This window comes from Aulonocara stuartgranti (assembly GCF_965226115.1).
Source record: "Aulonocara stuartgranti genome assembly, chromosome: 8".
In the NCBI taxonomy this organism is placed as follows: domain Eukaryota; kingdom Metazoa; phylum Chordata; class Actinopteri; order Cichliformes; family Cichlidae; genus Aulonocara; species Aulonocara stuartgranti.
Genome location: NC_138959.1, coordinates 17,163,060 through 17,214,866, shown reverse-complemented (window position 1 = coordinate 17,214,866; position 51,807 = coordinate 17,163,060). Strand labels below are relative to the sequence as shown.

The 51,807-nt window shown below is 39.7% G+C and overlaps 2 protein-coding genes and 1 long non-coding RNA gene across 7 annotated transcripts in view; 1 reads left to right on the top strand and 2 right to left on the bottom strand.

Annotated features, from left to right (window-relative positions):
• Window positions 1-17,329: 17,329 nt before the first annotated feature.
• On the bottom strand, window positions 17,330-18,492 carry LOC309712329. Its single transcript, XR_014278239.1, has 4 exons — window positions 18,360-18,492; window positions 18,051-18,191; window positions 17,808-17,954; window positions 17,330-17,716 (listed from the first exon to the last, which is right to left on the bottom strand). It is a non-coding gene; the product is annotated as an uncharacterized lncRNA (long non-coding RNA).
• A 3,180-nt stretch (window positions 18,493-21,672) lies between these two features.
• On the top strand, window positions 21,673-40,500 carry LOC309712318 (polyserase-2-like). Of its 4 annotated transcripts, none has more exons than XM_082543032.1 (10): window positions 21,673-21,810; window positions 35,804-35,824; window positions 36,024-36,186; window positions 37,462-37,730; window positions 37,819-37,964; window positions 38,042-38,285; window positions 39,110-39,281; window positions 39,374-39,639; window positions 39,714-39,808; window positions 39,912-40,500. In XM_082543032.1, the coding sequence occupies exons 1-10, from the start codon at window positions 21,705-21,707 to the stop codon at window positions 40,167-40,169; spliced, it is 1,740 nt and encodes a 579-aa protein (XP_082399158.1). In that variant the 5' UTR covers window positions 21,673-21,704; the 3' UTR covers window positions 40,170-40,500. The 4 variants fall into 4 exon arrangements, with proteins under 4 accessions (XP_082399158.1, XP_082399161.1, XP_082399159.1 ...); XM_082543035.1 differs by lacking the exon at window positions 21,673-21,810 and adding an exon at window positions 28,184-28,960 and having other exon boundaries at window positions 36,024-36,097; XM_082543033.1 differs by lacking the exon at window positions 21,673-21,810 and adding an exon at window positions 35,467-35,703.
• Window positions 40,501-45,409: 4,909 nt separating this feature from the next.
• Window positions 45,410-51,807, bottom strand: part of LOC309712305 (integrin alpha-M-like) — an 11,922-nt gene continuing 5,524 nt past the window's right edge. Inside the window, exons 9-30 of one of the 2 annotated variants that reach the window (XM_082543015.1) lie at window positions 51,804-51,807; window positions 51,460-51,533; window positions 51,205-51,325; window positions 50,720-50,859; window positions 50,445-50,591; window positions 50,140-50,352; window positions 49,909-50,042; window positions 49,490-49,632; window positions 49,250-49,404; window positions 49,000-49,125; window positions 47,766-47,839; window positions 47,542-47,683; window positions 47,353-47,451; window positions 47,175-47,254; window positions 47,016-47,102; window positions 46,848-46,917; window positions 46,650-46,748; window positions 46,467-46,547; window positions 46,229-46,339; window positions 45,980-46,093; window positions 45,791-45,901; window positions 45,410-45,650 (exon numbers count right to left, since the gene is read on the bottom strand). The exon at window positions 51,804-51,807 is cut by the window's right edge and continues 147 nt beyond it. In XM_082543015.1, the coding sequence (XP_082399141.1) occupies window positions 45,558-45,650; window positions 45,791-45,901; window positions 45,980-46,093; window positions 46,229-46,339; window positions 46,467-46,547; window positions 46,650-46,748; window positions 46,848-46,917; window positions 47,016-47,102; window positions 47,175-47,254; window positions 47,353-47,451; window positions 47,542-47,683; window positions 47,766-47,839; window positions 49,000-49,125; window positions 49,250-49,404; window positions 49,490-49,632; window positions 49,909-50,042; window positions 50,140-50,352; window positions 50,445-50,591; window positions 50,720-50,859; window positions 51,205-51,325; window positions 51,460-51,533; window positions 51,804-51,807 (2,418 nt within the window). In that variant the 3' untranslated portion in view covers window positions 45,410-45,557. The remainder of the gene's footprint in view (window positions 45,651-45,790; window positions 45,902-45,979; window positions 46,094-46,228; window positions 46,340-46,466; window positions 46,548-46,649; window positions 46,749-46,847; window positions 46,918-47,015; window positions 47,103-47,174; window positions 47,255-47,352; window positions 47,452-47,541; window positions 47,684-47,765; window positions 47,840-48,999; window positions 49,126-49,249; window positions 49,405-49,489; window positions 49,633-49,908; window positions 50,043-50,139; window positions 50,353-50,444; window positions 50,592-50,719; window positions 50,860-51,204; window positions 51,326-51,459; window positions 51,534-51,803) is intronic. The other variant, XM_082543016.1, reaches the window with a different exon arrangement.

Sequence of the window (51,807 nt, the reverse complement as noted above, 5' to 3'; positions counted from 1 at the left end):
CACTAGGGCGTATTTTGACCCTTGACATTCGCTTAGTTCAATAAAATCCATATGAATTGTGTGAAAAGGATAAGGTGGAGTGGGAAAACGGCCTCTTTTTGGTCGCAGATTTCCCTGAGCATTATATTTTTGACACGTCATGCACGTTCTGACAAATTGTTTTGCTGAAGTTTCAAAATTTACAGTGTAGAAATGAGAGTTGACAATACAGGTCATTCCCCCCGATGACAAATGCGTATAGCCATGAGTCACTAATGCCGCCATCTTGTGGAGAGATTTTGGCAGCACTGGCTTGCCATAACACATCATTAAGTCGTTTGTCAGAACTGCACCGTGTTTTAGCCATTTTGCCTGCTCTGCTGTGCTTGCTGCTTTATGTTCATTTTTCAACACATCCAGTGGAATCTGATGTGTGTTTACTGCCATCAATGTGATGTTTGTCTTTTGTGCCGCCTGTTTTGCTGCTCTGTCAGCAAAGTTATTGCCTGTAGCAATGAAAGAGGCGTTGTAAGAGGTTGGCATGCTGAACTGGTTTTCCAGTTGGTGTAATCATTCCTCTGGTTTTCCAGATTTTTTGCAAAATGATGCACAGCAGAGAAAACATACTGGCTGTCTATATAAATGGTTATTTGTTTATCTTTGTGTATTTCACATGCGCAAATCACAGCTGACAGCTCAGCGCTCTGTGCAGAATATGAAGAAGAAAGTGGTTTTGCTTCTATTATTTTACTATCTGTGGTTACTGCGTAACCTACACAATTTCGGCCTGTGCTGTAAGGTCAAATGCTGTTCTCCTAGCTTCCACACTTGCTGATCATAAGGTGGATCTGGGCCTGGAGTTTGTTTAAATCTCAGAATGTTGTGATACTCGGTCGGTTTCTGGAAAGTGGATGTGGCGGGTGTCATTTAGCATGCACTCAGGAGTAATACCAGAAAAGAATGGCATGACTGCTATCTTAAGTTTTGTCAGAGCGTCTCTACCTAGCAAATTTACTGGACACGACGGGTCATATATGCATTTAATAAAGCACCTGCGGCCACTTGCTGTATGTACTAGTTCTAAAGGGGCAGTTAATTGTTGTACAGTTGTGTGGCCTGAAGCTGACTTTACAACTAATTTGTCCTTTGAAAACTGTAAGTTTAAGTGGCTGCCTCAAAACTGTTTTGCATTATTTCTCTGTGGCTTACTCCTACAATCTCGTGTGAAGTGACCTTCCTCTCCACGGTTCTAGCAGGCGTTGTCTCCATGTTATCTGCTGTTTCTGCGTGGCTGTCTGCAGCCTTGGTGTTTGTGACTTTGCTCGCCTCTCTGTTCCTGATAGCCACCTGCGAATTAGTGTTTTAGTCTGTTGTCAACACGTCAGCCTTATTTCTAAGTTACAGAATGCTTCTTCTCCTTTTTTTTTTTTTTTGGTTTGGGAGAATAGATGCAACTCTACATTTTCACTTAAGGCATTTTTAGATAATTTCTAGTTCTTCAAACAATTCATGGATCTCACACATTTCAAACTTTCAAGTTAGGGTTGTTTCCCATTTATACAAATATATATATATTTAACTTTGCATTGCTCACAGCTCATAGCTCACAGCTCTAAACCTAGGCATTTTTCAATCATATGCCTAATCACTATGTGTCACTGTGATTCTCAAGTATTGTCACAAGTTCGTTTAAATTCGTTTCCAAAACCAACAAAATAATCAAACAAAAACAAAAAACATAAACGTGTCAGGACACAAAAGAAAAAAGAAAAATGCTGCCACCCGAACAAGGCAGAAGTCTGCATATGTTGGCTTGTAATAGCATGCAGCTTGTAACATGGTAGACTAATGTGCCTGTGTTAATTCAGCTCCATATTATTGTGTGAAGTTGCACTGGGTTGGGAGTGGTTTTGTGTGTGTCACATTTTTGGTGAGCCAATGGCTGGAATGGGGTTGGACTAATTAGAGGCAGGTGTACTTGATTGCACTGACACACTGGTCTACTTATAGCCCACACTACAAACACTGCTGTGTTGTTTTGTCTCTCTGTGCAGGTATGTAATGTGATGAAATCAGATATGTTTGGGATGGATGGGTTTTGCCCTATGAATTTTATATTAAGTGTGTCGTTTTGTCTCTCTGTGCAGGCCAGGGCCTATTATATGCCACAGCCTAAAGGCAGCAGAGTTGCAGAGGCTTGAGTGACCACTGACTATATGCTTGCAGGGTGGTGGGTCTCCAAGGACAACTTCTAACCCTGTTAAAGGCAACATGTGGGGTGCAACTTGGCTGTGTGGCATAGCTGGCTCTGGCCTTGGGACTGTGTGTTTTTATACAATTCTTAAGTGGGACACTGGACTGTTTTATCTTTTATCTCTTGATATATTTTTTGTCAATAAATTATCTTTTAGAATTTTATTGACTGACATCTTTTTGCCCATGACTGAAACGGTTGGTCAGACCTAGAGTCTTTCTTTGGGTGTGTTACAGCAGCTTCTGCTCTAAAAGAAACAAATAAAAAGAAAAGAAAATGTGTAACATGCTCATCAGCTTAGCAGTGTCTACATATTTAATTCAGCTTCTCAATCCTGTAGTTGTAGCTGTTGTCTACAGGGTTTTGCTTATTGGTTGTTATTATAGGTGTGCTCTATATCTCAGCAATGTGTCATTCTAGGATGATAGGTTTCAAGCTGGTCAAGTGCCTCTATGCACTTCATTAGTTTAGTTATTCTCTGTATTGTCTTCATCTCACATGTCATTACACTGAGTTTCAGCAAACCTTAAGCTTGATGCAGACTACTGCTTAACAATTATCCACCTTACATCATAACCGATTAAGGTGCCTCTTCATATTAATATTATGTCATTGTTAATATTATCCTCTTTGTCTTATATAACAGCAATAGCATATTATAATATTTTATCAGTGTGTACCACTATACTACTCCTGAGCCAATTTGTTAGTTAGGATCATCTTATTCAGCAAACAGATAATTTAGAACTCATCCAATCTGCGGTCACATTTGTTCTCTCTGTTGCATGGCGGACCAGGCAGTTCTATTATAATATATTATTTATATTTTATTTTGTATCCATCAAGGGCTTCAGATGACCTGCAGAATCATCCTTTTCCCAGGGTGGAGACAGTTACCTTTTCACACACTGTCCTTGGCTGAACAATGACACAGCCTTAATATACCTTATTTATTTTATTAAAATATTTTCGTGTGAATTATTTGCTTTATATTCATTTTATACATGCTGGGCATGGTCATCATGCCAACTGTTTCATTGTTAATATCACTTTACAGGTTGTTATCCTTGCTATTATTAATTTCAAATACTCTAAAGATAATTTCTACTGTAACTTTCCCTTTGTTCATCTTTATTTCGTACTTTTTATATTTATATCTACTCAGTGGGGGCTGTTTTCAACCCTTTTAAACTACTACAAAACTACTGTGATCTCTAGTTTTCACTTAATAAGGGATTATTATGTTCTTCCTGATATGGGTGTTGCTGCAGATGCGGCTGCAGGAGTGAGTGATGGTTTACTAAAAGGATTGTGGGGACTGCACAGTGTCTCGTCTTCTGGTTTTACTAAACTGGCAGTTGAGTTCTGTTCTTCTGACTGTTTATATTTTGTTTTCTTAAATCTCTCAGTTTACAGACACTGTTTTTGTCCGGCGTCTGGACTTTTCTTTTCTCACCACTGCTCGTCAGCAGGAGTGAGTTTTAATTTCACTTGCTTGATTACCCATCTTATTTATGTATTTACTTATTTTTGTTTAAGTAATATATACACAATACAGCTGCTATCACCTTCGCTGGTATTAGAGACGAGAGTGGTTGCTCACACGCCCTTCTACTTTCGGACTATTTCCAAAAGCGGTGTGAACTTTACGAGACGGAACTCGACCGTTCTCTCAACTCACCAGCACGTCAGTGAATAGCAGTAAAAGAAAAACACAGTAGGAGCAGCTCAGTCTCTTATTGGACCGTGAAAATTCAGCTTGCTCCATTAATTAAAACAATACACACATTCACATTCACAGCTTCGACGCGCGCGCGACCAGAACCCTTATGATAAGGGGAGCTCCCAGAGCTACTTACTCCCTAGACCCAGTCTAGACCCAGCTGGGGGAGCTACCCAGAGCTCCAAAGCTACCAGTCGACGAGCTCCCAGAGCTACCAGTCGACGAGCTACTTCCGCTATTTTAAATTCCCTGAATTCAAAATGCGCTTTTACGCAAGATTGTGTCAGTGTGTCTGTATCTACCTGGTCAGTGTCGCCGGGTCTGGTCCACCTCGATCGGGTCCCACCACCGTGGGTCGCTTTCTAAGACGTTGGCCAAGACCCGAATTTAAACGCTCTTGGACTTTTATCACACACCTGGTGTGTGAGCTGTCGACAGACGAACAACGTGGACTGGTCACGGAGATGGGACACGATGGAGGCGATCCGGCTCGAAGGACCAAGAAATGTTGGGGGAAAACTCTGTAAAAGACCCAGGAGAAATAAAGACACAATGAGACAAGATCACTTTTTATGCTTTAACGTGCACACGGGTAAGCTGTTCAGAACAACTCACAACGTGTACAGAGGCTGGGCACTTTTTATAGGAAAGACAGTGAGAACAGGATAAGAAAATACAAAACAGATAAAATAAACAACTCCATATGTGGCGCTAGTCTCGTCAGCAGAGAGCTGGGAGAAAGCTGTGAGAGATAAAACAATCTAAAACAATATGTCCCAAAACAGTATGTCTTTGCTGAGAAAGTCTAAAAAGATAATTCTAAACTAATCTAACCATAGACAAAAGGGCATCTTTGTACATTTAAAAGAAGGTAAAGAAACATAGAATCATTTTTCCTGTAACAGGATTCATAAATGATAATAGTTTTCCTCATCTGTTAATATGGAGTCATTTCAATTTTTGAGCTTCCGTGTTATACTGAGGATAAAGATAGCTCTTTTTAAACAAGTGCATACATTGACTATTGATAGACAAATAACAGTATTTTATGACAAGGGGAGCCATCTGCACAATCATTCGCATGTTTTTAAGACTTGTGAAAGTTGGGTTGGGTGTCCAGGTAAGGGAGCAACCTTTTATGGGTGCAGCTTGTCTCAGACCCAGACCACTTTGTCTTGTCCCCTTTCTGTGTGTGTCAGTTGTAATTAACTCCGAGCAAGCCTATATGGGGATCTGCAAGTTGGGACTGTAGAATATTTAGCTGATTTAGAGTTTAGAAATGTGTTAAAATATAATGTAGAACTGTTGTAGAGACACTGACACTGCCCTCACTATAATAAAGGCTGATTGTAGGAGTAGATTGTAGACCTCCCCCACTGAGTGGAAATTCCCCAGAGGAAGTTTTAGGGTGGGGGTCTCAACATTTGTAACTATGGTCTGGAAGTGAGAGGGGTTTTATGACCTCTAGGGAGTCACCTACACCCACAGTGTTTTAACGGTCATGCACACACATCCACACACACACTCACTCATGTGCACACACATACACACAGGTATGCGCACACACCCACAAGGAGCAACAGGACAATTGACCTACTGTATGCTAATGTGAGAGATGCATACAGAGCCACCCCCCTCCCCCCACTAGGGAAGTCAGACCACAACCTGGTTTACCTACAGCCACAATACACACCCCTCGTCCAAAGGCAGCCTGTCACAACGCGCTCCATCCGGAGATGGACCCCAGAAAAGGAGGATGCTCTGAGGGACTGTTATGACACCACAGACTGGGATGTGCTCCTGAGCCCACATGGTGAGGACATAGAGGGGGCGACACACTGTCTTACAGACTACCTCAACTTTTGTGTGGACACGGTCGCCCCTGCTAAGACGGTACGGTGTTATCCTAATAACAAACCGTGGGTAACACAGGAAGTCAAAGCTGTCCTCAACATGAAGAAGAAGGCTTTCAGGAGCAAAGTGAAGGAGGAGATGAAAGCAGCACAGCGGGAGGTGAAACGCTGCCTGAGGGAAGCAAAGGACACCTACAGGAGGAAGGTGGAGCAGAAGTTGGAGAGGAACAATATGAGGGAGGTCTGGAATGGTGTGAAAACCATCACAGGCCACAACACCAAGAAAAGCACAGTGGGGGGGACTGTGGAGAAGGCAAACGAACTCAACAACTTCTTCAACAGGTTTGACCAGCCCACAACCCCCCCACCCTCACCCTCACCTTCACTACAGAGTCCAATCCCCACTCTCCTACCTCCCTCGCTTCCCCCCCTTCCTGACACCATGACACTCCCCTCCTCCAATCCCTCTCTCAGCAGCAAGACATCTCCCCCCCTCCCCTCCTCCCAAACATCTCCCTGTGTCACAGTGGATCAGGTCAGGAGACAACTGAGGAAGCTTCGCCCCAGAAAGGCAGCAGGCCCAGACAAGGTGTGTCCTAGGATGCTAAAGGCGTGTGCTGCTGAACTTGGGGAGCCGCTACAACGAGTCTTCAACCTCAGTCTGCGACTGGGGAGAGTGCCCGCCCTATGGAAGACATCCTGCATCGTCCCGGTCCCCAAAAAGAACCGGCCCAATGAGCTGAATGACTTCCGACCGGTGGCACTGACGTCACATCTTATGAAGACTCTAGAGCGGCTCTTCCTCAACCTCCTCCGACCACAGGTACAACATGCCCAGGACCCACTACAGTTTGCATACAAGGCGGGTGTCGGAGTGGAGGATGCCATCCTGTACCTCCTACACAGAGCCCACTCACACCTGGATGGGGGAAAAGGCACGGTCAGGATCCTGTTTCTTGACTTTTCCAGTGCCTTTAATACCATCCGGCCCTGTATGCTTCAGGAAAAACTGAACAGGATGCAGGTGGACCCCTGCCTGGTCGCTTGGATCTCCGACTACCTCACCGACAGACCACAGTACGTCAGGCTGAAGGACATCACGTCTGACACAGTGGTCAGCAGCACAGGAGCACCACAGGGAACTGTGCTGCCCCCTCTTCTCTTCACCCTGTACACCTCTGACTTCTGCTACAACTCTGAATTATGCCACATTCAGAAGTTTGCAGACGACACAGCCATCATGGGGTGTATCTGGGATGATCAGGAAGAGGAGTACAGAAGTCTGGTGAGGAACTTTGTCGCATGGAGTCACACAAACCACCTGCAACTCAACACCTCAAAGACTAAGGAACTGGTTGTGGACTTCGGGAGGTCTAGAGCAGGTCCACTGCCGGTTCAGATAGAGGGGGAGGAGGTGGAGGTGGTCAACAAGTACAAGTACCTCGGGCTGTGGGTGGACAATAAACTGGACTGGTCATGCAACACAGAGCACCTGTATAAAAAAGCCCAAAGCCGACTGTACTTCCTCAGGAGGCTGAGGTCTTTTAACATCTGCAGGAAGCTCCTGAGGATGTTTTACCAGTCGGTGGTTGCTGGAGTACTTTTCTATGCTGTGGTGTGCTGGGGGAGCAGCACAGCAAAGAAGGACTCATCCAGGCTGGAGAAACTGATCAGGAGGGCTAGCTCTGTGGTCGGCATGAAGCTGGACACTCTGCTGACAGTGGCAGAGAAAAGGGCATTAAAGAAACTGATGGACATTATGGACAATGCCAGGCATCCTCTGCACACGGCCATTAACAACCAGAAGAGTCTGTTCAGTGACAGGTTGCTTCTCCCAAAGACAAGAACTAACAGACTTAAAAACTCCTTTGTCCCACACGCCATCAGACTGTTTAACTCCTCTCTGGAGGGGAGAGGGAGGGGAAACAGGAGGACAAAGGAGGGGGGAACAACTAAGCTGTAGTGCCTCTTCACCTCACTGTGCAATACCTTTTGTGCAATACTTTTGTAAATAGTCAACAGTGCAATAGACCTCAATACTTGAAATGTGCAATTCACTTGTATTTTTATTTTTTATTCCTATTTATTCTATTTATCCCCTTCGTATATTTTATTTATATTGTCTCTGTATTTATATATATATATGTGTGTGTGTGTGTGTGTGTGTATATATATATATATATATATATATATATATATATATATATATATATATAATATTCTGTAACTCTATACACAGCAAATTCAAAAGTGTTAAATGTTTTGGTGTTAATAGTCTTCTTGCAAAAGTAGAGTTAATTTTACTCTAAGCAGAGTCACATTCTTTTAATGTAACTCTGAGGTGTAAAATGATAGTAGTTAAAATCGAGTGTTAAAAATGAGTGTTTCTCTGTCAAATCTGGAGGTGTTACAATGGAAACATTAACTCTTGACCTTTTAACTCTGAACTCCTAGAGGGGCTATGACACCAACAGAGTAAATTCACAGACTCCGCCCCCAGCACGGCTCCAATCGAAGCTGAAGTGAAGCCGTTTCAGAACATTTTGCTCTACATATTTGAGTTGTTTGCCATGCTTGGTAAGTCATTTTTTCAAAGATTGTTTCGATTATTATTATGAGCTTTTACTTCTGTGGCTCTTTGGAGTTGAGACAAAGCTGTGTGAAAGGCATTAGCCATGTTGCTCGGTGATAGCATAATATTCTGTTTTAGCTAGCTGAAAGGTATTGTTTGCAGGCAAATACCACAGCCTTGAAAAAAAGCTTGCATGTGAATTTTCAGTCAAGCTTTTGGTCAAATACACCTAAAACAATGTCTAGAATGTGAAATGTTGGTATAATGGTGCTACTTGAAGCCTGAAAACGATCGCCCATAAAAATAAAAAAAAACGAGCAAACAGCAGTAGCAGACGTCCTGACTGGGTTCTACGTTAGCATAGATCCCTCCAGAGTTTTGTGCACACGGTTTAGGTAAAAATGAAAAAGGTTGAGGTTTTACATTTAGTTCAGTATTACCTGTTGCCTGTGTCTTTGTCTTTTGGGAAAATACTTTACACAAGTAATGGCTCAAAGAGGATTCCTTTTTTTTTTTTTTTTTTTTTTTTACTGTGCTGCAATTGTTTACTGGATTATTTGTGCCATTAATTAGTGTCAACTAATTTTTATTCAATCTCCACACAGGATATGCTTGTGAAGATGGAATATGGGGGAGAGCAGAAGTGTGTTGAAGTTCCACAAAGGGATGAATGAAGGACATGCATATTGTATTGAAGAAATAAGTGATGAGAATGCTGTTATTTGTATTTACCAGCTCACCTATGTCAGACCTTTTGATAAACAAAACTCTAATGAAAGTGAGAACATGTATACTGTTACATCTTTCAGAAAATGTTTTGAAATTGTGGTGCACAGTTCAGAATAAATGTTTTTCAAAAACCATTGCATCTTTTTAGTAAATGTTTATTTCCAAAAGAAATTTCTAGAAGTTCAGAACGGTGAAATTCCCGCTTTTTAGAATGAATTAGAAGATAACTCTTACGTAGTTAAACTAAAATACTCTTTGAGAGTTAATATATAAACTCTTAACACCAAGTGTTAAATTATCAACTCCAGACAGATTTGGTGTTTAACACTAAATCAGAGTTAACGTACCAACTCTCCAAAAAGAGTTAAATTAACACTCTCTGGTGTGGACCCATATAGACACTTTAATAGTGTTGAAATCAAATCCGACAGTGTTAATTTGGACATGCTGGATTTGCTGTGTAACTTCTGTCGGTGCTGTGCTTTTTTGGAAATCGAATTTCCCAGAGGAACCCACCCGAGGGATTAATAAAGTTCTATCTAATCTAATCTAATCTAATCTACACTCACTCACGAGCACTCACATAGACACAGACACAGAGTTTCCAGCACACCGTGGGGGTTTTATGATGGGGACAGCCTCTATAAAGCTGGCTGTAACTAACAAAGGGGTGAAGATTTGGAGAGGGACACCGGCCTCGTCTTCCCTTCTAGAAGTGCATGCTTAAATGAAGATGAATAAAGATTTTGTGAAAATGACTACTGAGTCCGGTGCCATCTCTGAACGCTCGAGGAATGAAAAGAACCAGGGTAAAACTGATTTCGCAACAGGACATACCACAACTCCGGATCATTGGGGGGGGGGTTAACTCTTTTATGCATGCTTGTGGGCTGATCAGCCATTTTTTAAGTTACCCCTTTGTCTCGATTAGGTAGGCCAGTTTGTTTGTGTTAGTAGTACTGTTTTTTGCTAGCTTTTGAGTAGAGTTCTATGATTTTGACCTCTTTTATCGGCCCAAGATTGAGATTTTTCTATCCAATTTAACCAACTTAGTTTTGGTGTTAACCCTTTAAAACCGGTCGGAGCGGGCACACTCTGTTTTGCGTAACTATTTTTAAATCGCGGTAGCACTGCAACCACATAAGCCAGCGCAATAATTTTTTTTGCATATGAAACCGGAGGAGTTGTACTTACTAGTGATGTGACGTCCTGTATCGAGGCTTCAAAGCTTGTGTCGAGTAATTGAGGGGGCATTTCCGCGATGCGCGTATCGAGGTTTGCTTCATTTATGGGAGGAGCTGAAAATGATGACGTCCAAAGCCTCGCTGCCCGGCTGTACCACGTGAAGACAGACGAGACAGTTTGGAGAGAGTTTGGAGGTTTATGACAGTGAGGAGAGAAAGCCAGGAGAGAATGGAGCCAGCTAAGAAGAGGAGGATGTCCTCCCCTGTGTGGGAACATTGGGATTTTATTCCTCCCAACAAGGTATGCAAATTTCTACAGAAGATGTATTTTCACAATACTGATGGTGCAATACAATTTATGTTAAGCGGCTTTACTTTTGTACAAGGTGAAGTGTTTGCTATGTGCCAGGGAGCTGGGGCCCGTTCTTCGTACCTCGCTAAGTAAGTTAGCTGGATTTGATTGTTGACGATTTCGCGTGATCTTGGATCATTCGGTTCCCCGAAGCTCATCCGGGACTTGCTGTCATAGCAACAGAGCCATAAGCGTAAACCTGCTCGGGAGCAGGTTTACTTTACGCAGGTATGTCCGCTTCATTTATACGAAAGCAACAGCGATATTCCACCACTGTTTCACGATAAATAAATAACATCAACTGAAGGTAATGCAGCACTTGATCCTTTTATTGATTTCACACAGATACATACAGGTCATTTCCTAAAAAAGGGAAATGTACTATTAACATTCTATTACATGTATGTGATTATTACAGATGTAATTCATATTTCAGAGTAGTAATTGTAAATTACTTCGTGTAATCAAGATGGGAGACCACGGCTATAAAAGCGAAGGTGGATTTGGGAAGCCTGTCGCAGCCATGTCCTGTCCGTATACGCGAGCAGCCCATTGCGGAAGGTGCAAGATTGATAAGGAGAGTTTTCAGAATTCAGCGTATATTGCGGGGCAGACAGGATCCTTTAGCTCAGCGCGACAGTGTGCTCATTGAGAGATATCGATTTTCCCGTGAGGGTATTATTTACTTAACCAACTTGTTGACGAGGGGGTGCAGGACCACCACCTGTCTTTTTTTGCTCTGCCCTTTTCTTGGTTGCTGTTATAAACAAACAAACAGATTATTCCAGGGTCTCTTTCCAAGAGACGAAAAGCAATATAAGTGATAAATATTACCATTCTGTAGAATATTCTTATATTTCACTTTTACTTGTTCCCATGTTCTAGTGGGTCCTGTTGTGGCTCTAATGTGAAAGGGGATATAATATAACATATTATAATATAATATAATGTAATATAATATTGGATAATATAGTGTGATATGATAAATCTACCCTACCGCCTACTGGTGTTGGCCAGAGGGGCCGATGGCGCGATATGGCAGCCTGGCTTCTGTCAGTCTGCCCCAGGGCAGCTGTGGCTACAACCGTAGCTGCCTCCACCAGTGTGTGAATGTGAGAGTGACTGAATAGTGGCATTGTCATGCGCTTTGGGTGCCTTGAAAAGCGCTATATAAATCCACTCCATTATTATTGTTATTATTAAATTACTTCCGAGTTTAATTTATCAGCAACTTTCTGCCAGCCCTCTCTCCTTGCTTTTGCAGCCTTTGCAGTGTTCCCTTGCGTTCTGATTAAACTCTGAAACTCCTGAAATCCCTCACTCAAGAGTTCTTGCTCTGCTGCCGAAAAATACCGAGCGCGCTCCTTCGACATTTTCGCCGACCAATCAGAGGGTTGCCGATCAATGTTTCTACTATCGATGCGTAGCCCCTTTTACGACACCCAGTGATCTCACATTACTTCATCCAGCTGTACTGATCGTCAACAGCAGGTGTGTTCGGAGAACCGGATTAGCGAGCTCATGGTTAGCGCGATGATTTGGTCTTGGATGTGTCATTTGATCTTGGATGTAGTAAGCGACGTACAAAGAACGGGCCCCTGGGATATAACAACACCTCATCCATGCTTAGGCACTACAGAGCTTTGCATGAGAATAAGGGGAACACCGATTGTGGAGCAAGACCAGGTGAGCCATCAAATGCCATGATAATATAGCATGCCGTAATGTTACTAAATGATATAACAATATTATACAACTGTTATAAGTTACGTGTGTGATATTTATATTTATATTGTGCTGTCTTTCCTCAGGAGAACAATCTCAAATAGATGAAGACCTGGTTAGCATGGTGATTAAGGACTCCCAGCCATTTAGCATTGTGGAGGACAAAGGATTTAAAAGATTTGTTAAATCATTAAATGTTTTAAATGTTCTTCCCACTAAAAAGGCCATAAAAGCAGTGAAAATTTAGTTTTTACAGAATAAAATGTGGGCAGGACTGAGGCTCAAAGCCTCAGTGTGTAGCTGTCAATACCTCAACATTACAAAAGCACAACCACTGTCCACAACCCAACCAGGGCCTCATGAGCCTATACTGGTGTTATTAAAAGTTATCTTTGACTTTATGACTTTCTGTGTCGTTTCTGGGATGCTTAGGACTCATATTGCACTGCTGGAAATAGTTTATTTTGATGCATATGCTGCTTTTTTGCAAATTTGCATTATAATATTTATTTTCGTTTTTCCTGCAGTATATAAAAATTGGTGTATTTCAAAAATAAAACTATGAAGACACTCAAAATAAATTTCCGGTGGTGGGAAACTATTTTGTGCAACTTTTTTGTATTTACAGTTTTGAGAGATAAGCCTCTTAAATTTCTCTAACTAGAAATATATGTTAAAAAAACAAAAACGATTTTCAATTTTTTTGTAGTTTATTGCACTTTTTTGCAATTTATGTAATTGCTATGCACTTAATGCAGACATATTATTAAAATTTGGGCTATAATGGTTGTATTGATGTATAGCAACTTGAAATGCTCCCAAAAATGGCACTACAGCATGTAAAAATATAATATAAGCTCTGGTGGACTTGGTTCTTTTTTTTTTTTTTTTTTTTTTTTTCTTCTAAATGACATCAGAAACAGCAGTATGCGACATTACGTGATGGCAGAGCTTCAGTTCATCCTTTGTCATTTTTTTTTTTTTTTTTTTTTTAAATAAATAGGACAGGGGGAATGAATGAGAGAAAGAGGGGGAGAGAAAGAAAGAAAACCAAAGGGGAGAAGAGACGGTGAGAAGGGGGGGGAAGAGAGAGAAAAAAAAAAAAAGAACTCCTGGGTCACCTGTATGGAGAAAAAAAAAAAAAACAAACAAAAAAAACAAACAGAGGAGACAGCAAACAACAAAGAGTAACATAATAATAGAGAAAACAAAGCACCATCACAATAAACTAGCTAGTCATAGATATCAATATTTACTAAATAATAAACGATATTGTGCAGCACGCAAGATAGACAGCGCACAGTGTGCTTTGAGGTAGCAGCCAAGAAAGCTTTAGTCCGCTTCTGTGAATACCCATGTGTGCATACCTGTGTGGATCAGCATGCTTGCATTCCAAAGGTTTCTCCATGTAATGATCTGCTAGGGAGTGCGGGGGGGCCACAGCCCCGTCCTCCAGGGTGTGAAGCGGGTATGGAGGAGATCAAAACTCCAGACATCCAGAGGCCCCCAGAACACAAGAGACCATGGAAGACCAACAGAGGGGCAGCCGCGCCACTGTTCCAGTAAGAGCTGAGGAGAGTCCCAGATGAGGGCTCGCCCAGCAGCCGCGGAGCAGAAGTCAGGGGGAGTTGCAGTGACGCGCCCGTGAGCTCCGCCGGCCCCCAGCTGTGCCTGAGTGACCGAGCCCCAGGCCGAGAGGCCGGGGGCACCCCACCTCCAAAGGGGCCCGAGCGAGCCCCAGGCCCCAGGCCCCGACAAGCGGCCGCCAAGGAGTGAGCCGGTGTGTACCCGGACGCCCACCCCCAGACACAAAGAACCACCAACACACCGACACCTGAGGGAGTCCGCCACCGGCAGGGGAAGTGGTGGTGGGTGGAGATAGGCCTCCAAACCTTGGAGGGCCTGAGGTGTCCCCAGAGAGGTGGCGTCTGATACCCAATCTGACATATAGACACAGACATACAGGCACACACAGACACAAACATCCATTCCCACCCTCATGCTCTCATATGCACTCACTCCACACTCAACCAACGTGGAGACAGACATAAAGAGACGCTGTACACACAATCACACTCCCCAAGCGTACTCTACAAACCGGGTCTAGGTACCCTTGCCCCTGGAGGGGGGAATTGCACCCAGACCCAGGTGGTGTTACCCTTTTCCCTGCGGTGGGGAGAGGCAGACCACCCCGACTCCGCAGCAGCAGGGAGGCCCCACACCCCAGACCGCAGTCGGACGGCCAACTCCTCCTACTAGCCCTCCCGCTCCAGCAGGCCGCGGAGAATGGGGGTGGGAGAAGACTCCAAACCTCCCTCCACCCGCTCATTGTAGTGTTGATGCATATGTGTTCTAAGGTGCAATTAAAACCCAGGAGGGCATGGTGGACTTGGTTCTATGGTAGCCCATATGGAAAAGATATATATAAATCTTATAAAGTTTTTATCTGTCTTTTATGAAACTTGTATGAAAAGCATACAAGAGTGAAAACACATATAAGATACCTTGAAAAATTATATAATGAAACTTGTATGTTTTGTATACTTACTAAAAAAAAAAATATGAAAGTAATGAGAAAGTGGCCACTTTCATGAGTAAATCATATATGTTTTTACTATTTCTTTTCCATATGGGAGGTCTTAAAAAGTTAAATAAAAAAACTTTTTTGGGGGGACTTTCCTTCACTGCTCAGTCCATCACCACAGAACATTGTCATTGAGGGTTCCAAGCTTACATTTTCCTAACTACTGAATGGGGGTGCCTAAAGAGCCAGTTGTTTGCTTGTTCTCTACTTCAGGAAGCAGTTTTCTACCTTCCAGTCTTACATGTTCCAGCCCTACCTCCCCCACTCTCTCATACAACACATCACTTGCACACAATTGAAGGAAATTAATATGGTAAGCTGTGAAAATCTATGAATAATGTTACTGTTATTTAATGAAATAATAGTGAAACAAACCCCTCAGTTTCTTACATTTAATTGTTTCTGTTTCTTGATTAGCTAAGAATTGATAAAAACACAGTGCGATGTGAGCAGATATGTGAGCACAGATCTTCTTTGTTTAACTTACTGTAAAACAGAGCTTCATATTAAACCTTTGCACTCTGCATTTCTTTTTAGTGTGTTAAATTTTGAAGAATTTAAATTACTGTCTCTTTAAATTGTCATTTAAAATAATGTTGCTGCATCATCCTAGGCCAGGTTTCAGTCAACAGTTTTTCAGGATATGAATCAGCCTGTATGCCTTTGACAGCACAGGTAACTGCAGAAATATCTGTAGATTTATCAACTGCAGAGTAACGTGCTAACATGGTGACATTACATTGACATTACACTGGGAGGATTGCTGAACGCTTGATGATTGAGCATGGATCAAGACAACTTGAGAAACATTTTTTGTTGATCGATGTAGCTGTTCCAAATGACAGCAACATCAGGAAGAAGGAACACGAGAAGTTCGAGAAATACCAAGGGCTCAGAGAAGAGCTCGAGAAGATGTGGAGGGTGAAGGTGACAGTGGTCCCAATGGTAATCGGAGCACTAGTTGCAGTGACTCCCAAGCTAGGCGAGTGGCTCCAGCAGATGCAGGGAACAACATCGCAGATCTCTGTCCAGAAGAGCGCAGTCCTAGGAACAGCTAAGATACTGCACAGGACCCTCAAGCTCCCAGGCCTCTGGTAGAGGACCCGAGCTTGAAGGATTAACCACCCACAGGGGCGAGCAGGGAATTTTTTTAAAATATATATATATATATATATATTATACGGTATTGAACCGTTCGATACAGTGCTTTCGGTTCGGTACGCAGATGTATCGAACAATACAAAATTTTTAATTTATTTTATCAACTTCTCTTCTGATGATGCTGTCTGTGTTGAGAGCTCATTGGATCTACGCTCGACTACTCCGCCTAGGCTGCACTGTCAAGCGCAGATTCACTGAGCGCAGCGCAAGCTAGCGAGACAGAAGCTCGTTGCAACATGGCCACTGCCTCAACGCTACCCGAAATTGAACCTCCCCCACCCTCATTCATATCTGGCCTTTGGAACGATTTTGGTTTTCATGTGAAGCATGACCCTGAAGGTAAGCGCGTCATGGACAAAAGTAAAACATTATGTCGGATGTGCCACGCAATGCTCAATTGGTGGGAATTAGTGCGTTAGCGCAGTTAGCTCGTTAACGTGTTGACGCCGTCCAGCCCCATGCACGGGGCGATACGCGGTAACTTGTTAACGGAGATTTGCCGCGTTATGGCGCTAATGTCATTTTAACGAGACTAACGCTGACAGCACTAGTGGGAACACAACGAATATGACTGCACATTTACGACATGATCCTAGTGCAAAGACAAGTGGAAGCAGACAAAAACAACAAGCACGCATGCTACAAACTTTACCCGAGTCATTTAGACAGCGGTTAGCACATGATTCTCCTTATGGGGACCTGAAATGTTTAATATGCTGCTGAGAATATACCCCAGAAGATAGATAGTTAATGATTTATGTAATAATTTAAAATAAATTATTTATGTTTTTATGAAATACAATATAATTATGATATTTTAAAAATCTGTTTGCAATTCTTATAATAATAAACTTTAAAATGTACCTAAATATTTGATCATTAATGCATTCTGTAAATGTGTATATCAACAAATACTGTAGAATTATCATAGACAACAGTAATGTATGATTACACTATCTTGGACTTACCTCAGTATTCCAACTGTAGATTGTATAGATATTGGATTTATGTGGTAGATGATTTTAGTTATCATCCTACTGCTATTTGTGCATCCGAATCGATTCAGCCTTTTAAATCCTGATTGAAAACCCATTTATTCAATCTAGCTTTCCCTGGTTAGTGTCGGTATCCTGCAGATGTTCCCTTATGTAGTTTTAATCATTTTACTTTATTGCTGAATAACCTCTTAGTCAAGTTGTGTTTTGTATTTTCTTTTATTTTTTACACTGCGTTGGTGTATTTATACCCTGTTATTGTTCCTATCTCTAATTTATTGTATGACTGTGAAGCACTTCGGTGAACCACTGGTTTTTAAATGTGCTATACAAATGAAGTTGTATTGTATTGTATTGTATTGTATCATTGTGAGTTCTTTGATGTTGTGTACCTGTGAGTAAGTAGGACTGATTCTTCCTCCTCCTTCACCATTAAATATGTAGACGCTGCCTTCACCATTATTCTCCAAAGGTGCTCCAACTGCCAAATCCCTGAATCCATCTGAGTTTAGATCAGGCAGCACAGCAAGAGAAGAGCCGAACCTTCCTTTGACAGCTGCATGTCCTCTTAGTACTAATGGATCATCAAAATTACACTCCACAAACTAAAAGCAGGAGAGTGAATATTTTATAGTTAATAAAAATTTGACAAATAAAACGATTAATTTAATTGGATTAGATGAAACTGTGATTTACCAAACCAGTTAATCTGCAAACATAAACTCTTCCCTCTCTATCAGGCTCCATGTACATTGGAGCAGATATGAAGATTAGATCAGTGATGTCATCATCATTTGTGCCCATGGTACACACCTCTGCCCCGAAATATTCCCCAGTCTGATACTGTGTAAGGAACACATTATTATTCTTTTATTTGAGAAAAATAATTTATATATTATTTACAAGGTCATTCAGATCTGTCATGCTGCAAATTCATACCTGTGATGCCAAGGGCTCAATTATTTGATTTTCAAAGTTTTCTCTGTTAACAGCGACTGTTAACTCCTCTGTGTTTATATCTTGGAGCACCAACAACTGTCAGAGAGCTGCTTTGAGTTTTAGCAATTGCCACTGAGTAACCTAGAATTTAGGTATTTAAAATGAGAAAAATGATTAAGTCTCCTCTTTTAAATTGTGCCCATTTTTCAAACTCATTGGTGTGTTTTACATGACAGAATTACAGCAGAGCTGTTTATATACATGAACACATTTGTATGAATTAGATTGTCAAAGCTGTAATATTCTTACCAAGATAGCTGTCAGGCTCCAAAGACACATCCTCATATGTTTTCACCTTCTGGCCTCCTGTTGTGTATTGCACGTAGCCTCCCTTCCACTGGTTTGCACCAACAATAGACATCTGAATTCCCTACAGTGTAGACAGAAAATACATTTAAAATACAATTTATTTTCACTTAAAATCCGGACTGTGTTTAACTGTTTATTTGCCTTTAGGCCATAAAAACTGCCACAAAGGCACATGTGAATCTTTCTTTCTATGACTAAACTGTCTGGTGATTTTCAGGTAGTTTTAATTACCTCAGGCACATGAACTGCACTGAATCCCTCTTGAGATATTTCCATTTCCAGTGACTCTCCACTGCTTTGAGATCCTGTAACAGAAAAATAAACAAAAAGGTAAAAGAGAGACACAATACAACAAATAAAATTTTACAGGTTCATTCTTTCATTATGCTTCAATTAATTATCTTAAATGATGTTTTTACAGTTTATTATAAAAGTGAGCATTTATTGTTCATTTTACAAATGTACAGTTACGTTTAATTTAAAATGTGACTTTAATGAATAAAATACAATAAAGTTAATAGAATGTGGTGATTTAGTTTCTTCTTAGTGTAGCAGTTTACACATTAAATGAACGTTTACTGCTTCAATTCAAGAAGGACGCAAATCCATGTAATAAATGTGAAATAAAATCCTTGTAAATAAGTGATCAGCTCAAAGTAGCATTCAATACAATGTAATTATTTTCATTTTTCGAACATTTACATTTACTTTAAGAAAATTGTAACAATAAAAAAATGTTTGTACCTTCGATGGAGAAAATTTTGTCCTGCAGAATGTGTCTTATTACTTCAAGTGTGTCAAAGTTCTTCACTTGAAAGACGTGTTTGACTGAGGGAGACGATGCAATGGTGTGCAGTTCTCTTCTGGCATAACGGTCAGTAAATACATCCCCCACCTATGATTGTTGACAAATTTGTTTGAGTCCTCATACTATGCATAATGTTTTGCTGACTTTATTAAAATGTCATTAAACTTGATTTTTAATAAAATTTACACACAGACATTAAACTCTCTAACCCTGAATAAAACCCAAATCCAGGATAGCATTTATCTCATGCTGTAAAATAGTTTTAATATATTTTCCTCTAGTAGCTAGATTTGTTTTACACACATATCTCATGTTTCCATCAATATTTCAGCTCTTTAATTTATTTAAGAAACTTAATTTCAAGTTTACATGGTCAGCTTATATACAAATGTGTGGCCAGTATATTCAATTCAATTCAATTTTATTTATATAGTGCCAAATCACAACAACAGGCTCCTCAAGGCGCTTTATATTGTAAGGTAGACCCTACAATAATAGATAGAGAGAAAAACCCAACAATCAAATGAAAATGAAAAAACCCAACAATCTTTGAGCAAGCACTTTGGCGACAGTGAGAAGGAAAAACTCCCTTTTAACAGGAAGAAACCTCCAGCAGAACCAGGCTCAGGGAGGGGCGGCCATCTGCTGCGACCGGTTGGGGTTAGAGAAGGAACGCAGGATAGAAGACATGCTGTGGCAGAGAGACAAGAGATTAATAACAGATATGATTCAATGCAGAAAGGTCTATTAACACATAATGAGTGAAAAAGGTGACTGAAAAGGAAAAATTCAATGCATCATGGGAATCCCCCAGCATCCTATGCCTATTGCAGCATAACTAAGGGAGGATTCAGGGTCACCTGATCCAGCCTAAACTATATACTTTAGCACAGGAGTCGGCAACCCTGGGTTGGGTTAACTGATGGCACGACCATAGCTGGACTGGCCATCAGGCAAACCGGGCATTTGCCGATGGTGATTTTTTGTTTTTATGGGCCTGAACTTCACGTAAGAAGTTATGACCTGCAGTCTATCTGGGTCAGATAGGAACCAAGTTTAGGTAGAGTTTATTTTTGTTATGCTGACTTTTTACAGTCAGTTACAATAACTCGTACTGCGTACTAGCTAGCATGATGGAGTTTCTATACAGCTGGGCGGGTGCTATGATGTTACTGATAGTGAACTTTATTTTATTCATAAGGTTAGTTAGTAGAGTTGCCAACCGTGCTGTAAAAGACGGAATCGTCCCGCATTCAGCGAAAACGTATTGAGCTGAAAAGGAACACAGTTTGTCCTGTACTTCAGCTAGAATGGAAAAAGACACAAAGCTGAAGTAATTCTGCGTCTTTTCACTGCACAGCTGTTTCTTCTTCTCTCATTCTCCCCCCTCCCTCTCCTTTTGCTACTTCAATCACGAAACTGATCAATGATGAAACTGATCAGCTTTTCTCTCTTGCTTATTTATCGCCCACTTTGCACCAGAAAGAGGAAACCAGCGGATGTCGCACTAAACAATGGCAGCACGTTTAAGCTTGATCAGCTGTTGTTATAATTTATTTAATATTAATTTCTAGTATCAGCTGATGTTTGCTGGAGCCACAGCTGTAAAAGCTGCTGGTCATGATAGCGGTTTGGATATGTGGTGAGAGGGAAACATGAAGATGAAACCAGGAGATGTCCTTACTGAATCATCAGAGCTGAACAGGTGATGAGAAACAGGTTTACCTTGAATGAGTTGAAGGGAAGTTATGAACTGTTTCTGAGAGACAAATAACACCAGGATCCTTTTCTAAGTAGCTGACAGATGGTAACTGTGCAGGGGCGGGTCTAGCAAAGTTTTGCCAAGGGGCCAGGTAGGACATTAACAGGGAAAGGGGGGCACAAAGAAATACTTTTCTTTCTTACTCTCATTTTTAAAATGTCTAGCTTTTAATAAATAATTATCTGAATCTTACAACCAAAGTTTTTATCTGACGTAAAATGTATAGAAATCATAGATATACCAACAAGAGTGTTTTCCTATAACACCTGGTGGGCCGGTCTCTAGTCAAAATGCCTGGGCAGTTTTTTTGTCCCAGTCCAGCCCTGGGTAAGACACGCGGTGAATTAATCTGAGAAGGCGAATTAAAAAATAAATGGCCGTGCCAGCGGTGCACATCGCAAATTAGCTCCCATAGACCCATTAGTTGTGCTGCTTCTTAATGACGGTATCTTAGCTAACAACCCCCAATTACCAGATTCAACTTGTAATTGGCTAAAAATCACTTAGCCTACTGGTGAGAGGGACGTTGCTAGCTGGCAGTTTTTCCAATGTGGCAGGATGAATATTATGTCTTGGTTCATCCCACTTTCAGTCAGGCGCATTAGGGGGCGCTAGTATAAATAGGAGCAGCCATCTGAGCACCCCTGAATCGCGTACCTGTTATCTCCTTTCGGTCACCTGACTTCGCCCGGTGTTGCAGGTAGGAGCTGCGTACATGTCGTTGTTGCCTCAGCCTGAATTGGCAGTACTTGTGTTGATTGTGGTGTTCGTGTTACAGAGATCACCCGTGGATTTCCTTCCTGAAGCCTCCATCGTGGCTGGTATGTGTGTATTTGGTGCTGTGCGTACATTATTTAGCTGTGGTAAACCAGTGTTGTTTATAGGTCATAGCTGTAGAAGCCTCCTATGGGCCACTCTGTTCATGAATTGAGTGACGCCGTTTAATTGGTACGTAACTCAGCTTCGTTGTGATCTCTGCCTTTTATTGTTGTTTTATAGTAAACGCTTATTATGTATTGCAGGAAGTGTGGGCCTTAGAGGGCAGCCAGTAGCTTTACAGCAAGGTCACTACGGTTTTCTATGCTACGCTAACAGAAGTGCTGCTGCTTTGCCTTTTACCGTCTGTTTCCGTTTGCGAGGGTTATTTTTCCCTGCTGCTGCCAGCCTCTTAAGAGTGGATGTCAGCGTGGACAGCGGCTACATACATGCCGGCTACGGGAGTCAGCTGGCGTGCATGTTGATAGACTGAATTGTTAAATTAAAGTAGTCGGGCGGACAGCAAATTGGAGTAATACGGTAACTCCGTCTGCTCTAGATTTAAGGTTTTATTTAGTTTGTATGTTCGGTTGTTTTGATTTGTAGTTTATTTTTTTGTTACACCACCGGTAGGAGGCCCTTTATCGAGTTGCGGATCACCAGTGTGTTCCTGCAGTTGGGCTAACCCCAGTGTGTGCAAACTATTTTTTTTGGAATATATTAAAATTTTCTTTGTTTCTTTTATTCAGATGTGGAGGGCCTGACGTGGAGGAGACCGGGGTGCCTTGGTTGTGGGATCCTTTGAGTGTTACACACCTGCATTTTTAGTTTATTAGTGTGAGCGTGTGATAGTGTGCTGCACTTGTGTATTGGTGAGTTTTCTTTTCTTTTTGAGCTGTTTTTGTGCGTGGCATCCCTGCCCCTCCACTGGCAAGCCTCGGCTCGTGTTTTTATATGCTGTTTTAAATCATTATTAATAAATTGTCTGTTTTATCACTGATAAAACAGTATATTGAGTATAATGGATCTTAGTGTCTTCCTGGTAATTAGCATTATTTAGATCCAGTATTCTCTGGGTGAAATTCACAGGGTGGCATTGTCTTTTAAATTGAGTATTTATTCCATCCCCACCTCTTGCTGCCACACCAAGCGACGTTGACATTTCCACATTCCAACACTTCAAATGCTTCAGGAGCTGTCCACTCATCAGCATCAGCACCACGTATATACATGGATACATCCGAAGACTCGAGACAGAATTCACAATTTGTTTTTGGGACTTTTAGGTGTATGGACCAATGTATTTTTTTCTGATCAAACCAGAAAGCTTTAATGAGCAGCTGGATTTGTCTTGCATTAACTGGCTGGACACAGAGGACATCGAAGTGCACCTGATTGAACCAAAAAGCTCGACTCTGTGGGGGTCAAAGTTTGCAGAACTACAAACGCAGTTGGAATCCATAGCTGTGCGTGTTCATGGAGCTTGCATTTTCACCTGCTGGACATCACTACCTGACAAGTTTAACTGTCTTCAGAACATTGCAGAAGCATTATTGACAGTACTTGGCTCTACATGTCTGTGTGAGCAGATTTTCTCTCACATGAGTGTCCTCAGGTAGCCGTCTGAATGCTGGACACTCGTAGACCTGTGTCTCTGTATTAACAAACATGCCATATTGGCCTAGTTTATTTTTCTTATCATTGTTGTGAGGAGACCATAAATAGCATTTGCATTTTCTGTTGTACAGTTCATTTGCTGTTATGGAGTTCTTGTTATGGATAAAAAGTGTCTTTTTTTTGTTTCAAAATAGCTGATAACTATTCGCTGATAGCTGCCAACATCTGCGAACAAATATAATCCTATAAAGTTGTTCTATATAGTGTGTAGCTGTTGATATAGAGCGTTATTAAATTTATTGCTAATGCAATCATATGCCACATTGACTTCTGAGGAAATTTTGAATGGCACTCATCTATGGGCTCAAAATGTGGTCATAAATATTTTGTACTTGTAAATCGGTTTTGTACTTGTAAAAAAGATTTGTATGTGTAAAAAAAATTTGTGCGTGCGTAAAAAAGATTTGTATGTGTAAAAAAGATTTGTGCGTGGACTTAGCCCAAAAAAACCCTGCAAGTTACAACTACAAATTTTGACCCTATTTTTCTTCCTTTAAGCTGATTGGTCAATGTCATGTCAATCACAAATTAAACAATCCAATCAGAGAACAGATGGGTTTGGCTGTCGGAGGGGGAATTTTTTGAACTGCAGGTCCTTGAAGGGTAATCTCTATATAAATATCCGATAGCAGTTAGGTCCCCTTACTTTCAGCAGCTGTTGAAAGGATAAAGTTGTGGTATGTCAGTGGTTAGGAATACCATTATTACTTTAGGATTAGTTTAACACAACGTCAGGGCTGACCCGGGACCATTGCTGTGAGTCACAGTGCGCAGCATAAAAGTCCTTTCACATCGGCAGGATGTGCTGCTAATGCTAATTGCTAACTAAAAGCAAAGGATCCAGAATTTGTTGCTGGCTGCTGAGCTCTGTGGGTTTTTGCAGCAATTCTACCTGTACTAGATGCACCTGCTCCTTGTCGTTTCTATCTCTGACTTTATGTGAACTACAAGAGTTTGTGGGGTTTTTTTGCTAGTTCTGCAAATGTTCAATAAAAACATGTATGCTAATTCATAACGAAGAAAGCTTTGTAATGAAGACTGTCATTTCCAAAACACTGCCCCCCCCCCCCCTGCGTCCGCAGCGCTGTTGAAAAGGCTGTGGAAGTCCCTGTATTAAACACGTAGTCCTGTGACACAAAAATCACCAAACTCGGACGACCACAGACTGTTTTCCTTAGTGGTGATGAAGGAAAACGCTGGGTTGGCATGTAAAAGGGCATTTATTCCCTTCAAAGACAGTCTCCGACAAGACCGACAGTCTCGGTCATTGTGTCCTTGGGCAAAACACTTCACACTTGCCTACTGGTGGTGGTCAGAGGGCCAAGTGGCGCCAGTGTCCGGCAGCCTCGCCTCTGTCAGTGAACTCGTTTTCATGTTCCAGGAGTCATTTTAAAATGTTTTGGACTTTGTGATATGGTGCGTTATCCTGCTGGAAGCAGCCATCAGAAGACAGGTACATTTTCATGACAAAAGAATGAGCTCAGGTAGACTGTAGCATTAAGCAGTTGAAGTAACAAAGTACAAGTCCTTCATTACAGTACTCAAGCGGAATTTTCAGGTATCTGTAGTTTCAGTTACTTTTACTCGCCAGATTTGAAAACAAATGTAGTTTCTACTCCTTACTTTTTCAAGCGTGTTGCTTTTGGTTTAAGATTCTTATGTGCAGTTATTGTTGCTCCAAACTGACATAAAATTCGGTTTCAAAAATCAAACAGACTTTTAGGGAAGAAGCACTGATGATGCATGATGAATACAATAATGATGTATTCATCATTAGTTATTATGGCACACAAAGAGATAAAAGAAGCCAAAAACATTTATGCATTATTTACAACACTATTAACACTGTTCTACAGGGTAAAAGTGTCAGGAAGTTGTGGTTGTGGTACTTTTATATCTAGCAAGTATATAGCTAGCTAGTTCCATTAGCACTTAACTCCTCGACACGTCAAATGCTCAACAGACTTAAACTAATACCAGTGAAGAAGGAAATTCAGCAGTGTTCATATTAGCTTAGCTTAACTTTTTAAGTGGCAGGTAATTTTAGATGTAACTTTGAAAACAGCCCAATGAACATCAGAAATTACACAAATTTTCTGTGCAGTTTGCCGCAGTCACACTCCTCAGCTAGTTAAAGCTGCAGCTGCTGCGTTTAACTGGAAGAGAAATAAATTTGAGATAACTTCAGTCAAAGATAGAGAAAGATGAATTAAGGCTGAGAGGAAGAAGAGGCCACAGCAGCAGACCATATGATTTGGGCGGGCAGGCAACTTTGACAATTCAATTCGGCTCAGTTTGGCTTTCCATGAAAAAAACAAACAAATTAAAATTAAATAAAAATAAATAAATTTTAAAAAATTTAAAAATTGTTTAGATTGCTGTGATTATACTTAATGTGTGAGTGCAAGTGCTCATACATGCTATACATAATTACAACCATACTGTTCACACACACCTGGTGAGTTTAACTAAGGCTGCGTTCACACTGCATGCGACCCATATCCGATCATGGTATGACAGTTTGAACAGCACAAGTCCGATATTTTCAAATCCGACCTAGGTCACTTTTGGATGTGGTACTGAATCCGATACATATCTGATGTTTTAAAAAGCGACTGCTGTTTGAATGGTCATGTCGCATTAAATCCTTCTTTTACATCACTGACACAAGACAGAAGCCAATTATCAGTGCTGGAGTAGACAAACGAGAAATCATGGTGGCGGAAACTGGAGACGGAGCGAGTCAACCCATATGGAAAAGAAATAGTAAAAACTTATAAAAGACTTGCATAAGATGTGGCCTACTTCATGTAGTGAATCATATAAGGCTTATATGATTTACTCATGAAAGTGGCCACTTTCTCATTACTTTCATATATTGTTTTAGTGCACAGTATCCTGCGGGACCAACATCACCCTGCGCGCCACCTTTTCCATCTGCTGCCCTCAGGGAGAAGGTACAGGTCTATACAGGCCAGAACATCCAGACTGGCCAACAGCCTGTATCCACAGGCTGTGAGGCTCCTGAACTCTCTGCCCCCCTCTCACGGACAATAACCATATCCAACTTCTTAATAGCAATGAAGTGGTCTGCATTGGTGCATCATATCTTTATTCTCTTCCCCCTCCTGCCCCCCCCCCCCTCTTTCTTAAATAGATAACTATCATATCTGATATCATATCTCACAGTACAATAATATTGAATGGGTTGCATTGTTGTATTTTGTCATGTTTCTCAGGTCTTTGTCTGAATTTCTACGAACATTATTGCTAAGGATTGTCTTATTGCATTGGAGTCACACTGGGTTAAATATGTACACTTGGGTTTTAAGGGGTATTTATTATTTTCTTCTTTTTTTGGGGTTGTATGGAAGCCCCAAACGCAATTTCATTGTTCTTGACAATGACAATAAATAAATAAATACTAAATACTAAATACAAATACTACTTTCATATATTGTTTTAGTAAGTATCCAAAACATCCAAGTTTCATTTATATGATTTTTCAAGGGATCTTATATCTGTTTTCAATCTTGTATGCTTTTCATACACGTTTCATACAAGACAGATAAAACTTTATAAGATTTATATATATCTTTTCCATATGGGTATGGACAGAAACTGAGGTTTTGGACTTGATTAGCATATGGGGAGACAATTCTATTCAAGCTGCGCGGAGGTAGCAGCCACTGCTCCAAACAAAGCCATTGTTAAAGCACAGGGTCTCTTTTTTTCACAGTGTCCTTCTTTCTCTAATTAATTTGTCAAAATTCTGTCGGTTATGAGTGTGCAGAAATTGATAGACTGCTGCAACAACACCTACTAGCTCTAGCCATTTTTACTTCCGTAAACAGAGCGTGTTGTGTGTGACGTCTTCTTTTGCGCATGCGGGCCGCTTTGAGGGTCATAAACCGCTCACACTAGAGCGCGTTTGCTGTCTCATTTTATTTGCAGTGTGAACAACCAGACAAAAAAATTGGATTTGATCAAAAAATCAGAATTGAGCATTAAGACCTGCAGTGTGAATGTAGCCTGATTTTCCTGTGTAAATGTGGATGCTACTGACTACTGACTGTAGTGTATATCAAACCATCTAACATTTCACAGGAGGGAAGTGAAGTAATTTCAAACTTGTTATGGTGAAAAAAGTGTGATTCTTCAATACTTTTAACATGTTGTCATCCAGATTTTTAAAGCTACAAAAGATGAGTCCACAATTGAATGATAAAAACACAATTCATACACAAAGTGACCTCTGGTAAGAACAACCATAGAGAAATTGTGTGGCTTTCTCTTTGCTCTGATTACATGCATTTCTAACACTGGTTCACAAGTCACACTGCTACATGAAACTTATTCACACCCTACCAGACGACACACGTCAGATTTGGCTAGAGCAGTAACATCTGCAATGTAGGCAACAGCAAATAGATCGATTTTTTTATTGCCATTGTTTTTCTCTGCCCGTTTACGCTCATTATAATTTATGATGAAAAAGTCTGTAGTAGGAGATATTATTTTATTATAATATTAATAAAGACATTCAGTTAACTTTGCACAAAAAATGGTAAATGTCCAAGCAACATCCATACAGTTACTTTTTAATTTTTACTTTATGACATTTCAGAGCTACTTGCTTTTTTTCACTTTTGTTTCAATAAAAACCTTTTACGTGACTTTTTAAAACACAAGTATCTGTTGTTTTGCTCAAGTGATGTGTGTACTTTGTCATTTCTATCAGGCATCAGTGTGCATATCAATGCTCAGCAACACCAACAAGCCTAAAAGACCAGAGTACAACAATTTGTTGTACATGTACAGAAACAATAAATTTCCATTCTACCCTGCTCTAAGTGGATGATTGCAAATTCTTTCCTTTATTAAGAAAAACATCTTCAGTTTATCTCTGAATGCTGCCTGGCTGGTGGATAACTAACCAGCCAGCTCTAGTTCTTTTGAAGCCTTATTACATCTCTGCATGCTTATTAGCAGAGGTGTGGACTCGAGTCACATGACTTGGACTCGAGTCAGACTCGAGTCATTAATTTTATGACTTTAGACTTGACTTGAAAAAATGTTCTAAGACTTGTGACTTGACTTGGACTTTTACACCAATGACTTGGGACTTGAATTGGACTTGAACCGGTTTATTTGAAAAGACTTGATATTTTACCCCAAATATAAAATTTAACATGCATATTATATAGAGATTGAAAATGTGACGTCATTCACGGGTAGAACCGCAAAGGATTCTGGGAACTCGTGGCAAGCGGTACTAGCGCACACAGGCTTTCAATTGAAATCAGTTATACAGCGATAAAAAGAAACACAAAAATGTCAAGAAGCCGTTGTATTATTAACTGCAATAGCCGGTCGCATGACAGCCACGGGAAGCCGACGGGTAAAGAGATCGGTTGTTATCGGATTACGTCGTTGAAGAGAAATTGTTCTAGCCATGTTTCCGAAGTAACAAAGAGGTGACTGGATTGCAGCCATTCAAAGATCAAATATAACGTCCCAGAACACTCCAGCTCACAGGTTAGTCTGCTCCAAGCATTTACACGAAGGTCAGTGTTTTTTAGTAGTTAATACGTCATTTTCATAACATAATTGTTGATGTAGGTTACAAGCAAGTCTGGCGCTGAACAGAAATTGTCGCGCTATGCTCCTTTATTTATTGTGCATAAATAGTGAATTGTCCTGACACAATATTGCGTTTCGCTTCTGTTATTATGGTACATTGACAAAAACATATACTTTTATTCACAGGATAAAACAGGTTTTTTGTATCACCAATTGCCCAGTACGATTACAGCATACAATATTATTGTCACTGCTACATTTCTGTGATGGGTACCAGAAATTATTTCCACTACTAATTAATTACCATTGAGCTCAAAGGTCCTATTAATAAACGGTTAAGGAATGTGTATTTATGACGACAATTTGTGAGACTGGTAAACTTATGATACGTACGATGGTCTTTCGTTCTACACGGTGCATTTCAAGGTCCTGTACCCATCCGTCGGTAAACTGTACCTGGGCTTGTTGCAGTGACCTGAAGTTACTAAACTTCATGAGTGTATGCACTCACTCCAAGAACCGTATGATTATAAATATGCATATAAATATGCTACGATGAGATAGCTGACTTCATCTAACTAGCAAATGTTGTACAGGCTACGTTGGTGATACAGTTTTTTTTAATGTGTATGATATTTTTGTCATGCGATTTTAAAGCTGGTCCTACAACCGCATCCAAGAATAACATGCAGCTTATCTCAGAACTGTCGGTGAAAATTATTCTTGGAGCTAGGTTTAATTGAGCTGCATTTTAAAGAGGTGCAATTTCACAATTTGTGTATATTTTCTAAGTTCACTATTTTGTCATGTGTTGAGAAAAACACAGATTTTAAAATTACATGGTCTAATATTTACATTTAGCATAACTGCAACATTATTTTTTCTTTTTTTTCTTTTTTAAAGACTCGAAAGGACTTGAAATTCAAAGTTTCAGACTTGTGACTTGACTCGGACTTTTACACCAGTGACTTGAGACTCGACTCTGACTTGCCTGACATTACTTGAGACTTGACTTGAGACTTGAGGATAAAGACTTGAGACTTACTTGAGACTTGCAAAACAATGACTTGGTCCCACCTCTGCTTATTAGTTCAAACTGCTTTTCAGGAAGTCACTTCTTTTGCATGTGTGCACCACTGATAAAAATGAACTTGTCAACCCAGCATAACACCCAATAATAATAACCACATCCAGTTTCACATCAGTTTTTTGTAAGTCTTTCTGTGTGTGTGCATGTGTGTGCGTGTGTGTGTGTTAAATGGCATATCTAAGAGAAGGAAATTTAATCAAATGCAGCTCTTTATGGTTTCATCAAGATTTATTTTTTTTAAAAAGGTCCAATATAAATTATTCTGTTGAACACTGTTAAACATGAAGTAAAACAGGAAGCAACAGAAAAACACTGAACATGGAGACAAAGACTGAATAAATAAACCAAATGCAAGATACACTCAAGAACTAAACTCAGTTAGCTACAAAAAGCCAGACAGATTTACATATTGAATCATTAAACCAGTTAAAGATCATTAAACCAGTTAAAGATTTACATATTGAATCATTAAACCAGAAAGAAATGACTGTACTTGGAAGTAATACACCGCTACAACAAAACCCACAAAACTCAACAAGCCACCAGAGCTTCATTGTGTTTAATATGCCAAAAGTAGACAGTTAACATGTCCCTGGAATTATAAACACATTTGTGATTCACGAACAACCTTAATTTAATTTAAGTTCCTTTATGTTACAACAGCTAAAAGGTTCCCTTGCTCTTGCAATGCTTGGCCATGGCTCACATGCACCACAGCTCAGGACCTAGATTATTGGCCAACCTTAGCCAATCTTAACTCAGATTGAAAAACTTCTTCAGAAAATTTCCTCAGATTAAATCCAATTCCCTTTGGTGGACTTTGACTAGGCCACTCCAAAGTCCTTTTTGTTTCTCTTAAGCCATTAAGACGTCAACTTGTTGGCGTGTTTTGAATCATTGTCCTGCTGCAGAACTCAAATCTGCTTCAGCTTGAGGTCCAAAACAGATAACCAGACATTCTTTTTCAAGAAACTTAGTTCATTTACCACAGCAAGTCTTTCAGGTCAGTTTAACACACAGGGCAATATAGGTTTGGATTTTTTCCCTTTAATAATAAACGCCTTCATTTATAAACTGCAATTTGTGTTTATATGTGTTATCTTTGTCTAATATTTAAATTTGTTTGATGATCTGAAACATTTAAGTGTGGCAAACATACAAAAACAGGAAATCAAGAAAGGGGTGAACACTTTTTCACAACTGTATATATGCAGACTATTTCACCTTATGTAGGCATGTTGTGAGTAAAACCAGAAAAGCAAACTCTCCACCAATGATTTCCTTGGTGAAATTTGGTTCAGGATACACTTCTCCTGTATATAAACATGTATGATGAAGGCATTAGAGATTGTGTGCCCTGAAAAGCGCCAGGCCTTTGCAAATATCAGCCTGACAAGAAACACAGTTGCCGACAGGATTTCTGATCTTTCAGCGGATTTGGACAGCCAGTTGAAGTCATTTATTGTGTTTTCAGTTGCAATTGATGAAGGCACGGACATTACAGATGTTGCACAACTGGCAATTTTCATCCGCAGAGTTGATGACACATTGACTGTCACCGAGGAGTTCGTGGAGTTGGTACAGATACAGCTGATATTTTCACCGCACTCATCGGCGCGCTGGACAGGGTCGGAGTGGACTGATCCCGCGCTGTCAGCCTGGCTACAGATGGTGCGCCCTCAATGATCGGGAAGAAAGCAGGCGTTGTAAAAAAGTTCAGAGATAAAGTGCAATCTGCAAATGGAGGACGTGATTTTTGGACTTTTCACTGTATTTTGCACCAGGAGGCTTTGTGTTGCAAGTCACTGAAAATGGATAACGTCATGAAGGTGGTCATCCAAACTGTTAATTTCATCCGATCCAGAAGCCTCAATCACCGTCAGTTTGACAGTCTTCTCAGAGAGAAAGACCACATCTATGGCCTGCCATACCACACTGAGGTAAGATGGTTGAGCCGAGGTGCTGTGCTGAGGCGTTTCTTTGATTTACGAGAAGAAATTGAACAGTTTATGGAAGAAAAGGGCAAACCACTGTTAGAATTTCATTCCGCAGAATGGATGCAGGACCTTGCATTTATGGTGGATGTTACAGAGCACCTGAATAACTTGAACAAACAGCTGCAAGGAGGCAACAAAGTTGTCACGCAGTATTATGACAGCATACGTTCTTTCAAGTTGAAGCTGTTATTGTGGGAGATGCAGCTCGCTGGTGGTGATGCAGCCCACTTCCCCTGTCTGAAAAATGTGTGCACGATCCAAAGTGTGGCAGATATGAAGCGGTTTAAAGATAAAGTAACGGGACTGTTACTAGAGTTTGAGCAACGATTTCAGATTTTTGGTGAACTGGAGAAAGACTTCAAAGTTTTTTGCTCACCATTCACCGTGAATCCCCGTCAGTATCCAACTTGAAATAATAGACTTGCAGTGTGACTCGGATTTGAAGGGCAAATTTGCCGCAGCTGGCTTGAACACATTCTATCAGAATCTCTTGCCAGGTTACCCCAACTTGACAGCCCTCGCTGCAAAACTGTTGTGCATATTCAGAACCACGTATCTTTGTGAGCAAGTTTTCTCTGTAATGAGCATAAATAAAACAAAACTGCGCTCAAGGCTCACGCACAGGCACTTGAATCACATCCTGAAGTTAGCTGCCGCTCAGGATGTGAAGCCTGATATTGATGAGCTGGTGAAAGCTAAAAGATGCCAGGTATCAGGAGTCAAATAAACTATGCAACCCCACTGAAAGTGCTGCATGAGACACCCTGATGTAGTTCTGTGATCTGTGATATACTTCTGTGAATCGCCTCTCATCCGAGAAGCTTCTTCAGTTCTAAGGGTCAAATGGTGGAGAGTGTCAGATTTAAACCCAGTGGGAGTTTCCCCCCAAAGAGGGACAAAAGGACCCGCTGGTGATCCTCTACCTAATCACATGAGCCAAGGTGTGAAAAGTGTGCAGATGAACACTACTACTGAATGGGAGTGCCTAAAGAGCCAGTTGTTTGCTTGTTCTCTGCTTCAGGGAGCAGTCCTCTACTTTCCACTCTTACATGTACCAGCCCTCCCTCCCCTCACCTCCCTCATACAACACATCACTTGCACACAATCAAAGGAAATTAATATGGTAAACTGTGAAAATCTACCGATAATTTTACTGTTATTGAATGGAATAATTATGAAACAAACACCTCAGTTTCTGACATTTAATTGTTTCTGTTTCTTGATTTAGCTGAGAACTGATAAAACACATTATTATGCTGTCAGATATGAGAACACAGATCTTTCTTCTCCAACTTACTGTAAGCCAAAGCTTCATATTAAACATTTACTGTCTGCATATCTTTTCAGTGTGTTAAATTTTATAGAATTTAAATCACTGTCTCTTTAAATTGTCATTTAAAATAATGTTGCCGTGTCATCCTAGGCCAGGTTTCAAAAGATGGCAGTTTATAACAGCTGACTAGATAGCTCGATTGACCGTGGAGTCAGTCAGCTTTGACCTGAATGAATACCAAACTACTTTACTTATTCTCCAAGCAGGAATGTTAACAGAAGTTAAACAAGAACCAGCTAGAAAAATATTAACAAAGTAAACAGTATGCTCAGTTGTTCTAAAATGTCATGAAAAAGTCAAAAAGCATATCTGGACATGCAGACAGAAGATATTATTCGTTTTATTCAATAATAAAAGTAATAGGTGCAACATGAACTCTTGGATGAATGTGTAGTTTTGTTTATTGTGCATGCCATCTTTGTCAGATAACATATTAGTGATGAGTTGTACTCTAAAGATATTAATATTAATCCTTATTTATTTCTATCAATGACATATGTTAACATGTTTAATTAGAGAGTTTACTAAAAGTACTAATTTTCCAATTCTCTAAAGCTCTACTGCAGTGATGACATGTATTCCAAAAGATATTCTCTCATCTAACACATCGTTCTAAAATTTCTTATAGATATTCAGTTGAATTGCTTAACCTGCAACCTACAGACAGGCCTCCATACAGAACCCAGAGGGATGTTTTTGCAAGTGTTTTACTGACATTGTAAATCAGTTTACTCAGGATAAAAGTTTCAAGTTGTATCACAGAAATGTCTAGATTTTTGTTTTATAAAATATGCAATAATGATAATAGTATAGTTTCTTTAAATGACATTAAATACATAATTAATAATTCTGTGAAGTTTTGCTATTTACAAGTTCTAAATTAAATTTTAAGTAAACTGTGCAGTTATTTAATTGCATTCCTCATCAGAAAAGTTTGTTTTATTATTGCTGTCTACAGAGCTCTGCAGACAGCAGCTTTGGTCTCATGGTTTGTAATTTGTTCTTCACCTCCATGTGGCTTGGTTATCTTACAAAATAAATTAACATGACTTCATCTGTATAAATCTTTGATTTCAGGTAGTTTTAGTATATCAGTGACTTAATTTAAGGTGATTTTTTAAATAGTCTGAATACTTTACAAACATTTAAAGATTACATGTTCCTGTTTTTTACCCATGAAGTATGGAATGATTCATGACAAGGAAAAAAAATTGACAATAAACAATTTTAGTTTTAGGGTGTAAAGGGAATGAGTCATAATGGTTTCCGAATACAGTGCGAATAGTTGTCAAATCATGGCAACATGATACTAGCTAGTCATTAAGACACTTGACAGCACCAGTAACTATTTTGTAATTAAAATATAATTTTATGTCTAAATAGTAAATCATGGTGCCGAAACACACAACTGACACATCAATGACAACTGGCACGTGTACAGAATTTCATCCATCCATCCATCCATTCGCTTCCGCTTATCCTTTTCAGGGTCGCAGGGGGCGCTGGAGCCTATCCCAGCTGTCATAGGGTGAGAGGCAGGGTACACCCTGGACAGGTCGCCAGTCTGTCGCAGGGCCAACACACAGGGACAGACAACCATTCGCACTCACATTCATTCGCACATTCACACCTAGTGACAATTTGGATTTTCCAATTAACCTATCCCCACAAGCTGCATGTCTTTGGACAGTGGGAGGAAGCCGGAGTACCCGGAGGGAACCCACGCAAACACAGGGAGAACATGCAAACTCCACACAGAAAGACCCTGGCCTGGTGTTGGAATTGAACTCAGGACCTTCTTGCTGTACGGCAACAGTGCTAACCACCGTGCCACCGTGCTGCCTTTCATCCCAATCTTAAAAGTGAGAAGTCCACGGGTAGGTTTTTCATTGACTTTGAAATTAATATTAATGTAGCAAGAATGACTGAACTGTGAAAAGGGCAGAAGTCTGTCATGGAAAATGACATAAAAAAAATCACATAATTTTTTTTTTAAAGTGCACTCTGGTCTTTAAGCTCTGGACATTAAAAAAATCACTGGAGTTCTGTAGTCTTTGTGCCAGAAATTAAAGGAAGAAGGAAATGTTTCAGTGTTCTGGCTGTGGGGTGTGCACGTGGGAGGAGCAAATATAAACGTGACACACGGTTTATATATTTGCCACTCACTGACAGCTGGCTCACGAGTATAAAAAGAGGGACACGCGAGAACTGTGCAGTTACACAATGGTGTTAAGGAAGTGGATTCATTTATTGGCTTTGGTGAGCCTCCTGTCTGCAGGTAAGTCAGACCAACATTTGCATGTAACATAACTGTATGCAAATATAAAGTCAGGATTTCCTCTCTTGAACATCACTGATCCTGTTGTGTTTCTTTCCAGAATCAAATGCTCAGCTTGATGGTAGGTAAAAATAAGAGTTTCTCTGAGTAAAAAAAAAAAAAATTCATAAAAGTTATATTTTTCATTTAATTATCTATGTTTTTGACATTACAATTCATTTCATCAGCGATACAACTACAAACAAGGAAAAAAATGTTTTCCATATTTCACAATGATTTATGTTGCTTCTGAAGTTTGATCCTGCTGATCTTTGTTTCAGTATGTGGCACTGCTCCACACAGCAGCAGGATAGTAGGAGGTGAAGATGCTCCACCTGGATACTGGCCGTGGCAGGTCAGCGTGCAGATATTTGGTAAACATTTTTGTGGCGGTTCCCTCATCAACAAAGAGTGGGTGATGTCTGCTGCTCACTGCTTCTTTCGGTGTGTAACACAAACGTCTGTTTAATCTTTATGCCTAAACTGATCCAGCTAGAACAGGGTAGAGGTGTGCAGATCGATCCAAATATCAATAGTACTGATATCAACTCTGACATTGATATCAAATCGATACTAACGCGATGCGATCGATACTTTGTGTTTGTGGGCACAAGTTCAAGTGCAGGTGGGGTGGGGGAATCAGTGAATAGCAAAGGTGATGTCTTTCAGCCTGCTGGTTCCAGGGCAGAGGCTCATTAGTCCCCTTCCCGATAGCAGAAAACTGGAAAAGCTGTTTGACAGATGAGTGGAGTTATGGGGTGGGGTGGCTGTAGCTCAGGTGGCAGAGCAGGTCAGCCACTAATCAGACGGTCGGTGGTTCGATCCCAGGCTGCATCCTGGCTGCATGCCAAATATCCTTGGGCAAGATACTAACCCCGTGTTTGCCTACTGGTGGTGGTCAGAGGGCCCGGTGGCGCCTGTGTCCGGCAGCCTCGCCTCTGTCAGTGCGCCCCAGGGCAGCTGTGGCTACAATGTAGCTTGCTATCACCTGTGTGTGAATGGGTGGATGACTGAATGTAGTGTAAAGCGCTTTGGGGTCCTATGGACTAGAAAAGCGCTATACAAATGCAGGCCATTTACCAGTTATCTGTAATGCAGAGGAGTTTTTGGGTGAGGTGAGTGCAATAGATGTCCTGGAGGGAGGGAAACGAATCACTCACAATCCTCTCTATTACTCTCACTACTCAATATAGCTTTTTCTGGCAGGACCCAATCAGGAGCCATTAGATACAGTAATGCAACTGGTGAGGATACTCTTAACAGTGCCTTTGTTGAAGGCGCTCATAATGGGGGTTGAAGCTCTTGCACTCCTCAGTATGTGGGGAAGTAGAGTTGTTGTTGTTAGTCTTTACTGACCAGTGATGCTGTGTTCTTTGAGCAGGAGAGATCTTCTGAGATGTGCACACCAAGAAACTTGAATCTAAGAAAGCTGCCTATATAGGTTAAACGTACTGACATCGGTATTGGCCCTGTATTTATTTGATATCAGATTGATACCAAATCTGCAGTATCGCAGAACACTGGGCTTTGACTAATATTTGTCAAGGAAGGCAAATGTCAGAATGGGAATACCGAAACTGCCAACATTCCTGAAACATTTCATCAACATAAATGTTAAAATACTGGCTCATGCATAAATACAAATGTTTACAGTTCAATGTTTTGTTTTGTTTTTTCATCAAAACTTCTATATTTTCTTTTTCTTTTTTTTAACTTTAGTTCAAGTCCTTCTGGGTGGACGGTTTCTCTTGGTCTTCAGAGCCTGCGGGGTGCAAATCCAAATAAGGTGTCCAGAAATGTTGTCAAAATCATTTTGCACCCAAACTATGACAGTATGACCAACAACAACGACATCGCTCTGCTCAGACTCTCCTCACCAGTCAGATTCACTGACTACATCAGACCTGTGTGCCTGGCAGCGAGTGGCAGTGTGTTCAACAATGGCACTGATAGCTGGGTGACTGGCTGGGGTGCAGTCAAGGAGGGAGGTGAGGCTGTTGTTGGTGTTTCAGTGTTCATGTGTTCTGTGGTTCATTGGTTTGTGTGTAAACAGCTCCTCATCTTTCTTCCCATCAGTGGCCTTACCCTTCCCTCAAACGCTGCAAGAAGTGGAGGTGCCAGTTGTGGGAAACAGACAGTGTAACTGCCTGAATGGAGTGGGCACAGTCACAGACAACATGATCTGTGCTGGTGTTCTGGCAGGAGGCAAAGACTCATGTCAGGTAGGCTTCATCATCTCATTTGGTTACATAATCAGGTGTTTCAAAGATTCTCAGATGTGTCCTCTTTATCTCTACAGGGAGACTCCGGAGGTCCAATGGTGAGTAAACAGGGCTCTGTTTGGGTCCAGTCTGGAATTGTAAGTTTTGGTTTTGGTTGTGCTCAGCCCAATCTGCCAGGAGTCTACTCCAGAGTGTCCCGTTACCAGTCCTGGATCAAGTCCCGCATTCGCTCTAATAGGCCAGGATTTGTGCAGTTCATCTCCAGCGGGCTGGACCCTGACAGCAGCTACACCTGTCCTGGTCTTCTAACAAGACCCTCAAGTAAGTCTCAGGTTCCAGTTTTTCAGTACCAATAAATGAATATGGATAAGTATATAATGTTTTCAAATTTTCTGTATGTGTAATTCAATTCAGTGTTATTATACAGCACCAAATCACAACAACAGGTGCTTCAAGGTGCTCTATATTGTAAGGTGAAGACCTTATAATAATAGAAAATAGAGAAAACCCCAACAATCATATGACCCCCTATGAGCAAGACCTGTGGTCAGTGGGAAGGAAAAACTTCCTTTTAACAGGAAGAAACCTGGAGCAGAAACAGACTCAGGGAGGAACACGACCGGTTGGGGTGAGGGGAGGAGGGTCATCTGATCCAGCCCTAAGTGTTTGCTTTATCAAAAGAAAAGTTTTAAGCCTAATCTTAAAAGTAGAGATAGTGTCTGTCTCCCAAATCCAAATTGGAAGCTGGTTCAACAGAAGAGGGGCCTCACAGCTGAGAGCTGTGCTTCTCATTCTACTTTAAAATAGGCTAGGAACGACAAGTAAGCCTGCACGAAGCACTCTAATGCTGTGATACAGTACCATAAGGTCATTAAGACAAGATAGCGCCTGATTATTCAACACCTTACATGTGAGGAGAAGGATTTTGAATTCAATTCTGGATTTAATGGTGGAGCCAATGAAGGGAAGCAAATATAGGAGAAATATGCTCTGTCTCTAATCCCTGTCAGTACTCTTGTTGCAGCATTTTGGATTAACTGAAGGCTTTTCCGAGATTTTTTGGACATCCTGATCACAATGAATTACAGTAGTCCAGCCTTGAACCTAAAGCATTTGCTTTTTTCATTTTTTGTTTCTTCTTTCAGTGTCAGTTTGTGGCAACACCCTCGTGAACAGTCACACAGGAGGAGACAAGAGCACTGTACCCGAAGGAACTTGGCCCTGGATGGTAAGTCTTCACCAAAATGGAGTACACAAATGTGGAGGAAGCTTAATATCTGACAACGTTATACTCACAACTGCACAATGCTTCTCTACGTAAGTACACAAACAGCATTTATAATTTTTAATTTTAAAATATGAGCTGTTTGAGATTTGTCTTTTAATTGTGTCTTCAATCCTCCTGACAGCACCAGTCCAAATGCCAGTGAATGGAATGTGTTTCTTGGTCTTAGACTCATAAATGGTTCTGAAGAGTTTGAGACATCTTTGGGTGTTTTGAACATTACAGTGAGCAAAATGACTGGCTCCAATATTGCACTATTGGAGCTGTTTGAATCAGTCAGTTTCAACAATTATATCCAGCCTGTGTGTTTGGACATTAGTGATTCAAAGTCTTTCCCCATTGGTAGTCAGTGTTTGGTGACAGGCTGGGAAAACAAGAACAACAGCAGAGGTAAGGGTTTGCTGTTTTAAATAATTGCAGTGTCTGAATATCTTTGGTTGCATTTGCAAATATGACTCCTACAGGTGCTGTTCTTCAAAACATGAAAACTCAAGTTGCAAGTTGTGGCAATCTTTTTGATTCAGATCAAATTTGTACTCACACCATGGACCTTCAAGAGGTAAAAACAATATTTATAATTGTATCCTAAATGTGCTTGGACTGATACTTTCAGGCTTGGTGTTTGTTGATCACTGATCATGAATCCTGTTTTATATCCACAGGGAGGTCAGGGCAGCCCATTGCTGTGCAAGTCAGAGTCATCATGGTTCCAGGTTGCTGTTGTAACAGTCTGTGAAAGTAGACTGAGCCATGGAGATGTTGATGTCTTTACCAAAATCTCAAGATTTGGGTCATTCTTAAAGGAGATTATTGATGAAACACCATCTGTTGCAACACTTTTAACAGGAAGTTCACCTGATTTCTCAGTTTCCTTATTGATTTTTTTTGCTGTCCTCATTATCTCCTTCCTGTTGTCATGATTTGCTCTTGTGGGTGGTTGGTGTAGTTCATTATTACAAATTACCAACAGATGCCAAAAATCTTTATTAACACCCATTCATATTTACTTAATGTAGTTATGATGCTCAGGTCGATATGAAGAAAATTATTCATGTGAATATTTCTAATGAAGTTTAAAAATCTTTTTTTTTTAATATTTTGGAGTGTGATGGTATGTTTCTCTAAACAAATTATACAGGAATATGTCTTCTTTGTGCATTCTGAAGCTGTTGTCTACTTAAAAATTGTATAAATCGTGTAAGAGCAAAATTGAAATGTAATTCTAATTACATACTTATTATAATAAACATTGATAATCCATCCATCCATTCGCTTCCGCTTATCCTTTTCAGGGTGGCGGGGGGCGCTGGAGCCTATCCCAGCTGTCATAGGGCGAGAGGCGGGGTACACCCTAAACAGGTCGCCAGTCTGTCGCAGGGCCAACACACAGGGACAGACAACCATTCACACTCACTTTCATTTGCACATTCACACCTAGTGACAATTTGGATTATCCAATTAACCTATCCCCACAAGATGCATGTCTTCAGACGGTGGGAGGAAGCCGGAGTACCCGGAGGGAACCCACGCAAACACTGTTGTGCGGCAACAGTGCTAACCACCGTGCCACCGTGCTGCCAAAAAATGATAAAATAATGTTATTTTTTTGTTGTTGTTGTTTTAGATAACTCAGGGCTAAATATTGCATATTTTGTTTATTTGTGAGCAAAGCCATTCACATTATCAGTAGTGATGTGCGGATCGATTCCTCCGATACCAGTCATTTATGTTCTAGAATCGATTCTCACATTAAAATATCGATATTTTAGTAATTTAGGGTAAATTTGTAGTTTACCATTAACATGAACACAGTGGAAAGTAACTATATCATTCAGATTGTCTACATTCGAAGGAACTACTCCCTCTTCCGCCTTTCATAGTCATGTGCGAAATACGGCTGCATAAATGTCTCGCAGCCCCTTGGCATGCGCACTCACAACAATGGCTGAGCGTAACTGGAGTCATGTGCGCACGTATTTTACATCCACAAACAGCCCAGACGTGGTTTGCGATACATGTGGCAAAAAAGGGAGGTGTTGTAGCCACACCACTAACATTGTCAAACACCTCAGAGTAAATCATATCACAGAATATGATGAGCGTATGTTGAGGGACAGGTGCTGCTAGGGCGAGACAGACGCCTCTCACTGAGTCCTTTAGTGCTGCAGGCAGGCAAGGTGTTCAAATAGCGCACAACTTCAGTTTTTTTATTTCTATATGATGAACTCTGCATTATTAAGTGATAAGAACAAGTAATCTGTTGTCCTGTAATCATTATGATGCTATAATTTGAGATACAATAAATAAAATAAGTTTTTGCACAAAGTATCGGATCAGTATCGTCGATACCACCCTGAATTTTACTTGGTATCGGATCGGAAAGGAAATCAGTGGTATCACACATCACTAACTATCAGTGACAGTTTTAACAAATTACAGCTTTTTCCACAAGTTAAATGCTTTTAAGCATATATACTGAATTTCATAGATTTACGTTCATTTTCTGTGATTAAAGGTGTGTCTTTGCAATGGAAGTAGTAGTGGTCCACAATGGAAGCAGGTACATGGTGACATCTGGTGGCCAAAAATATGAAGTGCAGCTTGAATCCACAAATAAAATGAACCGCTTCATTATGCTTGCCCACTCTGCAGAGTTCACAATTTTGTGGGCCACCGTTGTGTTGCTTTGAACATGTATTTTTGGGCGGTGAAAAAATTATCATATGTATTTGTTTAAAAATAAATTTGATCAATAAACTTTCCTTATTTAAACATGCCATGGTGCGGTCTTTCTTTGCCTGTGATTACTTGATGTTGGTAAATACAATAGATGAAAAATACATATAATATACATATAAGACAGCTAAGACCTGGCTCTCTGTAATAACTGGGAAAAAGACCAAAATGCCAATGTAAATTAATCATATAAAATGGTTCATTTATGAGTCTATCACTGAACATTTATTTGTGATAATACGATAATGTGGAAAAATGTAAAAATGTGTGCATGACTTGCATGACTAGTTGGGATTTAAGTTTACAAACTGACAGTTACTTAACACAATGTACCACTGAAACACAGCAAATATTATTGCTGAAAATGGGTCTCTGCAGATATTCCTTTGAAACTCATTCATCATTTATGATAAATGTTACTTTTAAACATTCATATTTCTGATTAACCCTTGGTAGAACCTCAAAATCCCATCCTTTCGTGAACCTCGGGACCAAAAAATGGTCCCGCCCCAAAAGTGCTCTAAAAATGTTATATATCAATATTTTTTTCTACTTTAAATTAGTCAATCTTTTAAAACTACTTCTGCTTAAAATATCCATGTCAAGTTTTAATTATATTTTCATTATTTTAACCCTTTAAATCCCAGTTTTATTACATGAGCGCCCTGTTTTTTTAGCCCCAAAAAACAAAAAACTTGAATATTTTCCAAAAAAAACATTTGAGGTAATATTCAATTGTTATTATAATTAGGCCTTTAGATGGACTAAAGATTGGCACCAAGAGTCATTTCGATCGCCTTTTATTTTTTTTCCAGGAGCGCATTTCATAAAATGCACACTATCGACCACGCCCAAAAAGTGCAATAAAAATATTAAATATTAATTTTTTTTTTCACTTTAAATTGGTCAGTCTTTTAAAACTACTTCTCCCTGAAATATTCATGTCAAGTTTTAATTACATTTCGCGGATTTTAACCCTTTATATCCCGGTTTCGTCACATGAGCGCACTGCTTTTTTTGCCCCAAAAACATAAAACATAAAACATAAAATATTTTCCAAAAAAAACATTTGAAGTAATATTTTATTGTTATTATAATTAGGCCTTTAGATGGACAAAAGATTGGCACGAACATTAATTTCGATCCGGTTTTAATTTTTTTTCCAGAAGCCAAAAATGTCCCCAGGCGGCGCTGCTGCTCCTGCTCCCCCGGGGAGGAGTGCCTCTGCCGCGGGTGTGTTTCGCGCAGCGCCGGAGCATATGGTTCGGTTCCCGTGTCTGCAGCACACACTTCCGCTACCACGTGAAAACAAATACGTCATTTCCTGTTGATTAAAAAAAAAAAAAAAAAAATCAAACGAACCTAAGGGCAGAAAATGGGAAAAAAATACATGTTTGAAAATTTGGCTATACTCCATTAAACACAGTGGAAATGGCGTGGAATTAAAAAACGCAAAGGCCACGAAATGGTCCCAGGTTCTACAGAGGGTTAATTTTAAAAATATGAAATAAATTTCAGCATTTTTAGAAAATAAGATGTTTCTAATTCACTTCAAACTTTTGAGCTGTAGTGTAGAATGCAGTGATAGTGTATGGCTCTGGATTATAGTGGATGATATAGGACTATCAGGACATGGAGAGACGATAGACGCTACCAGAGCTTCAGGTTTACATGTGAAGTCAATGGAGGAGCGCAATGAAGCACGACTGGGGGTCGCGCGAAACTTCAGAAGCACATTTGCATCGCGAAAACGCTTTTCTGCCTGATTCGCGCAACCAAGTAGTGCGACTGACAAGTTTGAAGCTTGAAGTAAAATACGTGCTGCAGTTTATGTGGTGCATTTTGTGCATTTGCGCTTATCGCGTCTACCGCTGGAGTTGGAAAAATCTGAACTCCAGCCTGCAACATCCAATCAGGAGCCTGGTGATGTGATGCTCTGACCTATTTCAAAGAGGCAGGTCCAGCCGAAGCCATTCATTCTATCAATCAGTAGTTTTCTGATGAGGCAGGCTCTCCAGGGCAGAAACAATGTTCTTATTTTTCTCCTCATTCTCCCTGAAGCTTTTCCAATTTAAGCTGGGTCCTTTTATATTTATGTTTAATGTTTTTTCTGTTTGAGTATCTTAATTTTATTTCAAATAAATTTTTGTAATGACTTATGTGTAAAGCGTCCTTAAGTTTACACTGCTGCTCTAGAGACGCTCTCTTCAAATGCTAGATCGACAGCTGCCATCTTGCAAACATACCGTCTGGCACTACTTCCTCCCACATTTCCGCTTCACAGGCGTGAAAATTGCACATTTTAAAGCGCCACTAGTTCGCTTTGGACCCGCTTCGAGGTGCGAATGTGCACGCGACCAGCTAGGGGCCTCTGGCGCTTTTTGGTCGCGTCTATTGCGTTCGGTGTGAACGCACCGTTAAAACATTATGAACTGTCTTGTTGTAGAGAAAGTGGAGTCTTTCATCCTTAAAATGCTACCAACATTTCTGATGAAAGAGCTAAAAAATATAGTCTTGGATTTGAAATGATGACAAAATCCTCATCCGATACAGACAGATACATACATACAATAAACAAGTTTGAGGTCAGATTAAAAAGTCATTGTTTTAAATAGTCACTCTCGTATTCAAAGGTCACACGGTCATGTTACTTTTAAACATTTGTATTTCTTTAAATTTCTGATTAATTAATAAGTTTCCCTACAAATCAAAGCAGGGAACACTCTTACATCACACTGACTGGAAAAACCTGTCTTTCATTTTTACCTCTAAAGTTTTATCTGCTTTTGCCCTCTCACTAAATATTGAAATAGTGCTAAAAATACATGCCAGAGTGTCATAGTTCTGTTTGACTTACCAGTCTTTAGAAATTACATAAAGTTAAATTATGTTTACAGTCAAAATCATGGAGATACATAGAAGATTTCAAAGAGTTAACTAATACTGTGAAAGTAGACACTGGCGAGGACAGGTGGTGCTTTAAGTAGGGTAAAGCTGGAAAAAGGAGATTGTCTTTTTCCACATCTTGAAGTTCAGGCTGCTAAAGAATCTGCTCCTCTTTGTTTTGCATGATATAAAATGAATACTGCTTTATGTCTGAGATGACATCTTATCCAGTACACTGGATTCATTTAGATGTGGAAAGACATTTCATTGTCAGCTCATTAATTAACTAATAACAAAGATATAAATAAAATACACAGACCATTAAAATAAAGGTTAGATTTGATTTTAAAGGCCCAATCTTTCTTGCTGGACTTACAGGCTTGAAAATCTACATAAATATATCCTCTTAAGACAAATATCTAGTGGTGGTTTCTTATTTACAATAGATGCTCCAGTTTTATGGTCCCGAGTCTTGAGGATCCTGACGACCAGGTAGGAACCTTTGTTACAGATCATAGCAAATGACTAGGCAAGGGAGTGATTTGAGACACAGCAAGCTGTTGTCTATTTAATTAATCAAATGTGGTAGCATGGACATTTCTACACACCATGTTCACCCCTGAAATTATCAGGATGGTCTACATCTGTCATTCAGATTAGATGTACAGCTACAAATGTAATCTTTGTTACTCTGCTGAGGGTGCACCTGCAGCCGTCCCTGGATCATCTTCTGTCATTTCAATTATCATCTGTTTGTATTTACTCTTGAAAAATCCAGCCTAGAAGTGAATGAAAAAGCACATAAAATACAGCAATCATATATTAGAGTTCCAATAAAAATGTAACCAAGCTGACAAAAAATGAGAAAAAAAAAACTTGTAAACTTTTAATTGAAAAAAGTATAAAAAGAGTCTTTCACCTTATACAGGCTAGCGGTGAGTAAAGCTAGAAAAGCCAACCCTCCCAGGGATCCTCCAATGATCGCTTTGGTGAAATTCAGCTTAGGATACACTTCTACTTCTGCCTCAATCTGACAGATGAAGTGACAGAATGTGAATAAAATTAAAGCTCTTAATATGCCAAACAAAAGAAAATATTGTATAATCACCTTGTGAACAGGAGGATTGTTGTCAGACCCTGCTGAAAAGTAGATGTACTGGTTTTTGTCATACTCCAGACTGGCAGTGCTGGTCAAGAGGAATTTGGCAGACTGAAGCCCAATCTAAGGGAAAAAAATACATCGCGAGTTGACCCTAAATTAGATACTGTTTGATTTAACAGGTAAATAGTTATGTATCTAAACATTTAGCAAACAATCCAAAACACATTAATTTAACATAAACTACCCATCCATTACCTGCTCTATCCATCCTGAACTGAGGTTGGCAGAGATTTCATACATCCTACTCTCCCGTAATCCCATGAAAGTGTTGCACTTGAACACTCTGCACTTGGCTACAGAGCAGTCCTGAGAATGATTTAAACAAGACTGAATCCAACAAAAACTGTGATAGCTGAATTTGAGATAGGTGAGGTGAATGTTAAAATCTAAAAGAGGTTGAATTTCAAAAGCTCAAGTGCAGAGGTATACTTACAACCACCTTATTTTTTCTGATCTGAGAAACAAAAGTTTTGACAGGTGGTTCTTCGTCAATTCCTCTCTGACAGTCTGCAATCTGAAATACATTTAATTCAGGTATGCTTGGTTTTGTCCCAATTATACCACATCCATTCATCCATTTAGAAATGATGGGTGACTCAAGACTTTTGCACAATACCTGTAGACTGATCAAATTCACCCAAATGTCTTTTTTACCAAGCTTCACTGGAACCCTGATCACCACAGTGAAATTAAGTGCTCTGATATCATTTGTAATCTGATAAAGAAAAGGACAACCAAGCAATACAATTAGATTTAGATTATACAGAACATATAAATACACATATATAGATTTATACAGAACTTATATTTTGACCTTAATTGATTGCTGGACTGGTTTCTGCAAATCACTCCTCCCAAATGTGAAATTGTTGTAGCTGAGAGAGCTAAACAGACATATTTAAAAAATTAAATAAATACCATGTAATACAACATTTGTTAATTTCTAAACGATGCTTTTTATTTCAAGTGGAAGAACCCATACCTTTCAAATGTCATAAAAATGCTATATCTCACATCAATCGATTTATTTTTATAGAGTTCATTTGTAGTGGCATGCTCCTGATTTCCACTGAAATGAAGAAGTGAAATGATTCATATTTTATCTGTGGGACTATACAAAAATATACCAAAGGAACAGTACCTGGTGGCATTTGCAGTGACAAAGAGCTTCCTCTCAAGCTGACTGTTGGTGTCAATCCCATAGGAGACAATGAAGGAAGCCTTAATTGAATGGAGGAGACATATCAAATTGCGTCATCTCTTTTTGCTGTAAACAAAACTATAAAGAAGTGAGAGAAAGATATTCTAAGCAAAAACACCTTAGTTTTGTTCTTGAAAATTGGTTTGTGGATAGTGCAGTCTGTCCTTCCTCGTGATAAACCATCTTCACTGTCCAAAGAGTTGCACCCAATTCTTCCCTTTGTTATAAAAATAAAATTACTGCTGGATGTATTGGAAGAGCAGCAGATCAGTGATGAACTTATACAGACTTGATCCTGATGCCTTACCTGCTGAATGGTGAACTTCCTGTAGGAGAGTCCAGCTGGGTACGTGAGAATAACACGACTGTTGTAGGAGTTTTCTCCTCTGTTCTCCACTGTGACTGTGACATCCAAAAGCTCATCAATGCCCACTTTAACCTCTGAGGATCTGTCAGAGTATTAAGGAGGATGAGAATAAAGGAAAAGGAATACAAGCACAAGCAAAACAAAGCTCTATACATGAGCCTCACCTGGTGAACGTAAAATCCACTTTAAGGTTATCAACACATTTGTTGTCAGTGCCACAGTTGATGTCAAACCCTAACTGTGGAAGAGAACATTTTGGAAAACATATTTAAATGATGAATGACTTATTCCAATTAGCACATTGTATGGGGAAATCCAACAACCAATTTTTTCATTCTACCATCTCGTGGAGGTTTTTTGCAGGGAAGAAAACAATTTCTGATAATATTCTTGATCCACTTCTGGACAACTTTGATCTCAGACACAAGCTGTCATTCTAAGTTAAGAATTGTGCATTTTGAGCTCTTTTTTTAATTGCTTTTTGTTACTACTGCATTAGTCTTTGACTGGTAGTACAATTAGCCATACATTAATATCCAATAGTAATTTTCTTTCTGGTGGCGGAAGAGAAATAAAATGATTACTTAAACATTAAAGCCTTTTACTGTGCTCCATGGTGGACATAGAGAGCTGGAAATACAACAGCTGATCACTTATTCTTATTATAATTCTTTGAAGTCTGCTTAAATCCAGCTAATCTTGGGATGTTGGACTACTTTGTTTACTTTGTTCTTTTCATCCGCGACACCTTAAAGGCCGGTCCGTGAAAATATTGTCACACATTAACTGGTCCGTGGCGCAAGAAAGGTTGGGGACCGCTGCCTTAGCTCACATGATAGCTGGTGGGCTAGTGACTCTTACAGGAATAACACCTTGACCCACTCTTTGTTTCAAACTTTGTTTCACTCTTAAGGCCATTATATAGGGAGCGCATTATAAAAAAGGAATGTGTTTTTTGCAGAACATTTGTATTCAAAAAACAACTGTTTGTTACATCTTTGTATTTACGCCCAAGATATTGAGCTTGATTTAAAATAAAATAAAAGCTGCAAATTTGTCCAACAAAAGGTCGCCGTGAACATCTACATTAAGAATGAGTGATTTCGAAAAATGTTTTAATGCACAAAATGTTTGCATGGATTTTACATGTTCAGTTTGTAAAGGCCTTTAGTCTTTGTTTTCCCCATCAGATGCTGTAAATCCTTTTGGATGACAGAAATTTTTTCTGGAACTAAAAAGACGTTCAGTGGCCTGGATCACTTAGAACTGACACTTTAACTGAGTTTAATGGTCAATTTCATGTCAATAATTTAATTAATTAATTAATACGAGGGAAAGACTTAAGTTGTTTTCTTGGCCCAATTGTTTGTTAATACACTGTGTTTAAATATTACTTACAGGATAAATGGTTGTTGTTTGAGCCTGTGAGGAAAGACTTGGTCTGGGATTTCTGTTGATGGACAAACCATTAAACATGAATTTGAGTTCATTGGAAAGAGAACTAAGAGCATCTTCTGGACAGGCCTGCAAAAAAAGAGCAATTTGGTTTGTATTCAGTGTTGTAGGACTCTCTGAACTGAACTTTGATTGTTTGCATTGGTTTTTTTTTGTTTGTTTGTTGTTTTTCCTGATATTATTCGATTTTTACCTCAATAAGTAACTTTAGAGTTGAACACTGTCGTCTTCTTAAGACCACAATGACTGATCCAGATTGTTCTTGTTGTTTCCCACTGGCATAAGCTCGGTTGTTTGGAGGTTTACGTGTGGCATCCAGTGTTATAGTATAATTAATCACTGCTTGAGCTGGAATAAAACACAGTTTGGATTCAATGCTACAAATGATGGGCAGTGGCTTTGTTGTTGAATGATGTAGAGTAGAATGATGAACCTGTGTGGACTGCAGACACTCTACTCATGGTGAAGCAGACTGTAGCTGTGTTCTCCAATGGTTTTGAACAGCCTTCATTCTGAGTAGGGATTTGGTTTGGGTTGAATGACACCTCAGCTTTCACCATTACTATGGGTCTTGATCTAGAAATGAACATCACAGGAAAATACCACACTGCATTTTTTACAAACCACTACTGCTTAAAGGTTTTTGATCATGCATCATTTGTTTTTATCTAATAGTTTATATCAAAGTGTCTAGAAATGTCATAAATTATTGTAATAATTAAAAAAAATTATTCATGGAATTCATTCTAAACTTTTAACCAGTGGGGCATTCATTTCTTTTATTTAACAGAAATAGTTAATAGAATTAAACATGGACAGTAATAATGCATGATTGGACTGTCTTGGACTTACCTCAATAAAACAACTTTGCCCTTTGAGCCCACCGCTAAGTCAGGCAGTCCATCACCACTCTGGTCAAAAGATGACTGACTGATTGACAGGCCAAAGAACTTCAGTCCTGACTGGACCTCAGAACCAGTAATTCTCTGTGTACATGAAAATATTTGATATTCAAACTGCAGAAAATGACTTTACATTACAGATTAGTTTAGTCATCCTCGTGAGTTCTTTGATGTTGTGTACCTGTGAGTAGGTAGGACTGATTCTTCCTCCTCCTTCGCCATTAAATATGTAGATGCTGCCTTCACCATTATTCTCCAAAGGTGCTCCAACTGCCAAATCCCTGAATCCATCTGAGTTTAGATCAGGCAGCACAGCAAGAGAAGAGCCGAACCTTCCCTTGACAGCTGCACGTCCTCTTAGTATTAACGGATCATCAAAATTACACTCCACAAACTAAAATGACGAGAGTGAATATTATATGAACATTAAGAAAGTTGACAAATAAACCGATTAATTTAACTGCAGTAGATAAAACTGTGATTTACCAAACCAGTTAATCTGCAAACATAAACTCTTCCCTCTCTATCAGGCTCCGTGTACATTGGGGCTGATATGAAGATTAGCTCAGTGATGTCATCATTATTTATGTCCATGGCACACACCTCTGCCCCGAAATATTCACCAGTCTGATACTGTGTAAGAAACACATTATTGATGAAAATAATCAGATAAATGAAAATAGTACAGTTTTGTTTATATATAGTCTAAATATATTTTACATTGTCATTCAGGTCTATCACTTTATACTGTACATACGTACCTGCCATGGAAAGGGCTCAATCTTTTGATTTCTAAAGCTATCTCTGTTAACAGCAAACACAACTCCTCTGTGTTTATATCTTGGAGCACCAACAACTGTCACTGAGCCACTCCAGGATTTAGCAATTGCCATGGAGTAACCTAGAATTTAATAGTCAAGCAGTCTTCAGTTAAAAAAGTAAAAAATAGTCAAATATAGTCATACAGAGAATTTATAAATATTTTCATTAATATTTAAGGTGCATGGAAGATGTTTTTTTCTTGAAATGTTGTCATTTGTGGTATTTCATATTTTATGTGACATAAAGCACAATCAAAAACAACATGACTAACATTAAACACCTAATTAAAGCATACTCTTCCTCAGCCTTTGGAATCCTTACTCATCCTTTATATGTTGTCTATTTTCCAAACTGATTGGGGGAAAGAATTACAGCACAGCTATGTATATACTACATGATCACATGTTTATGTGTTAGTTGTTACCAAGATAGCTGTCAGGCTCCAAAGACACGTCCTCATATGTTTTCACCTTCTGGCCTCCTGTTGTGTATTGCACGTAGCCTCCCTTCCACTGGTTTGCACCAACAATAGACATCTGAATTCCCTACAGTGCAGACAGAAATGTACAGAAAAATAAATGTGTGAATGTTTTATACAGTGCATTTAAATTTGGAGTTTTGTTTGGTTTTCCTTTCTTTTTATCACTTGACTGTCTGAGTTTAAAGTGTTTTAAATTACCTCAGGCACATAAACTGCACTGAATCCCTCTTGAGACATTTCCATTTTCAGTGACTCTCCACTGGTTTGTGATCCTGTAACATGAAAATAATAAAAAAAGAACTTAAAGGACAGACTGTGTAATTTCAATTTGTTCACGACCTGAAGGACTGATTCTAGACAATCACTTGCTCTTTATTAAAAATATGTCATTTATGTGTTGTTTAACATACTAATGTAAAGAGATAAAAAAAGGTGAACATCTCTCAGGCCTTTACTGCAGGTGGCTTCAGTTGCTTTAATTTTTATAGCTGGGATGTTTACAGAAATTTTAACAAAGTTGTAACATTTTTTAATGTTTGTACCTTC

Bases quoted from the DNA above. Each gene is read 5' to 3' on its own strand.
- LOC309712318 (XM_082543032.1), top strand. From the start codon at position 21,705: ATGTCGTTGTTGCCTCAGCCTGAATTGGCAGTACTTGTGTTGATTGTG. The intron at 39,282-39,373 runs GTAAGTACACAA...TCCTCCTGACAG, and splicing joins ACTGCACAATGCTTCTCTAC to CACCAGTCCAAATGCCAGTG. The intron at 39,640-39,713 runs GTAAGGGTTTGC...TGACTCCTACAG, and splicing joins AAACAAGAACAACAGCAGAG to GTGCTGTTCTTCAAAACATG.